The sequence below is a fragment of the Quercus lobata genome, chromosome 5, assembly GCF_001633185.2.
Source record: "Quercus lobata isolate SW786 chromosome 5, ValleyOak3.0 Primary Assembly, whole genome shotgun sequence".
Classification (NCBI taxonomy): domain Eukaryota; kingdom Viridiplantae; phylum Streptophyta; class Magnoliopsida; order Fagales; family Fagaceae; genus Quercus; species Quercus lobata.
The window spans coordinates 55990096-56062184 of record NC_044908.1 but is presented as its reverse complement, the minus strand read 5'-3'; the positions used below and the strand labels follow the sequence as shown (position 1 = coordinate 56062184).

Below are 72089 nucleotides of genomic sequence, written 5' to 3'. Positions count from 1 at the left end.
CAATTTCAATTGTTATATATGGATTGCTGAGCAATCAAGAAAAGCCCAGAGTAGCTAGATAAAGATTGAGATGGATGAGAGGCAGTGCAAGACATATGTAAGAAAAACGTACATGCGTCTTGTCATGAATTCTATGTAGCTTTAGAAGTTCACCAACTTAAGAAAAGATGGAGAAAAAACTTCTAGGATGAGGAAGCATCAACTGACAGAAGGATTTATGTAGTCAATTTAGCATAGTTGAGATTACACATAAAATGCACTTGTCCACACTCTACACAGTATCCATATGAAGTGCATGGTAAATCATTGAATTCGGGACAAGAGAATTTGATATGATATATGTGTGAATAACACCAATAACCTCTTATAGCTCACTTTATACTCCAGGTGTAACAATTATAATGCTAATGTTCTAGTTGGTTGGTTCTGGTTCACCTTAATGAAAATCAGTGAATTTGCAAAGTCTTGGTTTCTAAAGTCCTAAGCCTAGGAGGATGATTGCATGAATTTCTACATGCATTTTATGTTTTGAATGGATACTTTGGATCAGAATGGTTTGGATGGATCTGAAGCTTTTTGTCTGGAAATCATTCTCTTGTAAAATTTATTTCTAAATAGGTGTTTTTTTTATTTTTTTATTTTTTTTAAAAGAAAGGGTATATATGATGTTCTGAATGGGTGAAATTTGTAAAAAGATTGTTGTATGGTTCTTTGTTCTTGATATTCATTTTATCAATTTCATTGATAGCAATCCTTGTACAACTTCAATTGTTATATATGGAATGCTAAGCTATCAAGTAAAGTTCAGAGTAGCTGGATAAAGACTAAGATGGATGAGACTTGAGAGGCAATGCAAGACTTACTTAAGAAAAACATACATGCAGTCTTGTAATGAATTCTATGTAGCTTTAGAAGTTCACCAATTCAAGACAAGATGGACAAAATACTTATAGGATGAGGAAGCATCAACTGAAAGAAGGATTTATGCAGTCAATTCAACATAGTTGAGATTCCACATAAAATGCACTTGTCCATACTCTACGCAGCATCCATATGAAGTGCATGGTAAATCATTGCATTTGGGACAAGAGAATTTGATGTGATCTATGTGTGAATAACCTGATAAGATATGCTCACTTTATACTCATGGTTTAACAATTATAATGCTAATGTTCTGATTGGCTGGTTCACCTTAATGAAAATCAGTGAAATTGTCAAAGTCTTGGTTTCTTAAGTCCTAAGCCTAGGGGGATAATTGCATAAAGTTGACAGCCAGTTGCAGAAGTGATGGAGATTAAGGCATCGCTTCGAAGGATCTCGTTCAAGTACCAATTGGGCCGGTTACAAGAGCACGAGCAAAGAAGTTCAAGGATGTACTCAACGGACTCATCCAAGAGTTATGGGCTCAAGCAAATTCGTGGAGGTCCATTAAGCATGATCCACGTGGGCAACAAAAAATCATCACCTTGATTCAAGTTCTAGAAGGATCCGGTCAAGGCTAAGAATTGGCATAAAATATTTTGGGTCTATGTTAAAAACGTTATTCTAGGTTTAGGTGATTTATTTCCTTGTTTTTAGGTGCATTTAATGCTTTTTAGGTCAAACTTTATTCCTAATATGGTTAGGTATCAATTAGGAGTTATTTTAAAATATATTTTCTTGTCTGTCAAATTTTAAGGAGCCCTTAAATAGTCATCTAAGTCTGTAAACGTTTTTCAAATATTATTAATAAAACTTGTGAGGTTTATTCTCTTTGGTTCTTTGAAGAGCTACTCGAACTTATCGGGAATTCCCGTGGCGTTCATCTCAACTTATCAAACGGAGTTTCCACCACCGTTTGTGGCGTTTGTGGCGTCTTCCTTATACCGAGGTTCTTTTTTGTCATAAACAACAGGTCGAGGTCTCCCATTTGAATTTGTCCATAGAACGATCTTGGGTTCCCTTTCGTTGTTGGGTCTCGTTATTCTTGACGGGGTTCACATCAAGAAGCCATTGGTTATAGCCTTTAATTGAAGTCTTGAAAGTATGGACAGCTAATGAAACATTTGTTATTATTATTCTTATTGTCCCCAACATTTGAGTGGGTGATTGAAACTGTTATCAAGATGTATCAAGTTCACACTTATGTCATAACCTCTAGGACTTTAATGTCACTGGTTGGTGTTTGATATTCGACCCTTCATAATTATCATCCTGAAAATATCAGAGTCAATCTGTTTAATTATATCATTGCAAAGTTATAGATACATGTTCATTTGTATGTAGATATGGCCTCCTAAAGAATTTGGATCAGTGATGAAGAGCGGAATGAAGGATCCAGATTTATAAGGTACTTTTCTTGAGAATTCATACTCTTAATGTTCCATTTGGTGTTCATTTCCCTAAACTTGATTTGTCATTGCTCATGTGCTAATTTATGAGGCCTCTTTGTAAAGAAAAGGGGCAAAACCATTTTATGTGCTTTGTCATAGTACACTTATTCCCTCTTTTTATAAGTGTTTGAGTGGTCTTGTGCCCTTGGCACAAGTGATATAAATTCTATTGTAGATTTATTGATTTTCTCTCTCTTCATACGTAAGGACCATGTAATTCTGTAGGGGAACTTTGTGTGCACACTCATGCACGATGTTTCTCCACTAATATAATAGAATATTATTACTTATAAAAAGAAAAGCACTTAATTACTATATATCTTAATTCCAATGGCCTTTGCCATATAATCATTAACTCGTTTCACAAAGTTGCCAAATTTTCTTTTTGTGAATAGCACATTGTGTCGGTTTGGATTTTAATACATTCATGGTTAGAGTAGAGTGAAGTGTGTGAGAGAATGAAAGGAGATTAGTATATCTTAATTATGTTACCTTATTAATTACATGAATTATGTGAAGCATATCTAAATAAAGTTGGATGTCTGGAAATATTAGATATTTAAACTTCCAATTAAAAACTAACGCACATATTTAAAACTTACTGAGGACAATGATTCTCATCATAACCAGTGGTCATACTGAAAAACCTTGCTCTGTTTAAACTTTTTATTGCTCAGGTCATTAGGAAATATAAAAAAGTGAAAACAGAAATAAAATTATTAGTTGGCTCTGGGCTTTTGGTCAAAACTCCGTACTTTGTAAATTCAAAGAAGAGCCTTATTTGGTTTCTCACTCTAATTTGTTGCTCTTTCATTGCTCTTATCTTGTTCAGGCTTTGTGGTGGATGCTATTTAGCTTTACGATACTAATAACAAGTTACCTTTGATGTCTTTTCCTGGACTTATGTTCTAATTAGCTAAGACTAACAAAGTAAGCACTTCTACAGTTCAATCAACTGTCTTTCTGTGTTATAGAGCTTTTTTTTTTTTTCCTCCTATGAAATTCAATATCTTTCAGGCTTAAATATTTGATTCAAACCTTATTTTTGCAATATATTGTCTACATTACCTAATGATTCATTTGCTGTTTTCTGTTTTTTCTTATTTCATTCCAATTAATCCTATGAATTGCAACCTTGTAATTTATTTTATTTTTATTGGGTGGGGCTCTTTTTGGTTACTACTGCAAAGATGTGTGGATGGAAACTGAAAAGTGATTGGAAAAAAAAAGGTTTTGGGGAGGTCTATCTAGAAATGGTGAGAAGTAGTTTATTTATGGCTTAGTTTGTGTCAAAATTTCATGTCAAGGAAAACTTTAACACAGAGAGAGAGAGAGAGAGAGATGTACAATTATCGATTATAGATACATTGTGATCTTGAAGTTCAGGAGGTTTTTGAAGTTAGTTTTCTTAAGATTATTTTTACTTGTTGGAATAAGGTTTAATTGATTGCAGTCATAATTGATTAATTAAAATTTAATACACTGACTATATCCTTTGAGAACCTTTTCAATTGCAGGTGTCATATGCTTACTATCTCTAAAGTTCATAATGGCTTACGAGTTTAGAGGGGAGAATTATCAGCTCTTTGCGTTTGGATTTTCTACCTTGTTTACCATGTCTAGCTAACAGTCTTGTAACTTAGTGAGTGACATTACCTTTTCTCCTTTATGAGGATCATCAAGGTTGGAATCCCTCTCTACCTCACTTGTTATAACAATTGAATTAAAATATATATATATATATATATATATATATTGTTTACATTGTCTCTGTTTGCTAGAATGCTAGTGCTAAAACATATGAAGTAAATTGGATTTGTTATTATTGTACTCAATTGAAAGATTGTTGCTTCCTAGCTATTGAACTAATTCATGGCTTTGATCCCCTTTTTGTTGCCCCCATGATGCCACATGGAAGGGACATGGGAACGTGAAAAAGGTAAAATATTTGCATTTGTCTTTATGACTTGAGATAAATTTTTTAGTTATTTACATATTGTCAGTAAAAGGCTACAAAGAGAGTACTCTCGTTATACCGATGATGGACTGTTTCAACTTACATACACCAAATACTTATGTAGCAGGAATATGGCAACAATTGAATCAAGATGGACTCACTGGAAAAAGTTAACCAATGATATGCAACTTTGCATACAATAATCAAATAATCATTCCCCTAATTATAAGATTTAAGAAAGAAAGCAAAATGCATATGAAATCAAATATCAATGGCCCCTTTTGTAAATCAATCAGTTCTTCATCAAACCTGCCTAAGGAGGAGTAAAACTGAAACTAATTATATTTCAACTTAGTATTCCCAGTTCAAGATTAGTGGTAGAAATTTTGACAATGTTTTCAAACATCACTACTAGTTGGCAACTGGCAATCTCGTAAGCTATGTAGTCAATGAATTGATTGATGAGAGATCCAATGGGAATGGGTGAATGAGTATTTTCTCAAAAAAAAAAAAAAATGGTTACCCAATCCATTTATAAAGATTGTCTATGATCTAGAAATTCATTAACACGATGGCAAGAAAGGTTATTTCTTATAACAAAAGGCATTGACTTCCATATTTCTTAGTTCACATTTCATGCAATGCGGAAAAGGAAGGATTGGGTTTGGTGGCAACCTTTAGTAACAGGGGGCCGTTAGCATTTTACGGACTTGGAAGGATTTTCAAAGGGAAAACTTCCAATAGTTGATTGCTAAAGAAAATGTACTTTTTACGAAGAACTCTGTGTACTTGCAAATACTGAGAGAAAATGCTATCTATTCTCTTCTACTTTAGTGCTTCATAACATATAAATAAACTCAAATTTAATTGTTCCTCTTATTGCACTATTATTAATAGGAGGTATTTCACCGACTCTAATTGATTTTGGAGATATAAAATCTTGTATTTTGACAACGTTGTGGAAGCAACTACATCCATATCAAAGTTATACCGGTCTATATAAAAGAAGTTTGATGCACTTAGAAAAATATGAATAGCTTTGACCTAAACCCCAACCTAACTTTAATACGATGGGCAATGTTTACTTCGAAGTAAAAAAATGAAAAAAGTTTACTTTGAAGAGGTAAATCATATTTTTTACTTTTAAGAAATATAAGTAAATCATATAGACCGGAATAACTTTGATATGAAATGTTTACTTTTAAACATTGCATCAAAGTTTTTGTAAACTTTGCATCAAAATATGATTTATAATATTTTCTTTTACTTTCAAACATTGCATCGAAGTTTACTCAAGTAAATCATATAGACCGGTATAACTTTGATTTACTTTAAAAAAAAAAAATATGATTTACTTATAACTTTAACATCGTATTTTTTACTTTGAAGAGGTAACTCAAGTGCCGCATAGCTAAAAAATGAAAAAAGTTTGAAATCATCATTCTCGCCATAAAATTGTCCTCTCTAGAAGAATTTGTTAGGATGATAAGGTCCAATAAAATAAATAGGAAGAGACCTACATAATTAATTGTTTAATAGTCATGTCAACAATCAATTGTTTAAATTCAACTTTTTGTAGTTGAAAATAATACATAAAAGATAAGTTTAAGGATTGAATAGTAAATAATATCCAATTAACATGAAAATTGGTATGAATATGAAGAACATATAAAGCATGTAATTTAAGGGTGAGATTTTCAAAATATGAATTTTATATCAAGTTATTTGATGGTGTAACATTATTTAGAGTTACATCAAGTGTAACTTGAACTCAATGCATTGAAAGATAGGTTTCTAAACTAGATCAATACTAGAGCTCTCTTTTTTAAAGTTCTTCAAGAGACTAAATGTTTAGATTAGGTTATTTTTCTTGAAATTTGAGTAGAATATATTTAAGGACATTTAATGTACTCTTGTGGTTTTGTCAATAGATTGTTAAATGGGGAAATTGTTCGGGTCATATTTTTGTGTATTAGCAAACACGTGATGAAATGCACTTTATATGTAATTGAGTCTTAGTTTAAGTGTGTTCAAGGAATGTCCAAGTGGTATTATTTGAAAACACAAGATTGTACAAGAAATTGTTCAAGAAAACAAGATTTCGATATCTCTCTCTACCTGTTGATCAATCGAGAATAAATGAATCTCGATACTTGGCTCGACACCTCTCGAACTATAGAGTTATGAGAAAACTTAATAGTAATTTCTGTTTCAGCCTATGATAACTTGGTCCAACTTAGGATTCATGGACTAGGGTTCTAGAACATATAATTTGATCGAGGGAGAGAAAGGGAGAGGCTTGCTTTCAATTCTAAGTCTTGCATTTGTTCCTTAAGATTTTGCCTCTAAAATTCAAATTTTAAATTGTTTGATGAATGCACCAAATCAAATATGTATAGGGTATACTGCTTTTATAGTTGCAGCCTCTTTTATAGAAATAATGAGATATACCAATATTAGTGCAGATCAAGGTGGATCTCCAGTGGGGAATGAGAAAATTACATTCAGGGTAGAGTATCCGAACAAGGAGACCAATACAAACTTATTCTAAACATCATGGATAAGGACAGATTCTCTACTGATAACTTCATTGGGCAAGCCACTTGAGACATCATAACATCATGTCTCTTAGTTACATTTTATGTACTTAATTAAGACTTTCATAAATACTTCTCCTCCAAAAGGAATAATTTTTTTATGTGGCTTGAAGCCATTAGAAAAGACATTTAGACTTAAACAGTGAGGGTAATTGATAGGAGGGATTGGAGGGATACTGTACAGCAGTTCCATTCTCCACTCCTACTGGCATTAAATCCTCCACATAGATGCTGCAAATGGAAAACTCTTCTAGTATGTGAGGAAGGACAATCAAACAACAAAGATATATATATATATATATATATATATAATGCACATCAAAAATTGCTACATGGGAATAGATAATTTTATTTTAGTTATGGTATAATATATAATTTGTTCTATAAATTTTGTGGAAAATAATTTGTTCTCCCAAAAACTTAAACAATTTCTAAAATTATTTTTCGTTTATCTGTCTCAAAAAATACATCATCATTCTATTATTAAGATTTATTTGATTGATATTAATCATTTTTTAGGCCGTTCATATTTTGATAAATTATGTTATCGTGCATTATATTTTCCAAATTTGTTTTTCCTGTAAAAATAAACTGTTTGAGTTTGAAATATATTATTCAAAATTTTCATTCTCTTAAAAAGAGATTATTATATTTATAATTTTTCTTATTATAAAAGTAGCTTCAAACTATTGATTGAGTTATATTTACTAATATAGATACATGAGATTGAAACAACATATTTCTTAGACAATCCTAAGAGACTATACCATATTATAAATTTAATATTTAAAATAATATGTAAGAAAAAAGTAAAATTTATGTCTAAAATTGAACACTTCACCTATTAAAATTAAAGAAAATAATCAAGAAAATAATTTGTATAAAAACATAAAGAGAACATGATTAAAATTATTTTTTTGACTACATACTCTTTAATTTATTAAGATTTAATTGCCTTTAACTGGATCTTCATTTTGTTTTTTTGTTACTATGCTTCTATTAAGCATTCTTATCTGTCACATCATTGGCCACATCATTATTCTTTTTATTTTTTATTTTTTACTTTCAATTTTTTGACAATATCAAATATATAAATATATTGGCTTTACAAATTCATCTTAGACATTTTTAACTTTACATACTCACTTACTTTAATTTTGATGTTATATCTAAATAATAAATCAATGAAAAGTTAAAATTAAAATATTGTCTATATATATTCATCTTGGGCAGTTTAATTTTAATAGTTGATAGACACATTCAAATAAATAGCCAACATTGTATTTTGATATAAATTTAAAATCTTACTTCTAAATAACTAAGTATTATGTCCAAAAAAAAAAAAAAAAATCAAACAAAAGCTAAAAGAGGGAGAGAAAGGACTTGTGATGGAAAACTTAAAAAATCAAATACATTACCAAATTGTATTAACCCACAATAGTATTATATACAAAAATACAATGATTTATCAAAAAAGAATAAATAATATATATATATATATATATAGAGAGAGAGAGAGAGAGAGAGAGAGAGAGAGAGAGTAAATACCTTTTTTGAGAGAAATAAAAAATAAAATGAGAAAAGAAGCATCAAAATGAAAAATACAGTCATAAGTCAAGCACCAAATTATCCAAGCCATGATATATAATAGAATAACATTATATTCTTGTAAATTGATAAGGGTATTCTTGAAAAATGATTTAATATGTATCATACCAAGAAGCCGACGGTGCCTATGGACTTGTCAGCTCCATGGGCATAAGCAGAGGACCAAAAGCGATGATGATGCGAGCGAAAACCCCATCGTGATACCCGACGGGCGCCTCCATACACCGACGGGGAACCTCTGGATGAAGCAAGTGGCCAATGGGTCTAGCATATCTTAACTTGTACTCTACAGATACCTATATATGGAAACATCTTGGAAAACACACAAGATAATGCCCATATCTTTTTCACTTGTAAAGGCACCTTAAAATCTTGGAAACCCTAGAGTGCCAAACCCTCCCCACAAGGAAAGATCCTTACTTTGAAGGGATCTCGATTCATCATTCACTAATATATAAGCACCAGACCTCCCCTTTTCTCAAGTATGCAGAAACTATCTAGCTTTCTCACTATAGAGTTCGTAAGAGATTTCTCATTCACTAACTTGACTTTCGGAGGGTTTTTGGCCGATACCACACCGATGCCTTCTATTTGGTCTATTTGTTCTTATCCACAGGTAACCATCAAAGTGACTTGAAGCCTACAACTCACTGAAGATTTTAGCACATCATCAGTCGACGGTGTCTGTGGGAAACAATTACACTGTGATTGGCCATATCACCGTTTCTAAGAAGAAAAAGTTGTATGGTCTAGACACGTTCAATGGCTACCATCAACCAGGAAACAGGGAATCCACCTAGCGTAAGTAGGAGTTGGAACAACAGTTAAACCAAAGGAACAAGTGATGCCAAGAAGGCCCACGCAACAAGTGGGATGCTGTCAAGCAAAATGGTAGTCACCTACCAACAGGGGGCAAACAAGAGAGGGAAGATTGGGAAGAGAGCAACGTCCCTAGTAGAAGAGACGGTTCGGAAAACACTAGTCGTCCCTCTGAAATAGAAGTCAATGTGATGCGCATGGCCCAGGATATGCTAATGATGAAAGAGAAAATGGACATGATGATGAATGCGATAAGGGGACGAGTATCATAATACCCAATTGTGATAATCCGAGTCCACTAGAAGCCCATGTAAAAAAATACTTGTAGTCAACAACAATGCAATCTGCTACATAGATTAAGATCATTCACACACACACACACACACACACACAAATCATAAAGTGCGAAATGGGAAGGGAAATAGATAATAAAGTCGAACATCTTAATAAATCCTATGAAAAAATTTCAAAGTAATCTGACTTTCAAATGAAAATTTGCTATAGCACACATCAAGGAATTTAGGATTTTGAACAATATCCATCAGATTTGTGTAGATAAATCATCAAGTTTAAATGGAATTAGTTCTAAAACTATTAACATCAAATGGAGGATAAAAGAGAACTTCATGAGAATGAAGAGTAATTCTGAAAACAATGCACACATCTTTAACTCTCATTGCACCTTTGCTGTTAGACATAAATAGATAGAAGGAAAATGTTTTAATCAAACACTTCAACAAATTAAAATAAATATGTAGAATAGATTAAAAACAATCTTTTCTATAGGAGGTAAGGTTAAAGTAAAAATACAAACTGGTCATTCTTTCTAGAAACATATTACCAATATTGATGTAGCAATAATTAGCAGATATCATCACTGATAATCAATGGCAACAACAGCTCCTTAAATCTCAACCATTTCAAATAAAAAAAATTCTCATTTTGCGTAAACATGAAAAATTTGTACCAAAGTTAACAAAATGCTTAATTGGACATGTGATAACTCTAAAAGAAAACTAAAAGAAGCACACTTAGCACAAATTTTTTTTTTTTCAATTTCTCCTCTCAAATGAAATCTCAGGGTAGCTTTGATATGGTAAAATCTGACTACCCAATTACTATTTGTAGAAGCATTTAATGGAAAAACAACAGAAGTGCACGTTTATAAGGCAAATCTATGTCCAACACCTCTAGTAGCTATCACCATATATTGACTTCAAGGCAACTTAATTGAGAAATAATGTGATTGTAAAAGGAGGAGAAAAGATTTATAAATTTTTCGCTTTTGCAATTCTAGAATGGAGTATATGAATATTAGGAATTAATCTTATAAATAAATAAGTTCTACTTGAACATTTTTCTGAATTTTTTTGTGTATCGCATGGGTTAGCAACTAGTTGTCACAAAACAACAAAGCTAGTTGATGATGTTGAACTTCAAAATATTTTAACAAAGCAAGAATCCAAGATATTTCACAAACAGCTATGCCATAGCCTTGTACTCAGCCTCAGCTAAGGACCTTGACACTATGGATTGTTTCTTGGATTTCCAAGACATTAAGGAGTCACCTAAGAAGATACAATAACATGTAGTTGACTTCCTTGAGTCCACACAAACTGCCCAATCTGAGTTTGCAAAACCCTTTATGTGTAGGCTTGAATTTGATGGAAAATATATACCTTGGTCTGGACACTTCTTCAAATATTGTAGCACTCAAAAAACAGCAAGTAAGTGGGGTCTTCTTGATTTTGTCATATACTCACTGACTAAGCTTGTTCACAGCAAATGTAAGGTCTAGTCTTGTAATGGTGAGGTACTACAACCTTCCAACAAGCCTTCTGTAAACACCAGGGTCAACTAGCAATTTTCCTTGATTTTTGCTCAATTTTAGGTTTTGCTTCATAGGAGTCTTTGTAGGTTTACAACTAGTGAGACTAGCATCTTCTAACACTTCCAGTGCATGTTTCCTTTGACACAAGCTAATGCCTTTAGATGATCTTGCCACTTCAAGGTCGAGAAAATACTTCAAAGTCCCCAAGTCTTGAAGCTTGAACTATTGATCTAAAAATTGTTTTATTTGATGTAGTTGGCTGTTTTAATCTCTGGTAGAGTGGGAGATGTTTAGGAAGGATTGGGTGAAAAGAAAAGAAAAAAAAAGAGACTTAGGGAAAGAGAATATAATATTTGAATGGAATTGTAATAGAGTACTAAAACTAATGTGGCTGTGATTATTAGTACATTAGTCAAACTTACAAAAGTGTAGTTTATAGACTAACTAAAAATGCATTAAACCTAACACATGAATGCTCCAACCCCAGAAATTAACTTGTATCTCTTAGGAACAATTACAACAGAATTTGATCTAAGGATGGCTATGGATCGGATATGGGTCAAGTATACCCATACCCAACCCGATTATTTTACCCATAAATACTCAATGACCTTATTCAATTAGTACCGACTATCTGCACCCAAATGTTACCTGCTTTGTTTATCTATAGATATCCATATCCAACCTAAATCCAATTTCTTTGGCCTTTTTTTTTTCATTTAAAAAAAAAAAAAAAAAAAAAAAAAAAAAAAAAAACTTCTCTATTTGATAAATGTCTAATCTTACTTCAACATTTTAATACTTTAATGGAGAAAAGAAATAGTATTTGTTACATGTGTTAGATTTGGTCATCCCTATTTTGATCTATAACTAATCATTAGCAAACACGTGGTTCAATACAAATCACATGTGAAACTAAAACACATAGCATAAAGAACAGTGCCACCGTTTTGTATTAAGGCTGACACTGATCCTTTACACCGCGATGAGACAGCATTTGACGTATGAGCAGTTTGGCTTGAGCCTTGAGGCAGCAATATGGCATCGTTTGGCTTAAATGAAGACCAAGAGACGATGTGTCTGACAACTGAGTCGTTTTGAGGATGGTTCTTATCAAAACCCCAGTAATAAAATAAACATAGCCAAAGAATTCCTCCCATTTTCTGACTTTGTTACCACCATTTATATATCAAGGCTTTTGAGCTTTCAATAATTATTTATTATTTATTTATCATAAAACTGAAGCAGTTAATGTAAATATACCTTTTGTACTAAACCTCTTTTATATGTATATTTCAAGAGTTTAAAAAAAAAAAAAAAAAAAACTAATTTCCTATGGTAGAATTTGTTGTTAGAAGAATTTTAAGTGAAGTAGAGTCACTAAAAGTGAACAAGAGTGTTGTGTTAATGTTGCATTTCGATAACATTGGTTGGTATTAGCAAAAACAATGGGCGCATTAAACTTGAAATCTTCATTTATTTGATTTAATAAAATCTGGAATTGAAAAAAATTCCTCTTTTTGGTCTTGCAAGTAAATAGCAATTGTTGATCCATCTACATTTTGTTGGACCCCGACCCGAGTACAAGATTCGGCCTTTGGACTTTTTAATAGTAGTTGAATGTTGGAGGGTCATTTTTGCTTCTTTCCATTTTGGTCCAAAAGGCATTTATCCTCAAAGTCCAGTGACCTTTACAAGGTAGGGGCGGACCTAAATCATGAGCTCAAGGCTGATTGAAGTTTCTATTCCAAGACCATGACCAACAATGGAACATCTAACTCTTCGTTCTCCCCATCCTTATTAATATTATTTTTTTGGAAGTTCTTTGCCATTAATGACCAATTCTTATACAACTAGCCAATGCCCCGCAGAACGCACGGTGCATCTTAAAATATTTTTATAAAACGTTATCTTATAGCCTAAGTTGAATATTTATGATGTGTAAAAAATTTAAGCAAAATGTGATATTTCTCTATGCATGGAAAAACTGTGTAAAGGTATAATCCATGTATACAAAAAAATAAGTGCATGCTATGTAGAGCATATATCACCATCATATATTTGATAAGAGATTACAAAAGTTGGAAGAGAGTTGGGTGAAAATCTCAATAGTGTTTTTAAAAAACCCTTTGGGCATATTTTCTCTACAATCCCTAAAAACTTCCAAATTCTCTCTCTCTCTCTCTCTCTCTCTCTCTCTCTCATACACGTTGATCTCTAACTTTTCATTTTAATTTTTATTTTACATTTTCTGTTCTTATCTACGAAGGCTGTCTATCTTCCTATCAAACACGAACACCTAATATTTCTCCCTCTCTCACCTTTTTCAAGCGCCAAAGGTCTCTCAAACATTAAATTTCTAGGCGTAAATGCACTTTTAGTCCTTACATTTTGCATCTTTTCCATTTTGATTCCTGCATTTTCATTTCACTACTTTTAGTTCTTAAATCAATTAACGCGTTCTATTTTGGTTTTTACCATTACTCACTTAACAGAAATTGCCTATGTAGCAAACGGAATACACAATCAGCACTCATAATGCTTACATGGCTATTAAAATAATAATAAAAAATTTTAATTTTGCATTTAAATAATGCTACATCAGCATTTTAATATTTAAAAGCCACATCATTAAAAAAATTAATTTTAACTAAATAAAAAAACAGATTATTTAAAAAGAAATTAAATTAAAACTCTAATGTAAACATGAGAGAGAGAGAGAGAGAGAGAGAGAGAGAGAGAACAAATTGTATCATAATGATCATTACTACTTGCAAGTTAATCAGGATCTAATATTTTAGGTGGTTTTTTAGGATCATCAAGATCTATTATTTCTTAAATATTATAATTTTTTTTTTCTGCTTTTAGATAATGCAATTGGTTTGAATGACTTTTAGTTATTTGAGTTCTAAAATTATTTTTCATAGCAAACTTCTTCTATGTGTGTATAGCAATGAGTTTAGTAGTGTTTCCTACAAGTTAATTTGTAATTATTGACATATAATGTTGGCAATGCTCTTTTATATGTCATGAAGGAATTTATATTACTCTTTGATATATAGCATAAGAACATCAGTATATGCCATGCCAAAACTGTAACGCTTTGTGACCAACTATTGGACCAACCTATCGTGCAGTCACTTGAAAAAATTGAATAATTCAAGGCTTCATTACATGCATTGACATTGTAATTGATTTATCTTTAAAATAATTGAGGCCAAATTCAGGTGTTATTTTTGGTTCTTTGGTTGATCTTTAAAATAATTATGGCCAAATTCAAGTGCACTTTTTGGTTCTTTGGAGATATAAGAGGGGAGTGGTCTAGCTTGTTGGTTATTTGAATCTAAAGGAAAGAGGAAACATTTTGAAAATTAGGCTACTTATTGAAAAAAAAAATTGTGAATAAGGCTGGATATTGAAAGTTTTTTCTGAAGGAATGTTGAGAGTTACAAAAGGTTGTGTTTAACCATTGAACTACTTGAGATGTTCCTGTTCCTTACAACTTTGGGATATAGTTTGTATAATAGGCTTTAATAAATAGATCACTCATCAAATATTTAGAAACAAATTATAAGTTGCATGTAACTTTGCAATATGAACTAAACATTTCACTTGCATATCTCTTTTCCAACCACAAAATGTACAAATAAAGAGAAGCAAGGCAACTTAATTGAGAAATAAATGTGATTGTCAGAGGAGGAGAAAAGACTTATAAATTTTTTTGCTTTTGCAAGTCTTGAATGGAGTACATGAATATTATGAATTAATCTTATAAATAAATAAATAAGTTCTTGAACATTTTTCTGAATTTTTTCGTGTATCGCATCAGTTAGCGACTAGTTGTCACAAAACAACAAAGCTGGTTGATGATGTTGAACTTCAAAATATTTTAACAAAGCAAGAATCCAAGATATTTCACAAACAGCTACGCCATAGCCTTGTACTCAGCCTTAGCTAATGACCTTGACATTGGATTGTTTCTTGGATTTCCAAGACATTAAGGAGTCACCTAAGAAGATACAATAACATGTAGCTGACTTCCTTGAGTCCACACAAATGGCCCAATTTGAGTTTGCAAAACCCTTTATGTGTAGGCTTGAATTTGATGGAAAATATATACCTTGGTTTGGACACTTCTTCAAATATTTTAGCACTCAAAAAACAGCAAGTGGGGTTTTCTTGGCTTTGTCATATATTGACTGACTAAGCTTGTTCACAGCAAATGTAAGGTCTAGTCTTGTAATGGTGAGGTACAACAACCTTCCAACAAGATTTTTGTAAACACCAGGCCCCCAGGGTCAGCTAGCAATTTTCCTTGATTTTTGTTCAATTGCAGGTTTTGCTCCATAGGAGTCTTTGTAGGTATACAACTAGTGAGACCAGCATCTTCTAACACTTCCAGTGCATTTTCCTCTGACACAAGCTAATGCCTTTAGATGATCTTGCCACTTCAAGGTCGAGAAAGTACTTCAAAGTCCCCAAGTCTTGAAGCTTGAATTGTTGATCTAAAAACTATTTTATTTGATGTAGTTGGCTGTTTTAATCTCTGGTAGAGTGGGAGATGTTTGGGAAGGATTGGGTGAAAAAAAAAAAAAAAAAAGATACTTTAAGGAAAGAGAATATAATATTTGAATGTAATTGTAATAGAGTATTAAAACTGATGTGGTTGTGACTATTAGTACATTAGCCAAACTTACAAAAGTGCAGTTTATAGACTAACTAAAAATGCATTAAACCTAACACATGAATGCTCCAATCCCAGAAATTAACTTGTAGCTCTTAGGAACAATTATAACAGAATTTGATCTAGGGATGGCTTTGGATCGGGTATGGGTCAGGTATACCCATACCCAACCCGATTATTTTACCCATAAATACTCAATGACCTTATTCAATTAGTACCAACCCGATTATTTTACCCATAAATACTCAATGACCTTATTCAATTAGTACCAATTATTTGTATCCAAATGTTACCAGGTTTGTTTATCCATAGATATCCATACCCGACCCAAATCCAATTTCTTTGGCCTTATTTTTTTTATTTTTTTTTTTTTTCAGTTATGAACTTTTAAAATGATCAAAAAAAGAAAAAAAAAACTATTTGATAAATGTCTAATCTTGCTACAACATTTTAATACTTTAATGGAGAAAACAAATAGTATTTGTTACGTGTGTTGGATTTGCCCATCCTTAATTTGATCTATAACTAATCATTAGCAGACATGTGAAACTAAAGAGTGGTTCTAGTGCCACAACTTTGTGCACAAAGTTGTATCACCAGAATTTTCTGAAACTAATACACATAGCATAAAGAACAGTGCCACCGTTTTGTATTAGAGTGAATGTTCTGTCTGGATGGGGCATAAAACATGGGTTTTACGCCCATCAGTAATAGATCTCCACGTTAGCTAAGTGAATATAATATCTCATTTAATCCCAAATTTGTTACACCTCTGTTACACGTGAGCTGCTGACAATATGTCTCTCTTTTCTTTTTCTTTTTCCTTTTCCTTGGATCTAATATAACGTTTGAATCTCTCTCTTCTTTCAATATTTTTCTTTATCCTTTTACAATGGCAATTGGGTTGACTGGATTTTAGGTGTGGCTGAAGTGTTCACTTGGAGTTTGATGTGGTGGTTGATGGCAATTGGGTCCTTGGCCAATATGGTTGAATCAAGGCCATTCGGTGTTTTTTGGGTTTCTTTGTGAAGAACATGAGGATTTTCCTTTTGGTTTTCTTGGTTACCAAACATTGAATGAAGATGAAAATTTTTTTAGCTTTCCCTTTTAATTTTCTAGGCTACCAAATATAGAGTGGAGAAAATTTATGTGGCTTTTTCCTAATGATTTACTTAGCTACCAAACACAATCATTAATAATTTGTATTTTAAGAAAAAAAAAATCAAAGAAAATCACAAACTATCAGAATCACCATGGATCGAAATTCGTGGTGGAGCTTTATTACTACCATCACTTGAGCCACAAACATTGACTCTCAAACCCAAAATCGTTTTATCCCTCTCATTCAATGTGATCAAACCCATAACCTGAAACTCTCACTCATCCGAGGCTGAGTGAGGTCTATAGGGTGGCTTGAAAAAAAAACGCTGCATCCATCGGATGTCCAACAAAGGACCTAGCACCAACCATGACCATCTTCCTCATCATTTTTGTTTTAACTTATGTATTTTCTCATTTGGGTATTGTCTAGTTTTTGAAACAAGCTTATGGGTTTTGTTCTGTTATTGATATTGGTGTTTCTATAGATTTTGGGTTTGGTTACTTCTTTGAGAAGAGCACTAGAAAATTAGAAATGAGATGGATCTTAATTTTTGTTTGTAAATTAGACTCATTGGAGTGACGGTACTTGGATTTCTCAACCAGGTTTCATTTTCTTGGATTTTCCACTTCATAGTGGTGTGGTGGCTTTGGTGTTTTTTTTTTTTTTTTTTTTGCTCTAGAAGTGACTCCATTGGCTTTCGTGGTGGCATGTGTGTTGGGGTGGGGGTGCATGGAGGTTTGGTTTGAACGTGAGGAGGAGGGTTGTGTTTTGAATTTCATATTATAAGCTGTTGTTGTATGCGGGTGCTTAATATTCATATTTTGGTAAAGTGCTGACATGGCAATATCTCATTGGAGGGCATAAATACTTGGGTTAAAACCAAGTCCTGACTGAATTTAAACTCTTTGTATTAAGGCTGACACTGATTCTATACACCGCGATAAGACAGCATTTGACATAAGAGCAGTTTGGCTTGAGTCTTGAGGCAGCAATACGGCATCGTTTGGCTTAAATGAAGACCAAGAGACGATGTGTCTTAAAACTAAGTCGTTTTGAGGATGGTTCTTATCAAAACCCTAGTAATAAAATAAACACAGCCAAAGAATTCCTCCCCCTTTCTGACTTTGTTACCACCTTTTGTATATCAATGCTTTTGAGCTTTCAATAATTATTTTTTATTTATTTATCATACAGCTGAAGCAGTTAATGTAAATATACCTTTTGTACTAAACCTCTTTTATATGTCTATTTCAAGAGTTTTTTTTTTTTTTTTAATTAAAAAAAATAAAATAAAATAAAATAAAAAAACTAATTTCCTACGGTAGAACTTGTTGTTAGAAGAATTTTAAGTGAAGTAGAGTCACTAAAAGTGAACAAGAGTGTGGTGTTAATGTTGCATTTTGATAACATTGGTTGGTATTAGCAAAAACAATGGGCGCATTAAACTTGAAATCTACATTAATTTGATTTAATAAAATCTGGAATTGAAAAAATTCCTCTTTTTGGTCTTGCAAGTAAATAGCAATTGTTGATCCATCTGCATTTTGTTGGACCCCGACCCGAGTACAAGATTCGGCCTTTGGACTTTTTAATAGTAGTTGAATGTTGGAGGGTCATTTTTGCTTCTTTCCATTTTGGTCCAATAGGCATTTATCCTCAAAGTCCAGTGACCTTTACAAGGTAGGGGCAGGACCTAAATCATGAGCTCAAGGCTGATTGAAGTTTCTATACCAAGACCATGACCAACAATGGAACATCTAACTCTTCGTTGTCCCCATCCTTATTAATATAAATTTTTTGGAAGTTCTTTGCCATTAATGACCAATTCTTATACAACTAGCCAATGTCCCGCAGAACGCACTGGTGCATCTTAAAATATTTTTATAAAAAGTTATCTTATAGCCTAAGTAGAATATTTATGATGTGTAAAAAATTTAAGCAATATGTGATATTCTCTATGCATGGAGAAACTGTGTAAATGTATAATCCATGTATACATAAAAATAAGTGCATGCTATGTAGAGCATATATCACCACCATATATTTGATAGGAGATTACAAAAGTTGGAAGAGAGTTGGGTGAAAATCTCAATAGTGTTTTTAAAAAACCCTTTGGGCATATTAATAGGTTTATGTTCCTCAAAATTTGCCTGCATAAACAGCTAAGGTAAATTATTACTTGTCGCAGATCTCTTAACCATGTATAACATTAAACCTTAAATTTATTAAAAATAAACATGAAACATAAAATGTCATATTCAAGAGGAATGTTCAGGCGTTCATATGATAGAGATGCAAATAATTTAATGAGCTACCTTCTTACAAATGTCAAGTTTTGTAATGAACTTATGTTCTTCCAAATGTCAAATGAGTCTTATAAAGAGCTACTATTCTTCAAGCAAGATTGGATCTAATTCTACGAATAATGCTTCAATAGGAAATTGAAGACCATGCTATATAATTCCATAGAGACAATATAGAAACCAAAATGCAAGTGGCGCCATATCCCTAACACATCACAACAAAATAGAATAGGTATAAAAAAGAAACCACGTAAATCCCATTAATGAATCAGTAATAAGAGTTTGAAAGCACTTCCATCTCATTATGGAATCTCAAAGTACATAGGTAGCACCCATTAATGAATCAATGATAAGAGTTTGAAAGAACTTCCATCTCATTATGGAACCTCAAAGTACATAGTTAGCAAGTGAATACAAAAAAGAAAACAAATTAATTGGGAAGTCATTCAAGAATAAAGCAACACCCTAAAAAACTGAGGCAATCAAACTCTGCTTGGATACAGGACCATTGAGAGACACTCAGAAGAAATACATTTTAATATGAGGTTGGCCAGCTTCAAATATCTCAAATCTCCATTGAGACATATTCAGAAACAACTCTAATTTTAGTCATTTTCCTCACTCTAAATTTCCCTCAATAGCCATTTTAGCATCTAATTGAATTTAGCAATTTCTAGGAACCCAGTTGTCCACCATCCACTCTTGCAATTCTTTCAACCCTTTCCTTGATAGCTCTTTGCAATCTAGGTTCTTTATCTTCACTACAGGCTATCTAACACAAGCTTGCACGTCTTCTTTAGTCAACTATAATAACCAGCCCAAAACCCACAAAGGAGTTAGCTCTGTTGAAACTTCAGCCCAAAAAATAATGTTAACTCTGTATAGCTTTATCATGTCTTAATGCATTGAATTAATAAAAACTATGTGATACAATATCTACGGAATTCAAGAGTTGCCTCAAGTCATTGTATGATGCCAAAAGACTGCATTACATGAGATTGCAGATGGTTGTGCTCAGGGTAGTATTGCAAGTTAGGATTATAACTAAAGACCATTCACCTTTTTCCCAATTCAAGAAATGAATTGCAACTAAATCTTTAATTAGAATTGCTTAATATTTCAGTGAGATTCACTAATCAAGTACATGCTGCATTACTACAATTTTCCATTGACATAACATTTTATCGTTGGCTCCTAAAAAAAGAAGCAAAACCTTTTCTTAGAAGTTGAATAGGGTCAGCACTAATTGCCATTGAGCAAAAACATAAAAAAGAATTGTTTCAATTAGCCAAAACTGAGGCCTAATGTTCTCTAATACCCAGCTCAAATTTGTGAGTAATTCTAAATTGTTTCAATTAGCCAAGGAAAATAGGGAAAGAAACAATATTGAACATAAAAATTATTTCCTAAAAAACCAAATAGAGATTTTTTTTTTTTTTTTTTGGGTTATAATAGAATTTTCGACATAAATTAACATTCCTTTCAAAAAAGGAAACCAAGAGACTGTGAAAGAATTTATGGAGGAATTTCATGGGCCAAAGGAAACGGATATATATGAAAAAAAAAAAAAAAAAATTGTACAGCATCAACATGCAAAGCTATCATTTATTGGGAGAAACTCTTTCATTTCAAAAACCAAGGAGCACTAAAATCTCTTAATTTTCCACCTTTATCGCTTCAACTGATCACTAAATTGAGACTGCAAACTGTTGTTTTGGAAGGAGGTGAACAGTTTAGGTATAGATTCAAAGACAGCATGTATGTAGAGAGAGAAAACAATTTATGATAAACATGCATTATGAGAGAGAAATTCAAAGCCAAGCCGAGAGTGTTGTTATCTGTATGGTACTTGGGGTTTATTGTAGGAGTTATTATTTATTGTTTATTAGAGTTTGGCTGGGGTTAATGTAAGTTATAAAAATGGGCTTGGGCTCGCTATCAACTTTAGTTTTGAACAAAACCTTTTGTTTATTTTAAATGTCAGCCCATATATATATATATATATATATATATATATATTTTTGCAAAATCACTCTATTAAAGTGCCACTTGGCAGAACCTCATGCTCTCTCTAGTAAATATGATTCCAAGAAAGTTGGTTACCCATCATATATGAGCTGGTTACCCAAAGTTGATTGCAGCTTCTTCTTTTTTTTTTTTTTTTTTTTTTTTTTTTGGGAAAAGTAAGTCTACTTTATATATCAATGATAAGAAGCTTAATATGTGGCAAAGAAATTAAATGATAGTTTCAGTGCACACCTTAAGGACAGCCAGATCATATTCTGGATCAACACCAACAATCTTTCCTTCCCTGTAAAAGCCATTGCCTCTTGTGTCTGCTAGATAAATCTGCAAATACAGCACCAAAAGCATTGTTACTCAAACAAAGGGCCAGTACATTAAATGAATGATGATTGTCAAAACAAGTGAAAAAAAAATAATAAATAGAAGAAAAGAGCCAAAACCTTACAACAATGTATTCCGCTCCCATCTGTTGCCAATTTAGCTACAACATGGTGATTGGTTACCTGTCACACACAAAAATAAGACTTTTCTCATTAATATTGGAGGAATCACCCATAAGTATTATATATGTATATATATATATATAATTAGATTGGTAAGTATGCATATCACTAATTCATACATAAAATTCAAGCTTAAAATGAACCCATCTTTCAATTTTCTAGAGAACAATATAAATGCAGGTAAATATGTAAGTATCAGCTGCAACATTGGTTGTCAGGATGTTAGCAATATGGTATATTTTGTTATATGATATTCAATTTTCAAATTGTTTAGGAAAGGATGTTAAACCTTCAACAAAACCCAGGTACTATATGATGTTTTCTTCTACAAATATAATTTGATGATAATTACTGTTTAGGAACTCGCCACTGAACTTTGCAGATAAGGAAAACAAAGAAGCAATAGCATATAACGCTAAAGATGGATTCAAATACGAGAACAGAAGAAGGGAGTGCTTACAATGTGACCAAAGTTATCCCAGATGAAGCCTGAACCTGTCCCGTCAACTTTTGCATTTTCATCCTCAATAAGATTGACATCATCAGAAGTGGTCTTGGGGCTTCTAACTATTTCAAGTTCTTTAATGAAAACAACAGATGGTGAAGCTTCCTACAATAATTCGAAAAAAACTCTGCCAGTTAAGCAATCAATACAAGCATGCAGGGCAAAGATGAAAATTAAAAAAACACACAACTAGAATAACTTTAATACCCCACCCCGTCCCAAAAACAAAAAACAATTGGTTAACATTTATGCCTTCTTTCTTTATTTCATTTTTTTTTATAAGTGACCCCCTAGTCAAGGAAAGGGAAGATTCAAACTAGTGACCTTCACTTCATAAGGCGAGATATCAATCTAATTGTGTTACCCCTTGGAGTTAAAACTCAGTCTTTTCTAAAAGCAATTTAAGAAAATTGCTTGTGCACTGTCTCTGTCTCTTCAATTTGCGGTTAATTTATTGAAACAGTAGTTCCCTTATCAAATAACAGCAATCAGGGCTGCAATCAGGGCTTCAACTCTCTAAATATTTGTACATATTCCAAGGAAATTTTCTAGTTAAATAATAAACCTTAAATTTTGAACTTGCTTTTAAATTAAACCATAAATTTGCTATTTTCAAAATATACCTCTATAGTTTAAAATCATTGCAATTGGTATCCTCGTTGACAACTTAAAACCTATTTTATTCCAAAAAATCAAAAATAAAAAACTTATATAGAGCACTAAAAAACCCTTCATAGGAATTTTACCAACTGGTATTATAATACTATATGCTTTAAAAACGACTTTTATATTGGTAAAGAACATCACCTCAAAAGTAATATTGGGAAGTCCCTTCTTAACCTTATTATACCCATTCCATATACTAGCAGTGAAAAAATAACAACATGTCTTAGGACAAGAAGTAAAATTCAAATTTTTACTTGCCCTTCAAGGGAAAGATCACTTTACTAAACAGTATTCAATTTCTAAACACATTGATACAATAAAAAGAGAGAATAACAAGGAAGTTAAAACAAATAAATTTCTACGACAAGAACTACAATATCAAGTAATCGAAAAGAACTAGAAGATCCTAATATACAAAAAAAAAAAAAAAAAAAAAAAAAGTTGAAGAATTTATATTTAAAATTGAAACTGAAGTTTGTTCGAACTTCCCAAAGGCCTTTTGGAACTGTAGGAAACACGATATTGAATTAACCTATGAAAAAGACTTCAATGAGAAAGATATACCAACCAAAGCAAGACCCATTCAAACGAATCAGGAATTGATGGAATATTGCAAGAAAGAAATTCAAGAGTTATTGGACAAAGGAAAACTTAGAAAAATGAAATCCTCTTGGATTTGTTTTTCCTTTTATGTTAATAAAAAAAAAAAAAGCAGAGTCTCTTCTTACAGGACCTGAGCTCTCTTCATGAACTTCGTGCTTCACTGGAAAATCAACATCGATTGGATTCGAAGAGAAAGCGTCAACAGCCCCATGCCAATGCAAAACGCACACGCAATCAAACATGATCGTATCCTCACTCGTCCCCTTCTCAATCCCCTTTTTCCAGCGTGAGTGGCTCAGTGGTGGAGCTATTGGATTTGGACCCTGACTTTTAAGACATTCTTTTGTTATTAAGGAAAAAAAAAAAAAAAAAAATTTGTGGGCCCCATACGTCCAAATATTGTTCGACTTTGTTTTTATTACTCGATTCTCATAGCCATAGCTCACTGGTCAAAATTTTGAAAATAAGTGACGAGAAATGACGACACCTCTTTTTTTTGGTGTTTTAAGATATTTGTCTTACATGACAATTGTGTTGTCTCATCAAATACCAAGCTTTTACATATCTTTTACTTTCTTCTTTTACATTTGCTCCTCTGCTTTCTCTTCCCCCGTCGTTGCAGTTGGTTAGCATCTAAATTACTGTTAGACACGGGTGTTTAGTTTAGTTGTTAAAATCAGTTATAAATGATTTCCTTCTGTTAAGCTACTCTCTCTCTCTCTCTCATATCTGTATATAATCAATCAAAACAGAGTCTTATTGTGTAATTAATTCAGACCTAAGTGTCACAATCAGGAGGAAAAAAAAAACCAATTACATGCAATAATAAAGACCTCACCTACCTAGCCATTCTGTAATAATGAAGCACTTTTTGAGAATTTGATTCAGGAGATATCAAGCTCCATTTATTAGCCCCTGACTATTACATTTTGTAGGTGGACTTTGGGCAGTACATTCTATTCGTTTGAAACTGAAAGAATGTTATGAAATTTAAATGTTTAGACATATTCTAGTTGTACACCCCATAGCAGGCGTATATTTACGACATGCATTTTGAGTTGGTGTAAACACTAAACCCTAATAAATTACGTGGGGCTTGAAGGAAACACTACTAGAAATTTTTAGAAGGCAGAAAAAAGTCACCTACCCTCTTAATTACTACTACTTCCAGCAAGTAGTTGTGTCTTAGTTTGTACTCTAATTTCAGTTTAATGAACTCAGCTTTCTCATCAAAAAAACCTACTACGAGGCATCCTTCTCTTCTTTCTACTCTCTTCTTCACAGACTCTGTTTCTCTCTCTCTCACAGCCTCACTCTCTTCTCAAGCTTTGTCCTGTGCCTAATATCTCTTCTCAAGCTTTGTAACGGTTTTTCCTGGTTTTTTGGGTTAATTTTCGGTTTTTGTGAATAATTGGACCGGGTTGATGTCTGGTTCCTGGTTGAACCAGCCGAGCGATATGCCCCCTATCAACCTCAATCAGCGAGATATATATATATATATATATATATATATATATATCCTATGGGCAATAGAGCTTGGCGAGTTTGACGTGCAATACCAACCCCGAACCACAATCAAAGTGCAGGCACTAACTGATTTCATTGCGGAGTTTACGACAGGAGTTGAAGATGGGGAACCAACAGCGTGGATGGTATGTCAAGACAGATTGTCTAATCAACAAGCAGGGGGAGCTGGGGTCCTGCTACGATCACCAGAAAGAGATACAATAGAATGTGTGGTCCACCTCCAATTCGCAACAACCAACAATGAGACAAAATATGAAGCAGTACTTTTGGGCATCGACTTAGCTAAAGTAGCAGGGGCAACATCGGAATCATGCATTGCGATTCGCAAGTTGTGGTGTCCCTAAATCTCTTATACAACCATTAAAAACTTTACTAGTTGAGCTAACTAGAACCTACAATAGCCTTTTTAATTGATAGGTTTTTGATCATGCTGAATTGTATGGTGTCCTCTCTTCAAAATTCTAGACCATTACATAATACTCATTGAGACAAAAGATCAACCACTGAGTACTACTATGTTCAAATAAAGCAGTGAAAAGAAACTTAAATTTATATTGCTAAACACCCCCCCCCACCCCCCCGGGTTTTGCCAATTACCTAAAATGAGTCATTACTTTTGCTGTTTACATTGACACTTTTGTAAAACTTATGCCACAATATTTTTTTTTTCTCTTTTTTAAATACATTAGATAGGCTCATAGACATTAGGATAGAGGTTAAAACATTCATGAAACATATGCCACAACAAAAAATTTCATTTCTTTTTGAAATAAATTAGATGGGCATTAGAACTTTGCTTGAAAATTCTTACTATATATGATAATTGTTTTTCAAGATAGTTATTTTAATTTAGGAAAAGGGTATTTCTAAATTTAAGCTAAGCATATGGATAGGGTATCTAACTAAGGGGAAATTACTATATTAATCTTTGGAATAATTTAGAAGGAACATTTATAAAAGGCTTGGTGGTCATAATAGAATGAAAGTTAAAGCCGAGTTTCATTTTCCTAAATCTGTGTTTGTCATAAGAGTATGAAAAATGAAAGAAGGGTACATGTCGCATCATTTAACCAGAAGAAAACATATTTTTAAATATTTCTTCCCAGTTAAGTGATGGTATCTTAATTTCTTTTGATTACATTTTTGTTTATAGTTTGTGAAACATCTAATGTTATGAGATTTGAAATAATCTTTTAAATTACCATAAATAAATATATAATATAAACAAAATTTATAAAATTATTCTTTTTAAAATCTTATTTTCAATAGCTTTCTTGTGCATTACACAGATTAGCGACTAATATACTATAAAACTGAAGCTTTTGAATTTTTTTAACTTTTTGTTGACTTAGTGAGAGCTTGTCACGGAGGATTTGAAACTCTCACAATTTTCCAACAAAAAAAAAACTCTCATTCTCCCAAAGGAACAAAACCCGATCAATCTCTCTCATCCAAACGCACGCAGCTCTTCTTCTCCTCTCCCTCTCCTTCTTTTCTTAACCTTCTAACCCCAATCTCTCTCCATCGTTTCTCCCAATGCTTCATTCCATCTGGCTGTCCCTCAACGCCTGACCTGCCCCCACCTTTAGACCACTGTGCCATTGACACAAAGAGAGAGAGAGAGTCGTTTTGATCTAGGGCTGCCACCACCCTCAGGCCTCCTACCAAAATCCCTACCACTGTCAGACCACCAGTAAGTTTTTGTTTCCACTCTTTCTAATTTGGAAATATGATTTAGGTTTTGATTTGGGAATTTGAATTATTCTGGTTTGGGAATAACAGATGCTTGACATTGATTTGTAAAGCCTTTGCTTTTTTTTTAATTAGGCTTATTTTGGTTAGGGTACCAAATGGTTGAATCTTCTCTTAGACATTCCTAAGTCCAATGTTTTTCTTTGATTTTTTAAATTCTTCAGTTTAAATTATTTAACATATCATTTAATAAGGGGCGGAGAGAGTCAAAGAGGAAGAGAAAAATATGAGGGACCTTACAACTGTTAGAGACCAATCTTTACTAATCCCATGCGATGCATGGGTTAGTGACCAATCTATAAATACTATATAACTAAAGTCTTTGATTATTAGTTGACCTCATAAGAGCTTGCCACCTTAGCTTTACAAGCTCCACAAATTTATTCCTCATTATTATCTTATAAATACTATATAACCTTTGTCATTGACTATTAGTTGACCTCATAGGAGTTTGCCAACTCAACTTTACAACCTTCACAAATTTACTCCTCATTATTATTTTTAAATAAATTAAATATTTTGCTTTATTTTTGTACTTGCCACCCAATATACTACCTCTCCTCCCAACATAAACACTTCTTTCTTCTTTACCTCTGTTTAGACGCAGCCAACACTATGTAGTCTCCCGGCTTCTCTCAATTCTAAAAAGCCCAAAACCTCTCTCACTCCGTCAGTGGCAAAGACAAAAAAAGAGATCTGAGATCTGAGGGCTGCCACCATGTTGAAACATCACCCACCTTCAACCCAGCTTCCCGCCATATACCGCTGTAACTGCTACCAGTGCAGGTATTTTTAAACAAGAAAATTGGTGTTAAATATTATTTAAGTTTTGTTAGAAGCAATGGTTATTGGTTTGATTGTCTTTAATTTAGGTATTTGGGTTATTAATTTTGATTAAAGTTGAACAATGAAGAAAAAAGAAAAGAATGGCGAGATCGAAGACATCTACAACCCAACTTAGAGAGGAAGCAGAGAATGCGAAGGAAGAATCAAATGGGTTTCTTTTGAATTGTATGTACCCAGTTGATTTTTCGCACACTTTGTCAGTCAAGTACTAATAGACTGAGAAGCTAAAGCTAAGGTATAATCTATAATCAATTAGATTTAGTAGTCTTTTTTAATTCTCAATATAAAAGTTGCGCACTTATTGTCTTACTTGATTGTGTACTTCTGGCTAAGATTGATTTCATTTGGTATGCATTTATTTGTTTATAGGGTTAGTATTTGTAGTTTGTGGGCAAAAGAAAGAGATTGAGTTTCATCAACACAAGTTCTCACATTTTAATTCTTCATTTCTGATTAATAAAATTCTCTAATACTGATTGGAATAAAATGGTCTTTGTTTCTCTATAACTTATAAGATCCTACTGAAGTGGTGGCTATTTCAAGAGATGCCTTAATTCAAATCAATATGTTGATCAAACTGCCTAGCCAAAGCATCCGAAGACTATAATTATGAAAAACAATAACTCAGTCCTCAAAAAATCTTTAAATTTTCAATGTAGATTTAAACAATGTTTCCTTCTCATTATAATTTGTGATTTATGTTAATAATGATTTTAGGGTCCTCCAACTCATGAAAAGTATGCAAGACTTGTGTTACTTTCTCATTGTGTTTCTTCCAACCCAGATGGATACAAGAAGAGAGAAGCTTTGACTTGGGGTTGATGGTCATTAGTGAAGAGCTTCCAAATCCAAGTTTTCAATATATATTCTCTCTGGATCTGCTTTTAATTTTTGATACTCTGCATTGTTTTTGGGTGGTACTAGTAAGTTCAGAATGCTCCTTTTTTCTTAGTTGGTGAATAAATTTATAGCTTTAACCTTGTGCTTTCTCCATCATATCTGTTTTTGTTCCATTTATGGCCATTATAAGTGAAATGAACATTTTGTGTACTATTGCATTGCCAACATTGTGTTAATTTTTTTTTTTTTTTTTTTGAGTGTATTACATCAATGTTGGTGTGTATCATATTTTTATGTTTCTTATTTTACTCATTGATTGTTTAGTGAAATATGACACTGGAACATTTTTTTCTCTATGTGAGAATGTGTGAATTTAAGCAGTAATGCATATATGAAAATCTGATTGTGTGATTTTTTCCAATGTTGTCAGTGTGTGGCTGATGCATTATTGTCTATATAAAATGTTTTAATTCTGTTTCAGTGAAGAAATATTGGATTGTGACTTTTAGATTCTTCTATATTTTCTTGAGTAAACCAGTTTTGGAGTTCATGGACCTCAGAATTAGATTGGAATTTCTTTTTTATTTTGAATATTATCTTTTTTTCTTTTTTTTTGTCTGCTCTTCTTTGTTTTGATTTTTTTTTTTTTTTTCATTTATTTCTTTCCTAATTGTTTGGTGGCACATTTGGTAGTAGAATAGTGATTACATTTATCTATGGCATACATTGTGGATCATATCTAGATGGTATTTCCTTGCAAATTCAATGGAAACATTTCTAGGATTATAGACTGCATGACATTATAGCTCATTGCATCGATTTGGTGTGTATGTGTATATATATCAACACATGTTTCAAGAGTTGAGTTCAAGGGTTCCATTTAATTGTCTTTTTCTTTAATAATTTGGAAAATCTGTAATTTTTGGCATTGAAAAAAAAATTGTGTGATAAAATTATAACTAATAAAGAAGTACCTAATGCCCAGATTCTACTTGCATTTCCTTGCTTTCAGTAGCATCTCTTAGAGATCATGCCTATTCTTTGAAGTTAGAACTGTACTAATTGAAAGCAAAAAAATTGCTAAATTTGTTTCATCTCTTTCTTCAAGATCACAAGGTCTACACTGCTCATTGTCATTTTCAACTTACCCCCCTTGCATTTTACTATGATTAAATTTGTTTTAGTGTGGTTTCTTCCTTTAGGAAAAATACAAAAAGGTCAACTATGTTCAATTGTGATTGGATTCGTATAAGTATAGGTTTGGGTTGGAAGATCAAGTCAAGGAGTTGAAGGAAAATCTGTTCATAGCTTACTCTGAAATAAGTACCTAGGAGATTGGAGTGTGTAAGAAATTTACTTAGAGAATTTTATCCTATATATTTTTTAATACACTTTTTTTTTCTTTGTTCCCAGTATTATTTAATACAATGTATTTCTTTGTTGTGAAATAAATTCTAGATTTCTATTTTCTTCCCCCTAACACCTCAAGGTCAACAAAACTAAAGAAAAGTTCTCACACAAAATGTTCATTCAATCTATCAATGCCAAAAAGAAGAAGAAGAAGAAGAAGAGAGAGGAGGAATGAACACTCTCCAAACAAGAGATAAACCCATGTATTGCACGAATTAGTGACTAGTATACTATAAAACCGAAGCTTTTGAATTTTTTTTGACTTTTTGTTGACTTAGTGAGAGCTTGTCACGTAGGATTTGAAGCACTCACAATTTTCCACCAAAAAAAAAAAAAAAAAACTCTCATTCTCCCAAAGGAACAAAACCCAATCAATCTCTCTCATCCAAACGCACGCAGCTCTTCTTCTCTCCCTCTCCTTCTTTTCTCAACCTTCTAACCCCAATCTCTCTCCATCGTTTCTCCCAATGCTTCATTCCATCTGGCTGTCCTTCAACGTCTGATTTGCCCCCACCTTTAGACCACTGTGCCATTGACACAAAGAGAGAGAAAGTCCGTTTTGATCAAGGGCTGCCACCACCCTCAGGCCTCCTACCAAAATCCCTGCCACTGTCAGACCACCAGTAAGTTTTTGTTTCCACTCTTTTTAATTTGGAAATATGATTTAGGTTTTGATTTGGGAATTTGAATTATTCTGGTTTGGGAAGAACAAATGCTTGACATTGATTTGTAAAGCCTTTGCTTTTTTTTAGTTAGGCTTATTTTGGTCAGGGTACCAAATGGTTGAATCTTCTATTAGACATTCCTAAGTCCAATGTTTTTCTTTGATTTTTTAAATTCTTCAGTTTAAATTATTTAACATATCATTTAATAAGGGGCGGAGAGAGTCAAAGAGGAAGAGAAAAATATGAGGGACTTTACAACTGTTAGAGACCAGTCTTTCTCAGACAACATTACCAGTAATTTTTTTAATTTTGTTTTATAAATTTTCCCGGTAAATATGATTTAGGGTTTCGTTTGGGAGTGTTTTCTCTTTTGAATGATTAGCATAGATTGATGGGTTTAGATCCCATAGTAGGTTTTGTTCATTTCATTCAAAACTGTCTTAATGTTAAGATAGTTTTAAATTTGTGGTTCAGATTAGTTTTTCTTGTTGTATAGTTTCTTTTTTTCCTTCCTGTTGTATAGTTTCTTCCCCTTCTTTTGTACTGCCCCTTCCCTGCAACAACAAAGGTTCCATTCTTACATTGTTTGTGCTTTATTACTTCTATACGGTTCACTGTTGTTTAGTTTCCATCTTCCCAATTAATTTCTGATTTCTTATTTCCATGGTTAGTGATGGTTTTACTTTAATTTTTAGGATTTTCCCCTTATCTATTCTCTTTATTTGTTAGTGGGAATGAAATTGTGGTTTTTAGGTCCAATTTCAAACTTTGGTTTACTAATCTTTTTAAATTGGGTTCTTTTAATTCAAACTCTCCATGGGCTTTAAAGAATGGTTAGTGATGGTTCCTTATGCTCTAAAGAGTGAAGGAGGTTGTTTATGGGCTTGCAAAAATATGATGGGGATGTGCAGATTGATTTCTTAGCCTAAGGTTTGTGTTGATATGGGAATAATCTGTGCTCAACATATCATTCTTTGTAACTTTTGCTATTTTTGTTTTTAGTGAATGGACAGTTGCCTAGGGTTGTATTTTAAAGTTTTATTATTTAAGATCCAAAAAAAGGTGTCAATATGTTTCTTATGGAATTTTTCTAGATGTTGCATTTGTATTTTATTTATTTATTTATTTTTTAAAATAAAGGTTTTGTCGTCTAGGATTTGTATATAAATGTTTGCTTGCTTTGTAGGGTTTGGTGTTGTTGGCACCTGAGAAGCTCATTGCTTAGAAGCTTGTGGAAGAGGAGGCCAAACAGAAGTTCAAGTGGGAGTCCAAGAAGGAAAAATACTTGGTAACAAGTCTCATACTGGACTGTATTGTTCAAGAGCTACAGCTGCATTAAGGTTGCACCAATTAAATGCTACTGAATTTAGAGATACAATAATTATTGATGTACTGTAATAGTTAGCTAGTAGAGATTAGCAAATATTAAGGTAGTTGGCATTTAATAGGATTACTGTTTTTTCTTGATCAAAAGAAATCATTTTCAGTTCATGCTTTAGGTAGAGACTTGGCAGTGCATAAAGATTGAAGAATGTCTTGATTTGGTCCGATGAAAGTTTTGGTTTTAGCTGAGTGAATGTATTTTTGTATTGCTAATTATTATTATTATTATTATTATTTTCGTTTAAATAGTAATATTGCTATAATAATTTGATGATTTGGTAGATTGGAGTTTCATGCATTCCATTTAAAAAAAAAATTTGAAATATCAAATTTCACATGCCTTTTTATTCACCTCTTATAGATAATAATATTATTACTCAGCTTTTTTTCTCTGCTTGGTTGATAGGAAATTGTGAGAAAAGAAAAAGGGCTTTTGGGATTGGAATGTTATTCAAAATTTAATTCAATTATTTTTTAAAATTGCACTTAATTTGGCTAGATGGTACATAGTACATACTCCCAAATTTTAGGTGTCTTTTTTTTTTTTTTTCCCTTTGTTTGATTAGTGTGGAAGTTCAAGAAGATTAAGGAATTAAGTAATAGGATTTTGATAATATTTTTTTACTCAGCTATTGGGATTTGACAAATAGAAGTTAATGTTGAATTTGGCAAAATTAATATTATTTTGGGTTAGCTTAAGGTACCATTATTTGATTGGAATAATTTTCGACTTATATTTATGACAAATTGAAAATGCATTTAACAGAAGAATATAAATAAATCAAGATGATTGTACATATGTTATATAAGTTTCACATTTATGTAAAACTTTTCCCTGAACAGCGCAAGTTAGTGACTAGTGGAAAACATAATCATGACAAATAGATTATTTATATATATATCATTTAAAAATAAGAAAAATGAATTAATGATATTAGAAGAGCCATAGCAACGTTTTGATGGCAAAAAGGCAACACATCCATTACGACATATTTAAATCAAAGATTACACTTTGAAATTAAATTTACAAATTTTGTGAAGCAATTTATTGCACATATTCTAAAGTGAAATGGTGTACATCTTTTATAAATAAATAAAAAAAATAATATTCAACAAAAATCAAAACATGTTATAATAATGAAAGCATTGTATTTAATTTTGCAAAACTCCTATTGCGCCACATCATCATTCATTTTTCAATTAATTTATCTTTTATTTTTTTTAAATATAATCAAATATTAACTCTATAAATCTAATCATTTAATTTTTAAAACTATGCAATTACAAACTTTAGAATCCCAAATGAATCATTCATAATACTAAAATTGTTTAAAATAAAATAAAATTGAGTGTATTAAATTATCATTAACAACTTGAGATTTCAATTTTTTCTAAGTTTCTCCCTCCCCCATACAGTAGATTTGATGTCCACCCCACATCCTTATATACTTGCATTACTCTAAACTCTAAAGTAGAACTTCTACGGTGCTTGCATTACTCTAAACTCTAAAGTAGAACTTCTACAGTGTGTAACAAAAATAAAAATAAAAATAAGAAGACAACCTCCCATGGTCGACCAGTCCCCTCCTCGACGTTACCGTCCTCTCCATCAGCACTCCCATACCATCCATCTGCATCGCCACTGTCCCCTCCATCACCGCTATCTCCTCCATGTCCACCTGTCCCTTCCTCTACATCACCATTGCCTCCTCCATGTTCACTCCTACCATCCCCTCCATTATTGTCACTGCTCTCGTCCCCTCCATGTCCACCACCCCCCTCCTCTACATCAAGGGCACCTCCTCTATCATGAGGTTTTGAGAAGGAAGACCTAATAATAGGAAGAAAAGGTGCTATGAGAACAGTAGGCTTTTAGGCAGTTTGGCTCTAAAGGTCACCTTTGGATTCTTAAGTAGGAGGGATGTCGCGCCCACAACCCCTGTTTCTTTTGCTCCTGCTTGCTTTGACTCTATTGCCGAAGAAGCCTTTGCTTTCGCTGGCACAGTTACTGGTTCAAGGTGACGAGCGCACTACTAAGTCCCACCAGTACAGAAGCCAAAAGGAGGGCATTTCTCAGTGGAAGAGCGCCCAGCTCAGAGGAAAGAGACATTGGACCAGCCCTATTCTATTTAGGAACAATACCAGCCTACTCTGTTAGCAGTGGAAAATTATTAGGGACTCCATAAATGTGTATTTCATTCTTTCACATGGTGGGTCCTACCAATTCATTGAATTAGTGGGATCCACCATGTGAGTTGAATTAGTAAGACCTATCATATGAGAGGATGAAATACGCATTTATAGAGGTGGAGTGACACTTTTATAATTGTTAAGTAATTGATAGATAAATAATAGACAATAATTTTTGTACAACTTAATGCAAATGTTCACATATGTTGCTCAATAAGTTGTGATAAAGATGGTAAAATTTACCGTCTGCAGCATTGTCAAAACTAATTTAAATCCACTATAAGCACTATGCCTAATTATCACTGTTTGATCACATTGCATGGTGACAGCAATTAGTCTTGGTCTCCCACATTTGTACGCTTACCTTGATTCCTTAAGGACAAACTTCACACACGGTGCAAATTTTGCCACATATGCATCCACAATCGGACTACCAACCAGTAAAACACATGCTGGTACATTTAGTCCGTTCTACCTCTACGTCCAATGCTCACAATTTTTACAGTTCAAGTTCAGATCACTTTTGCTAAGGCAAAAAGGTAAAGTGGGTCAGTGGGTAAACACTTCACTTGTTCGTAATATTATGTAATTTGTTGAGAATTGAGGGTGCTTATAACAAACATCTATATTATCAAATGCATTTTTGCTTTATATTGGGCCTTGGATTTTCTTGTAAGAGGAAATATATGAAAATTTAATGCCCAAGGGGGGATTACTTTTCAAAAGCTTTATACATTCGATATCGGTCGAAATGATCTTGCTAAGTGGTTCTTTTTTGGTAACATGACTATAGAGGAAGTCAATGCTTCTATCCCTGATATATTAAACAAGTTCTCCATTAATGTTAAGGTTAATTTATATTTATATTGATTAGTGGTTGATAATGGGCTGGCTTGACCTTGACCTTGACCTATTACTACAAGAAGAAACATCCTTTTGTTAAACCAATTACAACCGAAAAATAAAAAAAATGAAATTTGGTAACTAAATTTTGTTTTATTAGTGACAATCAATTAGCTGCATTCCCCTTATTTTGGCCAGTTTTCCATCAGCTCAAACTTCAAAAGGACAGTTATGGTTGCACAAAGCCTTATAAGTTATAATGATGTAGCTCAATATTTCAACCACAAATTGAAGGAGGCCATAGTTCAACTCAGGAAGGATCTTCCTTCAGCTGCATTCACATATGTGGATGTCTACTTTGTCAAGTACTCTCTATTTAGGTTGCATTTGAATAGTTTATTTTTTGTTAACTTATATTACTATTCAGCTTATTTTTGTCACTATTTATGGGTCCCACTCTAATTTTTGGTACTATTCATGGGTCTCATTGTATTATTTTAGTTAACTTTTACCTTTATCTACTGTATTTTTAGTAAAAAAATTTTAGTTTCAGTAAAATAAACGGATCACAAATAAACCTTTAGTAAATCCAAGGAATAGGATAAGCCTTATGATAATTTGTACTTTATATTAAAAATTGTAGGGATAAAGGGTCCAAATATGGGTATTGGGCTGTGGCCCATGTCCGAGGACAAGTAATACTAACGGAGGCCTGCAAGACAATGGTTTGTGGAAGGAGTTTGGTCATGAGGAACTGGAAATGTCGTTCAAGGAGAAGTACCTCCTTGGCTAAACAGGGTAGAGGTCATAGGTCCGACCATTCATCAAGAATAAGGCAACAGATAATCATGCTGGCAAAGATAAACATCAGATAGGAATAAGACAAAAGAGAGTTGGGAAATATCTAAGAAGAAAGCTGCTACCATGACATTGAATACTCTGCAACAAACCCCTTAGCCGCATTAATGTGGAGGTGATACTTGAACAATAACATTCAGCCTTACAGCTACCCACAAAAATTTCAGAAATGTACTGATGAGACAAGTATCAAAGCCAGCAATCTGATTTACACGTGGAGGGCTGAGAAGAAGTAAGGAAGGAGAATATAAAGAAGGAAAATCTCATTACAAAGGGATTATCAGATATTTTGTAGAAAACGGAGAGTAAACTGAAAAATTGTAATTTTATATAAGTCTAAGGGAAATATATAAGAACAACCTTCCTCAGACTAGTCTGAGGAGGACTTTTCTTGTCTAAACTGTTTGTTTATGCTTTCCAGTACAACTAACCTACAGTGATCATTGTCCACTTTAACTCATTGAAAATTTGGTTCCAAGCCCACTCTCTACAAATTTATTATTTTGGGCTCTTTGGGCCATTGACCTTTCATTTGGGCTTTGGGAGTAAAACGTGCCCTTACAAAAATTATATAACATAAAAGTATTAATAATCATGTAAGGAGTTATCTTAATGTTTTCAATGATGACATTCAAAATTTAATTTCTCCCTCCCTAAGCTATTGAATTGTCAAAAAAAAAAAGTGGGCAGAACCAAAATTTAACCTTTGGGGGCCAAAGTATGAAAAAAAAAATTAACCATTTAAGAATGAGAATTTATAAAAAGATTTAACATTAAATTAATAGATGAAAAATAAAACTAACATCAATTTAAGGTAATAATAATAATAATAATAACTATTGTAGGAGGTCAAAAACCCAAGGTAAGCCTTGGTGGTTGGGACCAATACAATTAATTTGTATAGGTAGGGATACAAACCAACACTTAGGCTTTTTTGAGACGGTAGCTAGATGAAATAAAAAATGAAATGATGAACTTCCAGATTTGCTCTTGTATTTCTAAGTCTTAATAACATCTGAATTTTTATTTTATCTTCAGGCCGATTGAGGACAATTTTTACACATGATTGAACTTTACAATTTCAGTTCTCCAACTCTTTCCTTTGTTTTTTTCCGATCCCTGTTCATGTGGGATCTTTCCACTTGTGTGGCCATTTGATTTACATCCCAACCTTCCACTTGGAGGGCTGCTATTCCACTTCTAGATACTTGTCACATTCTTACTTGGTTGGCGGTGGTAGAGTAGGATAGAGGCTATATGGACACTATTCAATGGTTATTCTGCCATTAATGCAACAGGCTAGGTTGTTGTGGTGCATTTAATGCGGAGGTAATGGTTGCTTTACTCAGAAGCTTCCTTCCTCTCTTGCCTACACCTGTCACCATGCCATTTTGTAACTCTCTGTCTTTTAGCTTGAGTTGCTTCCTCCTAGTTTTCCACAAGATACCCTTTATGAGGCCTCCTTAGGTGAAAAGTAATCCCCGGATTGCTTGGCTAGCGGTGGTAGAGCACCTCAGCTAGACTGGCCCCATCTTGGCTGTGAATTGGGCCCAATCACTCCTCAGGCCTACTTGGGTGGGGGTGCCTACCCCCCCTCCCCACAATAATAATAATAATAATAATAATAATAATAATAATAATTTCTTAATAAATTTCTATCATCTTTAACCTTTTTTTTTTTAAATCCCAAAAATCATATATGATTGATTTATGTATAGAATTTCATGGTAATTTCTATTGATTCTAAAGCAAGAGACTTACCATAAATTTTGTTGTCACATTTAATCTACTATCTAATTTCTAAACCCAAAAGTTTAAAAAAAAAATTGAAATGAATTTATGATTATGACAATGAGAGAAAAATATAACTTTGAGAAGAGAGAAGAATACAACTTTGAGAAAATGTATAAGACCAATATTTTGACATAAAAATAGGTTTTTTTTTTTTTTTAATTTACTCAATCAAAAATACTCAACTTTATGTTTTATTCACACTAAACTATAGACATAGTTAACCATTATTATTATTTTTTAATGCTTAGATCAATCCAAAATATTTTCTTTTTATGAAGAGAGAGACAAAGAGCTTTGCCTTATTGATTTTGTGATAACACTAGTGATTCATGCACAAATTGACAACATTTAAAAACGTTAAAAAAAAAAAAATGCCAATTAACTTTTCCCTCTCACATGACAGTGCAACAATCGCATGAATCCACATTCGACAGTTCATGTATTAATTAACCCTTTTTTTAAGGGGACTATATATGGATTTAGGCCAGTTAGTTATTTCTATTTCATGAGGTCTCTTTGGGTCAATTTGATTTTCGTAACTTGGATAGAGGAAAATTTATTGTTGATTGAATTGATTAATAACCGAAGATCAACTGAATTTATCTAGGGCTTAATAAAGTTATAAAAAATAAAAAAATAACTATAAATTTTAATAAGTTGACAAATTTTTTAAACCAAATACCATAAAAACTTAAGTTTATACTATAATTTAATTTTAACTGTATACATATTATTTAAAAAAAAAAATCAAGGTGCCACGACCCTTTGGTCCAACTGTAGTTTTGTCCCTGTTTTTAATGATAATCAATCTTATAGATTTAGATGATCATTAACATTTATCACTTTTATTCCTTCATTTAAAATATTTTATTAATGAAGCATAATTTCATGTTTATTAATTGTTTGGTTGAAAATAACAGGAATTGAAATCCCCCTCATTGCCTGTTTTGGCTATGGTGGCATATACAATTATAGCAACAATGTTGGCTGTGGAGGAACAATTACAGTCAATGGAAGCCAGATATTTGTTGGTTTATGTGAATGCCCCTTAGTTAGAGTAAATTGGGATGGAATTCACTATATAGAGGCTGCTAACAAGTTTGTTTTTGATCAAATTTCAACCGGAGCTTTTTCAGATCCACCCATACCTTTGAAAATAGCTTGTCACGACATTTAGATTCATAGGCACCTATATATATAAATAATAATAATCTTGTACTACTGGTTATAATGTACTCTTTAATTTTGTCTTCCTTATTGCAATTGTTTACATTCTGAAATAGTCTAACATACGGAAGTTAATCCTATTAAATATCTCTCTCAAAAAAAGAAAGTTAGTCCTATGAAATAAACTAGAATGAATTAATGACCATTTTGGATGAATTTTGGACTTTCTTTTTTCTTTTTTGTTGTCTAATTAAATAAATAGCCAGAAGAATGCTGTCATTGCAGAGAAACTATTAAATTTTGTTATGTTTCCAACGTTATTAGTAGGGCTTGTGGGGTCTTTAGTTTTTTGGGGTGGGGAAACACGTACTGTGATCATCTCCGCAAAAAATTGTTTCTTTTACACTATTTTCTCTTCTTTCTAGCACTCTTTCTTTTGTGTGAGAATGGATGAAGTTCTTAAGGATTGGAAAAAACTTTCTCTGACAGGCGAGGAAGAGGGAAAAGTTAAGCTGACAAAATCTCAGTTTAGTAAGAAAAACGAACATGTCTTAGCAGCAAGGTTTATGACAAGTTAAGCTTGTTAGTGACGGTTGGTGCAACGCACCGTTTCACTAATAACAGATGTGCAACGCACCGTTTCACTAAAGCAGAAGCGCACCGTTTTATTCATTAGATAATTAAGCTTCAGAAGGAAGAACGACGTCGTCTAGAGTTGAGCTGTATTCCATTAGTACTGGCATGAAGTTCAGTCAGTTAGTGATGATAATTTCACGGAACTGATCCGTATAGTTTGGATTAGTTCTGTTATTCAATTTCTTAGACAGATTGTGGTGTATATATATATATATATATATATATGATTGTACTCTTAGTTCTTTTATTAAGTAAGAAAATCAGTCTTTTCTCTCAGTGAAATCAATCTCTCTCTGTTCTCTCTCTCTCTGTGTTACTCTTTTCTTTCTTCTCAGATTTTCTCTTCACACAAACAGATCAACTTTCAAACCGCTTTGGAGGGCACGGTAAGGTTTTGAAATTTGGGAGGCAGGTGATCATGTTCTCCTTTTTGACTTTGAACTAGAAACGGATGCTGAACGGGTCTTTTGATAAGCATGTGGTACTATTCCAGTGCTATGACTACTCGATTCCGACAAAAAACCTATGGTTTACATATATGAAGTTTTGGATTCAGATGCATGGATTGCCAGTTAGCCTACTAAACTCTGAGACGGCCATGGAACTGGGGGGAAAGATAGGTGTTGTCCTATCTACAAGACACTCGGAAGAAATGATTGGAGGTGACTTTATTGATGTCACAAAACCCCTCTCTAGGGGTCGCAGAGTTGCACTTGACAAGAAGGATGAAGTTTGGGTCTCTCGATCTAAAGTATGAAAAGCTTTCAAATTTCTGTTGTTGGTGTGTAATGATATCACACACTGAGAAAGACTGTGAGAAGTGGCTGGTCAGCAAAGGAACGCTTAATGTAGACCAATAAGGATATGGTGCTTGGCTGCGAGCACTTCCTCATAATCCAAGTAAGATGTACTCAAAAAAAAATCACACGTGAGGAAAGGATAAAGGAAATCTGGAAAATTTGAACGTGGGCTCTGACATGACACGTGAAACATAAACACGTGAGGATTGTATCATTGAACCCTCCACTGTACGTAAATGGAAAAAGATTGCTCGAGACATCATTTCGATCAGATGAGGCACCTATGCAATTAACTGTGTTGACTAAAAGAACAGAAGTCAGAAAAAACCAAGCCAACCCCAGTTGCCAGAGAAGAAGATTCAGGTTTAAAAGGTTGAAGATCAGGATATCTCAATGGCAGAGGCTGTGAAGCAGCCCCACCAATCCAAATGAGTCTCATTGTTTGGAACTGTCGTGAGCTTAAGAACCTACGTATAGGGAAGGAGTTCGAAGTAGTAATCCGAGCAAAAGATCCATCTGCAGTGTTTATAGTTGAGACGTGGGCAGACGAAGCAAAGCTAAAAGAAATTCAACGACAGATAGAATTTGAAAATCTATTCTTTGTGGAGAGAAATAATAGAGGTGGGGATCTAGCTTTGTATTGGAGGAATTCCTTGGTTTTGAGTATTGACACTTTTTTGAAGAATCATAAACATTTTGAATCCTAGAATAAGCTTCGTCAACTGAACAATAGATACAATCTTCCATGGCTTTGCATAGAAGATTTTAATGAGATTGCTCAAAGCTCTGAAAAGTTAGGTGGAAGTAATAAAAGTCAAACTCAGATGCAGTTATTTAGGGATGTCATGGATGAGTGTAAATTCATGGATCTTGGTTATGTGGGATCACCATTCACTTGGCAAAAGCATTTTGCAGATGGTCACTCTATATGGGAAAGGTTAGATCGAGGTCTAGCAACAAACAAGTGGCTAATGAAGTTCTCTGGGACACGAGCTCATCATCTTACTTCTGATTCTTCAGATCACTGCCCTCTTTGGATCGTTCCTAATAGTCTAGAAGTTGTAAGCTCTACAAAGCCTTTTTTTTTTTTTTTAAAGAGATGTGGCTCTTAGATCCAGGATGCTCTAATGTAGTTGAAGCAGTGTGGTCATCATATGGTTCTATTGATCCAGCTATCAAGGTCATGAAGAAGACAAAGAAGTGTGGCAAGGAGTTGAAGAGATGGGATCGTGATCACTTTGGGAATGTAAGGTAGGAGTAAGCAAAATAGAGAAGATTACTAGTAATAGCTGAAAAAGAAGCAATGAGATCTGGAATAAACCACATGGTCCGAAAGCTGAAAAGAGAAATTACTGAACTCATTGATAAGGCGAATAGGATGTGGTTTCAACAATCCAAGGTTCTTTGGGCATAGAATGGTGATAAGAATTCAAAGTTCTTTCATGTCCGAGCCACACAAAGAAAAAGGAAGGATTCAATCCAAAAGATCTGTGATGCTTCTGAGGTATGGACCTCAAATCTTAAAGATATAACAAAGTGTTTGGTGGACTATTATCAACAGCTATTTACTACGGCAAATCTCCCACAAAATGAAGCAGCTACAAACTCCATTAACAGCTTAATCAGTGAAGAGATGAATGCCCAATTGACCTTAGATTTCAAGGTGTGGGAGATTCAACAAGCAATCAAACAGATGGCTCCTCTCAAAGCCCCAGGACTTGATGGTATGCCCCCATTATTTTATCAACACTATTAGAATTTAGTTGGTGATGATGTATGTCAATCTATTCTTAAGTTCTTGAATATTGCTTCCTTACCTGAACATTTAAATCACACTTATATCACCCTGATCCCAAAGACAAAGAACCCAAAATTTGCCTCATAATTTCGTCCCATCAGTCTATGCAATGTCCAATACAAGATTTTCTCAAAAGTCTTGGCAAATAGACTAAAACGAATTCTACCAAAAATTATCACTGAACACTAGAGTGCTTTTAATAAAAGAAGACTGATTTCTGACAATGTTTTGGTAGCTTTTGAATCTCCTCATAGTATGCAGAAACATAATGGGAAGGATGACTTTATGGCAATACAACTAGATATGAGCAAGGTGTACGACAGGATGGAGTGGTCATATCTAGAGGCAATGATGAAGAAAATGGGGTTTGCTGTAAAATGGATGGAGTGGTCATATATGGAAAATGTTCGGGCTAGCAGATCAATAGAAGCAAAACTACCATTTTCTTCAGCAAGTCCATATTTGAGGAGATTAGAGATCATATAAAGGTAGCTCTGGGAGTCCCAGAAATAAAATAGTACGAGAAGTATTTGGGATTCCATCACTGGTGGGTAGAAACAAAAAGGCAAGTTTCAACTATATTAAGGAGATGATTTGGAGAAAGATCCAAGATTGGAAGGAAAAGCTACTATCTCAAGCAGGAAGGGAAATACTGATTAAGGCTGTGGTTCAAGCTATTCCCACGTATACAATGAGTTGTTTCAAACTCCCGGTGGGTCTATGCATGGAGATAGAAATCTTAATTAGAAGATTCTGGTGGGGACAGAAAGGGGATTAAAGGAAAGTTCATTGAGTCAAATGGGAAATTCTATGCCAAACTAAATCTGAGGGAGGTATGGGGTTCAAGGATTTAGCTTTGTTCAATGGTGCCTTATTAGCAAAACAAGCATGGAGACTACTACACTAGAAGGATTCATTATTTTACAGAGTCTTTGAATCCAAAATTTTCCCTAATTGCTCTTTCATGGAAGCTCCTGAGTCTATTTACTACAACAAACTTTAGTTATTTCAACCCTCTTTTATCGAGGGGTTACTAAAATATGTGGATACAACCTACCAATACAAATGCGGTAAAATATATTACTTAACTTTATTTCAAAAATTATTTAGACCCTCAATATAAATTAAAACACCCTTGAAATAGGTGTGACAAAAAAAAACGTCAGTCTTTTCAGCCCACAACCCTTGATAAAAAATTACAAAATTTTCAGCCCTTGAAAAAAGCCCACAACAAAATTTTCATCCCTTGAAAAAGCCCAACAAAATTTAAAAACATTAGCCCGACGTAACCAACAAACAGAGCTCTCATCACTCTTTTGTTGATAGCCTGAAACTGAGAAATCTCACAGAGCGTGTGGATATCTCATAGAGCTCGACGATCAAGGAGATCTCATCGAGCTCGACGATCATCGATTAGGTACGATCGCACAGCTCCGATTAGGTACGATCTCGATTTTGTGACTCTTCCTCTCTCTTGGTGTTGTGTTTCTCAGCTTTGGTTAGGTACGAATCACAAACCCTAATTTCGTCTTGATTTTTTTGTTTTTTTGGTTTACCCACACTTTTTCATTGATTTCCCCATGATTTTCGTTTCACATTTCTCAGAAAACTGAGCTCATCATCGATTTCCCTATTTCGATTTCTAATTGTTCGACCTTTGCAATTTCATTATTCGATTTCAAATCATAATCTCTGTTTCCTTTACAGTTTTCATACAAATATTGATTGAGTTTTTTTAGACACTCTCTAAGACTTGATTTATTATGTTTGTGTATTCAAATTTAGTTTTCTTTCTCTCCGTGTGTGTGTGTTTATTTCAATCTGCACACTCACTCAATTTGTATCAAACTCCACATTCACTCCGTGCGTGTGCTTTGTTAGGAGTGCAACATTTGTTCAATTTTTAGGCTTATTGTAAAGAATTAGGAATTTATGTTCTGATTTTGGAAGCTGGTGAAAGGGAAAAAAAAAAAAAAAAAAAAAAAAAAGGTTGCTGTTGTTGGGTTTTTTCCACTTTCGAGTTTGTTTAAGCTGATTTCTCTTTGTTCAAAATACAGGTGTGTTCTTTTGTTAGTTTGATTCAAGTTATTGATGAATTTTTCTTTTGTAGCAAATATGCCTGTGTTTCTGATATTCATTGTGGTTGGGATGCATAAGCCTTTTTGGTAAAAGTTTCGTTAGTATCACTAATTTATGTATCACCAAGCTGTTTTGTGTTATTTAAAGTCTCTGTTCATCATAATCATATTTGTGTGGCTGATGATGCTGACATAAAAATTTAATGTGGCCTGGTGGTTTAAAGAGGGTTTCATTTAGTCTTGACTCTCTCTGCTTGCACATCTAGTTTGATGTTTTAATCCTTTTCATGAAAGGATTCAAAATGGAAAATCTGATTATATGACTTGTCAAAATGGCAAAACTTGTTCAATCTCCGTGTGTGTGCGTTGATTTATTATGTTCTAAGTTCCCAACAGTATCAAACTCCACATTCACTCAATTTGTGGTAATCAACAAAAAGCCTTGAGTTCGTAGTAATCATAATATGGAGCAGAACCCTCAAACTGATTAGTACAAATGCAAAACAAAGCTTCTCACTATGGCTGAACTGCCTCCAGCTTTCAACCATATTCACCTTCATCATGTGAGGCTGTTCAAGCTTTGGTTAAGACTCATAGCTATCATTTGGAAATGAACTCGTTTTAACTTTTAACTAGCTTGCATTGCATTGCACCCAATGTGACTGGTTGCATAGGTTTTACTTACTTGCTAATGCTTTCTTTTAAGTCTGTTTTTCTTTTCTTCTATGTTTAATGCTTTTGTTTTTTTGTTGCTGGAATGTAAATGGCTATTTTCTTTTTCTGTCAAACAATGACTATTCTAGTGTTATTATTATACTGAAAAGCGAAAACCAACCCCCTTTGATCAATTATTATTATTATTATTATTAGGCCTTCTCTTCTCCTCAAAATTATTATTAAGACTACACAGTACAGATCTCCTTTAATTTTTGGGGTCTGGATTTCAGGTCTTTCCGATTTCCCTCTGCCTCGCTCAGATCCATATCCATATCCAAAAAGAAAAAAGGTCAGTCACTACACTCACTTTTCGTCATCTCATAAATAGATAGAGAAATACATACTTGATGACATGTTGTGGCTTTGAAAGCAAAAATAATAATACCCTGTCTACTTTGTTGAGGATCCATAGCCGACCCTAAAATTAGGCTTGATTGTTGTTTTTTCTTTAACCAATTTGGTGTTGTGGCATGGGATTCCTATCAACAAATGAATGTGATGACTTAATTTATTATTCTTATCAACATTACTTTCCTGGAGGGACTAATCATAAGGAAGTCAATTTTGAGCACAACTCAACATTTTATGTTAGATTAAGGTTAAGGCAGGATGAATGAAGTGAAGAAATGGAATAGGATAAATAGAGGTTAAATATGCAACTCTTTAGTTTTGTTTTGTTTTGTACAACGCACGACAAGATTTTCTGAATGCGCTACTTGTTATTTCCAATTGTGAGCATAGATTTTTCTATCCAATGTATCACCTCGCAATCAGCCCAATCTAGTAGTGATCACTAAGGTATGAAGATTATCTCAAGCTAGTCACTGTTTTAGTTTGCTTTTGCAATCCTTATCTGATTTATATTTGATTTATATAACATCCAACTGATTGCTGGAACAAAAATGTGTACTGGATTGCTATTGTTAACAGCAAGTCAAATAATAATATGCATGACTTAATCTGATTTATATGCATGCTTTGGTTGGCACATTTCCATGATTTAGCTTGCTATTGGTCAGATTTGCTATGGCTTTATTCCCCCTAACAGATAATAGGCAACTACCAGAAATTCAAAATGAAAAGTGTGACAGAAAGAGGACTAACCTGTGATAACCTTTGTGTGGGGTTGTGATAACCTGGTCCTGTTTTGGACACGTGGAGGTTGCATGGACAGCATTGGATAGAGAAGGGTGAGGTTAAGGTTTTGAATAGTGTGCAAGTTAAGGAAATTAACAGCAAACTGATGAATCCGTTACCGTTAATGCAGTTATTCATTATTTTTAATTTTATTTTGGGTTGGGGAAGAAATAGTTGGGCTGGGCTTATATGGGCTGGGCCGGAATACTTAATGTTAATTACAGAGTGTCACTTCTTACGACAGCCCACGAAAAGATACACTCGGGTTGTCTGTGCTTGCTTCTGTGTCTGTAACTTCAAAGGCCTCTGAGTCTAGCTTTGCAAGACTTGGTCTTGGGCATCAAATCTTGTATTCTTGTCCAGCAAATGCTTTTGTGTGTTTGTAGCTTTTCTTATACTTGCCTTTTAGCATGTTTCACTATATGAGCACTTTTTTTTTATAAGAACCTAAAACCTAGTGAATCTTTCATTAAATAAACAAATACATCATTTATAAAATGGTCTCAAGTTCTTAAAAGATCCTAGAATTGTTAAAATAGCAATTTGCTTCAAATTCCACTTATACCTTCAAGTTAATTTTTTGTTTAACTATGTTGTTACTCATTTTATCATATTGTTTGTTTATCACATGGTCGGATCCATATATTGTGTTCTTCTTCGAGGTAAGCTTATCCATATACATTTTCAGGCCAATCTAAATTTTGGGCCTCAAAACCTATTTATTCCAGGTCCAGTTTGCTTCACCAAAATATTGGGTTTGCAAATTTTCAGTTGGCAAGTAAGTTTGTACAGCCCAATCATAATCTAAGTAGAAGAGATGTAATCTCGCTGAGTTTGTAAATTTGGATAAATTTGGAATGACCTGTTGAGCTGTTGGTACTAGTTTGCTATGTGATATTCTGTTCCTTTAGTCTGATTGTGAAATTTTCATTTTTGTTTTTTTCAGGTGGCTTTGCTGTTAATTTGGATTGCTGATATAAGGAAACATGTGAAGAATTTAGAATTTGGGAAGGGACATGTATATAAAGCTGTGCATGTAACCGATTTTTATTTCCTTTCACCAACTTTGGCCTTATATAGGATGTAGTAGGATTTGTTCTGTTCACCTACTACCATGATAGATTGTGCAAAGAACCTTGTTTTTACAATTTAAAACTCTTACCCCTGTTGACTATTGAATTAGATCATATAAATATTGATCGGGTTAATTTGACTTTTGGTATCATATAAATTCATACAATTATGAATTTTTGTGTATGTGTATGTATATGTATATGTTTGTGCATGATTGTGGTTTTTTTTAAAAAAAAAATTAAATAAAATAAAATCTTGTTTTGAGGGTCAAGAGATCTTTTAAATAACCTTATTTATCAAGGGTTGTAGATATAATTTTTTTAAACCTTGGTAAAAGGTTATTTAAGGGTCTCTTGACCCTCAAAATAAGATTAGAGCACTTATTTTAAGGGTCACGAAGGCTGTTAAAATTTTTTTTTCGACGGTATATATTTCGAAGGTTATCAAGGGTCAATTGGACTCTTAAAATAAATTTTTTCAATAGTTTTTAATACTTTTTTTAAAGGTTTTGACCCTTGAAAAAAGTCAAATTTGTTGTAGTGATTACTGGTTCGTATGCTTGGCATAGTATATTGAAAGGCCGAGAAGTCATTTCCAGAGGTGCAAAGTGGAGGGTAGGCAGTGGAGAGTCAATTGGAGTGTGGATGCATGCATGGCTACCACCTCGTGATCATCCAAGATTCTTATCCCCAACGGTAGAAGGCTTTGAAGAAATAAGAGTGATTGACTTAATTGATCTGGAGGTAAGGCAGTGGGATTTAAACTTGTTTAACGGTCTGTTTTATCCCAATGAGGCGGAGTTGATTAGGAGTATTCCCCTATGTCATGTTCCTACTGAGGATAAGCTTATTTGGCCCTACCCTTCATCGGGTCAATACACAGTTCAATTGGGAAACAGGTTTTTAACTCATGAGAATCACAGCAACCATACAGTGGAGGAACTGAGGTCTAGTGAAGAAGTATGGAAGCTGATATGGGGATCAAACATGCTAGACATGTTAGTGGTTATAAGGTATGGATGGAAGATATTCCTCCACACCTATATTTTGTACTCTTAGCTGATAGTGGCTGACATTTTTAATAAAATTATGGTGGAAGCTATGGCTATAGCTATAGTTACGTCCTTTGCTCTGGAGATCAGTCTATCCTCATTTATCATTGAAGGTGATGCATAAGCTGTGATCAAGATTCTCAACAGTGAGGAGGAAAGCTTCTCACCGTTTGGTCGCATCCTTGCCTCAGCAAAACACTTGACAGATACCAGTAGGATTTCTTGCTCACATGTACGTAGAATTGATAACTTTGTTGCTCATAACCTAACTAAACATACTAGTCATGTTAGTGATTATAAGGTATGGATGGAGAATGTTCCTCTACACCTATATTTTGTACCCTTAGCCGATAGTGGCTGACATTTTCAATAAAATTCCCAGACTTCATTCTCAAAAAAAAAAAAAAAAAAAAAAAAAAAAAAAAATTGAAATCTTAAACTTGATTCTCAAAAAAAGAAAAAAATTTATTGCAAAAGAAAATAAATTAAGATAATCATGTAACAAACTCCAAAATTTTTTTTTTTTTTTAAGTTAAAATCTAAAATTTCAAGTGCATAAATGTTTACAATATACTTTTGAAATTGGGGTCAATCTACTGTACCCTTACTTTTTTTTTAGTGGTTATGGTACCCACCCCAATCTCAACCGTAAATTTGGGGATGTTTTAGTCTTAACTCTTCATTTAATTTTAATGGATACTAGTTACCGGCAGAGTAAGTAAGCGTATAAACAACAAAAAAAAAACAAGAAAAAGATAGTTATCTCTCTAGGTTCTCTCAGCGCTCTCTCTAGGTTCTTCCAGATCTCTCACTCTCCTAAAATGATCAAAAAAATTTTATATTGTTAAAGGTAAGAGTCGATATGATAAAACCCTAAATTCAATGTCTTTTTTTTTTTTTTTTTTTTTTTTTTTTTTCGCTTTTTCTTCCCCTTTTTCCTTTGTTTGTTTTTTGGGGTGACCCATTTGTAAAAGTATATATATACGATTTCAAATGATTATTGTTGATTTTCTTGTGGGTATTGGGTATGAGGTGGGTGGAGAAATGATCCCAAGCTGGCACCTCGTCCAGTGTCCCTCCGTCTAGTCCTTTGGATGAAGAGGAGACCATTTATAGTTGTGCGGTAGGTATTCATTCCAAAACGAGTGAGCAAAGGCTTAACAATCTTAGGACATGGTACCAGATCCCGGATGAGCTTAACCTTGGGTTGCCCGTTCGTGGAGAATGGTGCTACAATCCTCGTTTTGGGGTAGGCGTCTATGAGGCTTATTTCTTGGGGGGTTTTAGGTTGCCTTTGAACGCATTTGCTAGAGGGTTACTGGTTAGGTTAGGTTTAGGTATTTTACTGCATCTTCCTTTGCCTTGGAAAGAAGAGTACACAACTCGTTGTTCTTTTTCTGTAGATGATCAAGACGAGTATCTTTTTCCACCACATCAGTTTTCAACTCCTTAATCAAGTTTTGTAGCTCCGTTGCCTTCTCCTTAGCCTTGGTAGCTACCTCAGCCCACTTCTTTGATTCTTCCTTCACCTCTTGAATCCTCGTCCCTAACAAGATCCTCGTCTTGTCTAATCTTGTGGCCTGCCTGGACGCTGCAATAAATTTTGACATAGCCTAAAAAAAAAAGGATGAAAATGAAAGTTAGAAGAAAATATATATAAATATATATATTTTTCAGCCAAAAAAAAAAAAAAATGATTACAAACCTTAAAAAGATCACGAACACCAGAATGTTCAAAATCCTTTAGAGACATGTCATAGCAAGTGTTTATGTCCTCATTTGAAACAGCTTTTTGAAAACGTTCCCAAGCCAGGACTTCATTTTCAATAATGTTTGAAGGGAGCTGTTGTGAAATATGGGATGTGGATGGCATAGTCATCTTGGGCGAAGGAGTCTTAGACGGAGTGGTTTCAACTGGAGTGGACAAGTCCATGTCATATATTTTCACGGATGGTTGAGACACAGAAAGGTTAGGCTTGACTGTTTGGGATGACCTGTGCTTAGCCTTTTTGCCTCGTCGGTTGGGGAGATTTCCCAAATCAAGGTTTTTAGATAAAGACCTCTTTTTGTCCCCAGTCAACAGACGAGCTTGAGACTGAGCCTCAAGATGACTCTCCTCACCTATAATTTCTTTCTCTTTATTTTCTTTCATTGTTGACATTCCTAAAGCAAAAAACAATAACAATAAGTGACGAATTATAAATAGATCAGGAAGTATGACAGGATGTTCAAAATGACCATTAGATGGAAACTTACTTCTTCGCATTGTGACCTTGTGGGCAATAGCCTCGTCTGATGATTCAGGACCAAGTACAAACTTGGCAAGACGTCGTAGGGTAACCAAAGAATGAAAATCCCTATCAATGTAGAGACGAGCCCTGTGGATGCGGTCATAGTGAAATTTACTTAAGGAAGGTCGTTTAACACCTGTAAAGCAGATAATAAACAAAGGTTAAAAAGAAATAAAAAATAAGATAAAAGAAAGAGAAAGGTGAAAAAGACAGAGGGACGTACCTTCAGGACAAAGGTTCCCTAAGTCCCCAGAATAAGGGGCAAAAGGGTCCCTGCCAACGTCCACAGGGTTCATTACCCAAAAACTAGAGACAAAGATAAACACTATCTTCCAATTCCTGTTAGACGAGGCTACGGACTTGATTAATCTACAATCTTTACCCCTAATTGTGAATTGATAAAAGCCAAGGGATTGATTTATCTCTAAAGGTTTGTAACAAAAGAGGAACTCATCCACAGTAAGAGGACGGTCCCCTCCAAATACTTCCCTCCACAAAATTTGCATAGAGATAACTAATCTCCACGCATTAGGGTTGAATTGACATATACCTGAACCTAACCTAACCAGTAACTCTTTAGCAAATGCGTTCAAAAGCAACCTAAAACCCCCCAAGAAACAAGCCTCATAGATGCCTACCCCAAAACAGGGATTGCAGCACCATTCTCCACGGACGGGCAAGCTAGGGTTAAGCTCATCCGGGATCTGGTACCATGTCTTAAGATTGTTAAGCCTTTGCTCACTTGTTTTGGAATGAATACCTACTGCATAACTATAGACGTTCTCCTCTTAGTCCAAAGGACTAGATGGAGGGACACTAGACGGGGTACCAGCTTGGGAACCAGAGGCTTTCCTAAGTTGTTCTTGGATTACTTTTAAAGGAAGCCCATGGATACCAGAGGTATATCCCTCGTCCATAGAACTCTCCTCACTACTATGGCTACTATTACTAGAACCACTATCACTGGTTGTATCATAATACTCGTCTATAGCTTTCTCTGTACTATTGCTAGACGAAGAAATAACAGTTTCAGACATTTTTTGGAAACCAAAAACCTAAAGACGAGAAGGAAGAGAATACCAAGCTCTAGACAAGGGAGGACTATGGACGCGGAGAGACTTCTAGACGAGGCTCTAGACGAAGGAAATTTTCAAAAATGTAAAGGGTAGAGAAGGAATTCCACTATTTATAGACAGTTGGCCTGGGTATACGAAACGACCCAACCATCCAGGATATGACACGTGACTTACCCCTCGAAAAAATAAACCAACGAGACTGATCATCGATAAAATTATGACACGTGGCACATCTAACTGTAGACATTAAATACACACGTCCAGGGAAATGATGCCAATCTACACAGTCCTTTGGACAAGGGGGCAACTGATGGTGTTATAAAATATACCAACTCCTAAACTCGTCCATATGGCTCGTCCTAAGGAAATGTTGGATGGCATATTGCATATTTGTCCAAGGTAAGCCCGTCCGTCCGCAAAGTCGATTGGACGAGCACTTTGCGTCCTGAACATGTTGAAGCTACTTTTGTTTTCTTGTCAGGCTACAAACCATTCCCCCAATAAACGATTGTGGAAAACAAACCCCAAATAATGTAACATCCATGGTGGTTATGGAAGTTAACTCCAAATCCTCCGAACTCCACAATGGTAGGAGAAGTAACTGCCTTAGACAAGCATTATATAAGGGCTCTTCTACGGGAAGGTAAGGCATTTAGACACTTCCACACAAATTGGAATTCCAAAAATACTGACTTTACCATCAGAGGAAATCAGTAGGCTGAATGTCTCGGACGCTGATGATCTTAATGTGACTTGGAATGTCCTAAAAAGATAAACACAAAATCAGAGGAGACTAGGGAAGACCGGCCAAGAATCCTCCAATGGTAAAGTCAGTATTTTTGGAACTTCAATTTGTGTGGAAGTGTCTGAATGCCTTACCTCCTCGTAGAAAAGCCCTTATATAGTGCTTGTATGAGGCAGTTACTTCTCATACCGTTGTGGAGTTTGGAGGATTCGGAGGTAACTTCCATAATCACCATGGAAGTTACATTATTTGGGGTCTGTTTTCCACAACCGTTTATTGGGGGAATGGTTTGTAGCTTGACAGGAAAACAGAAGTAGCTTCAACATGTTCAGGACGCAAGGCGCTCGTCCAATCGTCCTAAGGAAGAGTTGAGTGGCTTAGGGCATGTTCGTCCAAGGATAAGCTCGTCCGTCCATGAAGTAGGTTGGACGAGCACCTTGCATCCTGAATGTATTCCTTGGATACAAACTCAAAGCGACCTCTGTTTTCTTATCAGACTACAAAACCATTGCCCTAGTAAACGGTTGTGGAAAACAGAGGCCAAATAATGTAACTTCCATGGCAGTTATGGAAGTTACTTCTGAGTCTTCTGAACTCCACAATGGTAGGAGAAATAATTGCCTTAGTCAAGCACTATATAAGGACTCTTCTACAAGAGGGTAAGGCATTCAGACACTTCCACACAAATTGGAATTCCAAAAATACTGACTTTTCCATCGGAGGATTCTTGGCCAGTCTTCCCCAGTCTCCTCTGATTTTGTGTTTATCTTTTTAGGACATTCCAAGTCAGATTGAGATCATCAGCACCCGAAACATTCAGCGTATTGATTTCCTTGTGTTCATCAGTTGGCGCCGTCAGTTGGATGCAATGGTTCAGACAAGATTGAGGGCTACTAGCAAGGCCTTTAAGAAAGTAGGGATGCTTCTAGTAATCCCCATCGCGATCGTTAATCTATGCCTGCCATGCAACCATCCTTTGTTCAACATGTGCAATTCATGGCAGCCGTTATGGCAGAGTTAACTCGCCAGAACCAAGAGCTGACAAGGGAGATTAATTTCAGGAGGCAACGACATGAGACATATGGAGAAGAATAAGGCCAGGCCAAGGAGATGGAAGAAATACTGAGCCTGAAAGCCAATCAAGGGGCACTACATCAAGAAGGGTGCCACACTTGGAGAGAGAGATTAGACCAAATGAGAAAGGTTATGAATGAGATAAGGGAGAACATGAGAAGAACAAATCCCATAGAGGATCTAGTTCACCGAACAGACTCCCTTTTCACGGCTTCCATCAATGGTCACCCCTTGCCTCCAAAATTCAAGATAACTTCCTTGGATTCGTATGATGGAGTGCGTGACCCGTTTGATCTCATTGCTACTTTTAAGACTACGATGCACCTTCAGGGGGTCCTAGATGAAATTATGTGTAGAGCCTTCCCTACCACCTTCAAAGGTCCGACACTAGTGTGGTTTAGTAAAATACCCTCGAATTCGGTAAGTTCTTTCGAAGAGTTGAGCAAGTTGTTCGTTAATAACTTTATTGGGGGACAGAGATACAAGCGTTCCTCGTCTAGCCTATTGACCATAGAACAGGGGGAGAATGAAAGCCTGTGGTCCTTTATTACTCATTTCAATAGGGGAGCCCTGATGGTGGATGAGGTGGATGATAAGTTACTATCGGCAGCCTTTCACAATGGGGTTAATTCTGATTTATTCATCCACAAGCTTTATGAGAAGGAGCCTCAATCCATGGCTGAACTCGTCCATTCAGCCTAGAACTTTATGAATGCAGAAGACGCGATCATAGCCAAGAAGAGGAAAAGAGCTGAGAGAATGGAAGCAAACCCCATACGCCACTTCGAGCAAGGCCCTCATCCAAAAAATAGACGGATGGAAGATAAAAAAGACCGAGACGGTAAGAGGGCTGGTCCTTTAGCATGGAGTCAACAATACACGCCACTGAACATGCCACTCGAACAGGTCCTTATGCAAATCAAGGATGATCATTCCTTAAAATGGCTAGAGAAAATGAAGGGAGATCCCAACAAGCGCAATAGGAACAAGTAATGTCGCTTCCATAGAGACCATGGACACGAAACAGACGAATGTTACGATCTAAAACAGCAGATTGAAAATCTTATAAGACAAGGAAAGTTGAAAAATTTCCTTGGATGAGAGCATATGGAGAGATAAGAGTTATTATAGGAGGAAGCTCAGCAGGTCAGTTGTCCAAGTCCAAGAAGACATATCTGAAAATAGTGTAGAATGTTCAACTCTTTGGACGATCTCCAAGGATGAAGACCACGGACGAGCAAGCAATCACGTTCACGGATGCGGATGCTGAAAGAGTTCACCACCCCCATAACGATGCCATCGTTATTACTTTGCTTATTGTTGATTATACAACTAGAAGGGTGTTGGTAGATAATGGAAGTTCAATAGATATTTTATATTACCATGCCTTTCAACAAATGAGGTTTGGACGAGACCAACTTCGTTCAGTAAACTCACCCTTGGTAGGATTCGATGGAATGAAGGTGCAGCTTGTAGGTACTGTCACATTACCTGTCATGGTGGGGGCATACCCACAACAGGTAGCCAAGGACGTGAATTTCTTGGTGGTAGATTGTTCATCCTCTTACAATGCTATAATTGGAAGACCAACTTTAAATAGTTGGAAAGCAATTACGTCTACTGACCACCTGTTAGTCAAATTTCCAACGGAGCATGGGATAGGACAAGTGCAGAGAGATCAGCTGGCAGTAAGAGAATGCTACCTGGCCATGTTAGCCATGGACGAGCAAGTTCAGACGATGAATATTGAAGAAAAGAGAATGGTGGCTGAACCCATTGAAGTGTTGGAAGATATTTCTTTAAACGAGAATAACCTTGAGAGGTGCACTAGGGTTGGAGCAGATTTAGAAGAGAAGATTAAAAAGGATCTCGTCTGTTTCCTAAGGAAAAGTATTGATGTGTTTGCTTGGAATCATGAGGATATGCCGGGTATAGACCCTAGTGTCATTACCCACTGTCTAAATGTGTATCCTTCCTCTAAGCCTGTATGACAAAAAAAAGGGTGTTTGCTCTTGAGAGAGACAATGTTATTAAAGAAGAGGTGCAGAAGTTGACTGTAGTGAAGTTTATTCGAGAAGTTTATTATCCAGACTGGTTGGCCAATGTAGTAATGGTCAAGAAGGCAAACGGTAAGTGGAGAATGTGTGTAGACTTCACCGATCTAAATAAGGCTTACCCCAAGGACAGTTACCCGTTGCCACGAATCAACCAATTGGTAGATTCCACTGCGGGTCACAAGCTGCTTAACTTTATGGATGCTTTCTCCGGATACAATCAGATAAAGATGGATGATGTAGACCAAGAGAAGACATCCTTTGTCACAAGTCAAGGCTTATTTTGTTATAAGGTGATGTCCTTCGGTTTGAAGAACGTTGGGGCAACATATCAGAGGTTGGTTAGCCACATGTTTCGTCCACAGATTGGGCGGAATGTAGAAGTCTACATAGATGACATGCTGGTGAAAAGTCAGGACGAGGGAAAGCATCTGGACGACTTGCATGAAACATTTGACACACTTAGGCAGTACAACATGAGGTTGAACCCCAGCAAGTGTGCTTTTGGAGTGTCATCAGGAAAATTCCTGTGGTTTATGGTTTCACATAGAGGGATTGAAGCAAATCTAGACAAGATCCAGGCGATACTGAACATGGAGCCTCCACGAAATATCAAAGAAATCCAGTCTCTTACCGGACGAGTTACTACTCTCAACAAGTTTGTCTCTAAAACTACTGATAAATGTTTGCCATTTTTTAAGGTACTTAGAAAGGCATTTGAATGGATGGATGAGTGTTAAAAAGCCTTTCAAGACTTGAAAATCTACCTCACTACGACTCCTTTACTAAGTCCATTCGTGCTAGGAGAGGAATTGTACTTGTACTTAGTAGTGATTCCACATGCTGTAAGTTTAGCATTAATCAGAGAAGAAGGAAGGGTGCAAAAGCCAGTCTACTACACAAGCAAAGCGCTCAAAGGAGCAGAAGGACGGTATCCATTGATAGAGAAATTGGCTTTTGCACTAATAACAGCCTCCAGGAAGTTGAGACATTACTTCCAAGCTCATGTCATCAATGTCATGACGGTTTATCCACTTAAGAAGGCAAGGAACAAGTTGGAAGTTGCAGGACGATTGATCTAATGGGCTATCGAGCTCAGCGAATTTGACATTAGGTACCAACCCAGAAATGCAATAAAAGCTCAAGCCCTGACAGACTTCATTGTAGAGTTCACTCCGAGTTATGATGACTTAAGCGAGGTGGAGAATAGTAAGAAATGGATCGTCCATGTGGATGGATCATCTACATGGCATGTAAGAGGAATAGGAGTTGTTTTACTATCCTTGGAGGGAGATAAATTGAAGCACAAGGTTCGTCTGTAGTATCAAACAACCAACAATGAAGTTGAGTATGAAGCCCTTCTTAAAGGGCTGGAGTTAGCTAAATCTGTGGAAGCAGAATCGATACTCGTCCTGGGAGACTTTCAGTTAATCTTAGGCCAAGTAACTGAGACATGTGAAGCCAAATAAAAACGAATGAAGAAGTACCTTAATAAGGTGGTACGCCTTGTAAAGAAGTTTAAGGAAGCTGATTTCGTTCAGATCCTGAGAGAAAAAAACATGGAAGCAGATACTTTAGCAAAGGAAGCCTCAGCGAGCGAAGTAATGGACAAGTTTGATGAAATTCAATACCTGCCTAGCATAGACTTTCTAGAGGTACATTAGATAGAAGGTGAAGAAAATTGGATGATTCCAATAGTATCATACTTGAAGGATGGAAAGCTTCCAAAAGGAAAAGACAAAGCCAGGAAGCTTAGAGTCAGATCAGCCAGAAACGTCCTTATGGAGGAGGTACTATACAAAAGGGGTTTTTCACAACCTTATCTGAGGTGTTTAGCTCCAGACGAGGCCAATTATGTATTGAGGGAGGTTCATGAAGGAACATGTGGCAACCACTCAAGAGCTAGATCACTTGTCCACAAAGTCGTCCGCGCAGGCTACTACTAGCCCAATATGCAAGCTGATGCCAAGGCATATGTCAAGGTCTGCGATCAATGCCAACGGTTTAGTAACGTCCCCAGACAACCATCAGAATATCTCAACCTGATGATGGCCCCATGGCCTTTTGCACAATATGGATTAGACATCTTGGGTCCCTTTTCACTTGGGACGAGGCAGATGAAATTTCTGATGGTGGGTATTGATTATTTCACCAAGTGGGTAAAAGCAAAACCCTTAGCAAGTATCACACAACAAAATGTCAAGAACTTCATCTGGAAGAACATTGTGTGCAGGTTTGGAGTACCCAGAGTATTAGTGTCCAACAACGGACGACAATTTGACAATGCACTTTTTAGGGACTTCTGTGAATACTTCAGAATTCAAAATCATTATTCCTTGCCCGCCCACCCCCAAGAAAATGGTCAGGCCGAAGTTGCAAACCGATCCTTGTTGAAAATCATCAAGACTCGGCTTGAGGGGGCAAAGGGAGTATGACTAGATGAGCTACCAAGTGTTCTATGGGCATACAGGATGACGGTGAGAACCCTTACAAGGGAAACTCCTTTCAAGCTAGCCTATGAAAGCGAAGCAGTCATACTTGCAGAAGTGCACATGGCCAACCACAAGGTGACAATGTATCAGGATAAGGATAACGAGGAGTAACTCCGTTTAAACCTCGATCTAATAGATGAGGTAAGGACGAATGCAGAACATAGGACGGCAAGGTACAAAAATCTCATGGCTAGGAAGTATGATGCAATGGTAAAGCCAAGGCGGTTCAACATAGGAGTCCTCGTCCTAAAAACGGTTTCTTTGGCAACCAAGAACCCAGCTCATGGGAAACTGAGACCTAATTGGGAGGGACCCTACAAAGTTATCAATTGCAAAAGACAAGGATCCTACTACTTGGAAACTTTGGACGGGAGGAAGTTGGAGCACCCTTAGCATGTTGAACACTTGAGAAAGTATTACCAGTAAAGTCCCAGCCTGGACGAGCAGCTAAAAGTTTGTTTCGAAGTCTGTTTAAATATAAGCTTTGTGCATGTGTTGATTTCCTAAAACTATATTAGTCTTTAAAGTTGTGTGTCGTGAGCTATGGACGAGATTATGGAGTTTGTATTTATTAAATTCCCTAATGGCATTAACTTCTAAGCACATGCCTCACCTATGAACAATGTTTATGCTATATACATAATGTTGTGTGAATTTTTAGTATTTATATTTTTTTTATTCAAAATAATCGACAAAAAGGCTAAAAGCCCAAGATGAGTAAAATCTCTGGACGCGAAGATGTAACGTCTATAAGCTTCCCCAAGGGTAAAGCAAGGAAAAACAAGGCATATTCGTCCAGATAATGGACAAAGTAAGGCCCTTAGTACAATAGTCCTACCTATGGACGAGGAAATGCATACATGAATATTTCATGTCAAGTAGAACACCAACTATAACAATCCAATTGTTTGGACGAGCAAAAAGTTAGGCTTATGGATGGAATGTAAACCAACTACCAAGTCTAAAGATGAATAAAGCTAAAGAAAAAAGTGTTGCCATTCCCAAAGACAAGCTACACTTGTAAAATAACTCACAAAATTCAAAAGGATGAATGAATACGACTTCTATCATGGACGAGTCAAGAGTGAAACCAATGTTAAAAAAAAAAAATTTTGTCCACACAATGATAAAAAGGAAACAAACATTCATAAAGTCCGAAAAACCCTTGCTAAAATAAAAGCCCAAAGGGCAATCGTTTAGAAGCCCATCCTAAAAGCATGGACGAGATAAAATATACTTGGATTACAATAAAAAGATCCAAAACAATGGATTAAACAAAAAAAGAAAAAAGAAATACTAAAGATAACCTAAATGTAAAGGTCTCGTCTTTAAGAAGAAGGGGCATTAGCATTAGGGTCATCTTGAGGTGGCTGAGTGGTAGCATCGTCTTCCACATTGAGATCCTCAGAGCTAGTTTGAAGAAGAGGACTGGTAGCAGCAGCCAAGTTAAGCTTAATGGAACTAAAGTCCATTTTAGGGAAATTTTCCATAGCATCCATTCTAAAATCCTCAAAGCCTGCTGCATAATTGGTGTCCAAAAGATTAGTGTATTGCTTGGACGCCTTGAATTTAGTCACTGCATCTTCCTTTGCCTTGGAAGGAAGAGTACTCAACTCGTTGTTCTTTTTCTATAGATGATCAAGACGAGTATCTTTTTCCACCACATCAGTTTTCAACTCCTCAATCAAGTTTTTTAGCTCCGTTGCCTTCTACTTAGCCTTGGCAACTACCTCAACCCACTTCTTTGATTCTTCCTTCACCTCCTGAATCCTCATCTCTAACAAGATCCTCGTCTTGTCTAATCCTGTGGCCAGCCTAGATGCTGCAATAAATTTTGACATAGCCTTAAAAAAAAAAAAAAAAAAAAAAAAAAAAAAACGATTACATACCTTAAAAAGATCATGAACACCAGAATGTTCAAAATCCTTTAGAGACATGTCATAGCAAGTGTTAATGTCCTCATCTGAAATAGATTTCTAAAAACGTTCCCAAGCCAGGTCTTCATTTTCAATAAGGTTTGAAGGGAGCCGTTGTGGAAGTTGGGATGTGGATGGGACAGTCGTCTTAGGCGGAGGAGTCTTAGACGAAGTGGTTTCAATTGGAGTGGACGAGTCCACGTCATATATTTTCATGAACAGTTGAGACACAGGAAGGTTGGGCTTGACTGTTTGGGACGACTTGTGATTAGCCTTTTTGCCTCGTCGGTTGGGGAGATTTCCCAAATCAAGGTTTTTAGATAAAGACCTCCTTTTGTCCCTAGCCAACGGACGAGCTTGAGACTGAGCCTCAGGATGACTCTCCTCACCTGTAATTTCTTTCTCTTTATTTTCTTTCATTGTTGACATTCCTAAAGCAAAAAACAATAACAATAAGTGACGAATTATAAATAGATCAGGAAGTATGACAGGATGTTCAAAATGACCATTAGATGGAAACTTACTTCTTCGCACTGTGACCTTGTGGGCAATAGCCTCGTCTGATGGTTCAGGACCAAGTCCCCACTTGGCAAGACGTCGTAGGGTAACCAAAGAATAAAAATCCCTATCAACGTAGAGATGAGCCCTATGGATGTGGTCACGGTGAAATTTACTTAAGGAAGGACATTTAACACCTGTAAAGCAAATAATAAACAAATGTTAAAAATAAATAAAAAATAAGATAAAAGAAAGAGAAAGGTTAAAAAGGTGAGGGACGTACTTTCAGGACGAGGATCCTTAAGTCTCCAGAATAAGGGGCAAAAGGGTCCTTGCCAACGTCCACAGGGTTCCCTGCCTAAAAACCAGAGACAAAGATAAACTCTGTCTTCCAATTCTTGTCAGACGAGGCCAGGGACTTGATTAATCTACAATCTTTACCCCTAGCTATGAATTGGTAAAAGCCAATGGATTGATTTATCTCTGGAGGTATGTAACACAAGAGGAACTTGTCCACAGTAAGAGGACGGTCCCCTCCAAATACTTCCCTCCACAAAATTTGCATAGAGATAACTAATCTCCATGCATTAGGGTTGAATTGACATATACCTAAACCTAACCTAACCAGTAACTCTCTAGCATATGCGTTCAAAGGCAACCTAAAACCCCCCAAGAAATGAGCCTCATATATGCCTACCCTAAATCGGGAATTGCAGCATCATTCTCCACGAACGGGCAACCTAAGATTAAGCTCATCCGAGATCTGGTACCATGTCCTAAGATTGTTAAACCATTGCTCACTCGTTTTGGAATGAATACCTACCGCACAACTATAGAAGGTCTCCTCTTCGTCCAAAGGACTAGACGGAGGGACACTGGACGAGGTGCCAGCTTGGGAACTAGAGGCTTTCCTAAGTTGTTCTTGGATAACTTCTAAAGGAAGCCTAGGGACACCAGAGGTATACCCCTCATACGTAGAACTCTCCTCACTACTATGGCTACTATTACAAGAACCACTATCACTGGTTGTAGCATAATACTCGTCTATAGCTTTCTCTGTACTATTGCTAGGCGAAGAAATGATAGTTTCAGACATTTTTTGGAAACTAAAAACCTAAAGATGAGAAGGAAGAGAATACCTAGCTCATGACGAGAGAGAACTATGGACTTAGAGAGACTTCTAGACGAGGCTCTAGACTAAGGGAAATTTCATAAATGTAAAGGGTAGAGGAGGAATTTCACTATTTATAGACATTTGACCTGGGTATTCAAAACGACACAACCAACCAGGATATGACACGTGGCTTACCCCTCGAAAAAATAAATCAACAAGACTAGTCACCAATAAAATTATGACACGTGGCACATCTAACTGTAGACTTTAAATACATATGTCCAGGGAAATGATGCCAAGCTACACATTCCCTTAGATGATCCATGTGGGCAAGGGGGCAACTGATGGTGTTATGAAATAGACCAACTCCTGAAACTCGTCCATATGGCTCGTCCTAAGGAAGAGTTAAGTGACTTAGGGCATGTTCGTCCAAGGATAAGCTCATCCATCCGTGAAGTAGGTTGGATGAGCACCTTGTGTCCTGAACATGTTCCTTGGATACAAACTCAAAGCGACCTCTACTTTCCTATCAGGCTACAAAACCGTTCCCCCAGTAAACGGTTGTGGAAAACAGAGGCCAAATAATGTAACTTCCATGACGATTATGGAAGTTACCTTCGAGTCTTCCGAACTCCATAATGGTAGGAGAAATAACTGCCTCAGTTAAGCACTATATAAGGACTCTTCTACAAAAGGGTGAGGCATTCAGACACTTCCACACAAATTGGAATTCCAAAAATACCGACTTTACCATTGGATGATTCTTAGCCGGTCTTCCTTAGTCTCCTCTGGTTTTGTGTTTATCTTTTCAGGACATTCCAAGTCACACTGAGATCATCAGCGCCCGAGACATTCAGCCTACTAATTTCCTTGTGTTCATCAATGTGAAATCAAGAAGTTATTTTTGTTTTGCTTGTATTTTTCCACACATGCGTTTATGTGTTTGTTGAGTGTTTCAGGAAATATACAGGTTGATTCAGTCGTACTGCTATCTACACTTGCAACTGATAGATAGTAGTTAGGTTGGATTTTTTTGTGTTGGGCTATATTTTTGTAATGGGCTGTGTAAGGACTCAATTTGTAACAAACCCAAATTCGAATTGGGTTCGCATGTTAAAGGCCCAAACAATAAATTTGTAGAGAGTGGGCTAAAAGGCTAGGTCTTGGTGAATGGACAGTCGTTAGTCGTGGTGTTCAAGATGACTGCACAGAGGTGAACCGAACTTATCCAAGAAGACTTTCTCCTTGGCACGGCCTGCATGGCTCTGGCCATTGGACCTCGTCCGATGGAGCTCAATGCTCTTATTATTCCTTTTACGCTAGGTTCCAATGGTCCTAGAGACGATACCTCTTGCTCTTTTTTTTTCCTTTTTTTTTTCCTTCCTTTTCATGGATGAATTCTTACATTATATAGCCTTTCTCAGTTGATCTTGACCTTCCATCTGTTGATCAGGTAGGTAACTACTCGAGTGCTTGTCCCATCAGCCGCCTTCCCCCACTTTCTGTTAGTTACAATAATCGAAGCCACACTATTCAGGGGTCTTTTCCCATTAATGTGGCCAGGACATTTGTTGGCGCATTCAATGCGGAGGTGACAGCTTTTCCTTGAACTGCTCCCACACTGTACCCCCGTGCAAGTCCTACTGTACTCTTCCTTTCTTATGGGAGCGCTTTGGGGGCTGCCTTTGATGGCGTGCCGTTCTTCCCTTCTAGGTTTTGGGATGCCGAGGATAGGATCGTCCTCGGTTGCATTTCTAGGCCATTTGTACTTTCGCTGCATGTCCTCGGCAACGTCTCTCCTCGGCGTGGGCCTTAGGCCTTAATGTAAAGTGGGCCGGGGTCACAAATTCTCTAGCCCCACAAGTTGTTTTTATGTAAACTTTAAGCAATTTTGTTTCGTTTATGTTTTGTCACGGATTGCCAAAGGGGGAGTTTGTTGGGTTCTAAGACTTTAGGTTTAAATGTATTAGAAGTTCAATTTGTAATGTTGGCAAACCATGATCAAAATGTTCAAGTCTTGTTTAGACTTGCTCAAAGTATTTGCTTTTTATGTAAATTTGGAATCGAGTTACCGCAGAATTTATTGTGCAATTTTGTCTGGCTCGATCGATCGAGTCTAATTCTCGATCGATCGAAAGTCGTGCAAATTGTTTTTTTGCAGAAATTTCCAACTCAGCCCAAACCCATTTGACCTGTAAGGTTTTATGTTTTGGCTTACGTATAAAAGGAAAAACCCTAGCCACGTTTTGGAGATGCTCGTCATGCTATGTGTGTGAATCTTTTGTGAGATCAAGAGGTGTTTACTTTCACACATATTTAGGGTTTTTAAGATTCAAGATTATGTCAAGAACTTGGTGATCGATTTAGTTGCTGCATTAAGATCTTAAAGATACAAAAACGTGTGCTTGTAATTGCTAGGAATCCAAGAAAGAAGTAGTCCGTGGACTTGGAGCTGTCACATGGTCGTGGAAGTAAGTTTCCTAGTTGAGGTAGTAATAGGATGTTAGTGGTCTAAGTTACTATTATGTAAACTTCAATTCTTTCATAGTGGATTCAGGTATACCTTAAGAATAGCTAGGTTAAATCCTCCTTAGATTTTTACCTGTTTGGTTTCCTGGGTCATTATATCTTTGTGTTCTTTATTTTCCATACTTTACATTGATATGATATATTTGTGTTAACCTAGATTTGTTAATTTGACTAAGTAATCACTTGGCTAATTACCTAGGTTAATCTTATTGTGTTTTTAAGGGGTCTAAAAACGTACACTCTCTTATCATAGAGGTTAAGTACGATCATATACTTTAAAAAATTACAATAAGCCATACAACTATAGATAAATAGTACCAAAAGAAGCAATAAAGTGGGACAAATTCCTTTATAATTTGAGAAAGATGCTATCTAATTCCTTGGGTAGCTTCATCTCCTCCCCACTTGAAAGTTGAAAGTCCAAGATCAATATAACACAAATGAAATAAAAACAGAATACCATGCACACCATCAAATTATAACAGAGCCAAGTACCAAAGTTTACTAAAAACATATTACATGGTATTGTAGCTTCTTCAACGTGTGAAGTGTGAACCCCTCTTTTTAATTATAAGCTTTTGCTACCCATCATTCTCTTCTAAAGAATTAATAAAATATCCACCAAAATCTATAAAGCAATCAACTTGGTAAAAAGAACAATGTACTGTCAGATTTTACAATTTAAACAAATTGAATAAATCTTTCAGTCAAACAAAACCACTCGGGTTTATGGAGAAACAAAAATCACATAAAAATGTATCATTAAAATAAACAAAAGGAAAAAAAAAATCTAGTTTTGGAGTTTTTTGTTTCCTCTTTGCTATTAGTTGCAAGTTGTTTCTTTGTGATTGAATTAGGGATTGAACTTTCAAGATCGTTCATTTGTGGAAAAAAAAAAAAAAATTATTTTGAATGAAAAGTGAAAATTTGAAGGAATTTGAATAAATGAAAGGTGATTATGTATGTTGAATTTTATAATATGTAAAGTTGTGATGATTGACTTTGAAAAGGTTCTTACATATTACCTTCAGATGCATGGGATAGTTTAATAAAAATTATACATTTCAATAAAAATAATAATAGAAGTTTGGTCAAAAGTACAAACTTCATCTTACATTGCCACTTAACAAAACACATTGTTGTTATATATATATATAAAAAAAAGAAAATATATATATATATATACACACACTTTGTTCCTTAATAATAGAAGGCATATTGGCTCACTACCATTACAGATTGGCAATAAGAATCATTCTCATGCATGCTTCAAGTTCATAATTTATGTAAAAGAAAAAATTTTAAATAACATCTTAAGTTTCACTATTGCAACTGAAACCTTCATGATTGACTCTTTAACGTGTTGACAATTAATCATTAACAAGAAGATAAACACTGTCATCTGTTCATCAAAAAAAGATAAACACTGGCACCGCATTACTAAGTATATACTTTGAAAAGCATTCCAATATATATATAATATAGACACACACCTGAAAGGCTACAGACAACCTTCATGACCAAAACATTAGACATTAAATCTAAAAAAAGACAATGAATAGGAAACCCAATAGAGTCAAAATATGTTCTCCACAGAATATTCTCCTGAGTGAAAAGAAAGAGAAAAGTGAGATTCTGACCTTCAAAGTTTGAGGCCTGCAAGTGCAAAGAGCAGTCAAAAAGGATTGCAAAACAAAGCCAGGTAAAGAAGTATATTACAAAATAATAAGAGAGAAATCCAATGGACTTGGGGACCGGGTCTGACTATTTGATTACAGGTCTGCCTTTAAAAAATTAGAGAAAAGCAATAGTGCCACTGCTACTAGCAGTCCTATAGTTTACTCCATTCTAGGTTTTTTTTTTTTAATCAAGATAATAGTTAAGAAAACTCACACAAGAAAGAAGCCAAAGCCGAAGATGAATTGCAAAATACCTATCTAATTTCCAGTCTTACTTTATTTCCTTTTTTTGAGGATCTGATAATTAAGTAGATGGATTGCAAAATACCTACTATGCGTATGTGGTATGCTTAAATCTTGAAGCCTCTAATTGAATGATGCTACAATGTGTTTAGGGCTTCTTTCCTAGGTCTAGAGAGAGATAGATAGAGGCAGATTGGCGAATATAAGGATCATCCTGTAGATCAATTTCATTCATCAGTTTACTTTTTGAACTTGAGAGAAAGGTAAGGTCTATGAGAGGCAGTTGAAGAGAGAAACGGGATGACAATCAAAGGTTTGCTTAAAAAAGAGAATGAAAAGAAAAAGAAAATAGTGGTGATGTGGAAATTTGTACGAGCACCAAAGCTTATCTATCAACTTCTCATGTGGTTAACAAAAAATCAAAGTCTTCGGTTATATGGTATTTATAGATGATATACTAGTCTCATCGCATGCACTCCACAGGTGCATGAGGCTCTATGTTTCACATACTCGATGCACACTTTTAAAGGCTTTTTTTTTTTTTTTTTAAGGATTTCCTAATGGTTTCAATAGGCATATATTCAATGCAGTGGGCATATATTATTAAAAAAAAAAAAAATTAAGATTCAATAACTTCGGCACCTAGAATGCAAATGAAGAATTTAAACAAAATCTTTGTGTTAATCTTGTGAGACACTTTGAAACAGCATCATTCTAAAGAAAAAGAAGTAAAAAAGGAAAAAAGAAAAAGAATCTAAAGAAATTTCTAGATAGCCATTAACATAAGCCAAAAAGAAGAAGTAAAAATGAAAGGAACCAAAAGAAAGATCTCATTTGTCATATTTTTCTTAAAAAAGTAAATGCGAAATTAGTGAATACAAAAAAGAAAAAGAAAAAAGAAAGAACAATTTGACATCAACGAAGAGAAATAAATACCAAACAAATCATGTGGAGTTAGGATTTCACCATATAGGTGTTAATTGGATGTTGGTGAGATATTGAAGAAACGGGTGGAGCTAGTGGCTTGAAACATCATCGCAGCTATCTTTTGCCCTTCTTGATTTCATGGAAGCATGATGTCAAAAGCATAGCTGATTGGCTATGACAGTAACATCTCATTATCACAAATACATTTTTGATGATTTGAGAGACATTTGATATAAGAAACGAAAGCAAATATTTTAAAAGGGTAATTGAATATAAGATAAAGGAAATTATAAAAAAAAAAAAAAAGAAGAAAAAGGAAGAAGAAGATGAGTTAAAGAAGAATATTTGCTTATATGTTCTTTTAGTTTAGTGTCATAATTTTCCATTTATCACAATTTGAGATTTACACGCTTGTCTACTAATCTATATCTATATATACGATGAAAATTGAAGCCTCTGATCAATATTTGACTTTTTTTAGGGCTCTCACATTTTTACACATCAACATTATTAAAAAGGAAAAAAAATTATTTCTACAAAATCGAAAAGAAAAAAACTATTTCTATAAAACTGAAACTACCCAAAATTTTCAATTAAAAAAAAAAAAAAAAAAAACTAAAGCCTGAAAATGTCCCCAATTCTGAAACTAAAACAAAATACTAAAGTAATAGTGCAAGGGCAAAACGGCTCCTTTTGATAAAACCAAACCTAGCAGCTCTCCTTTCGACATTACTCACCAAATGCAAAACGTCTACACTCTCTCAAACTTAAACCCAAGCTATTTCACAGAAAGCTTGCAAGGGCAAGACCATGGGTGCCAACATTTTCAATCTCTGACCCGGCCTCCATATCAAGCCACTCTCTGTCAGTATTTCTCAATTAATATATGACTAATCTCTTTTCCTATTGTCTTTAATTAGGTTTTCTGTCAATAAGAGGATTTAGTCTTTAATTAGGTTTTTTTGTCAATTTAGGAATTTCAATTCCTAACCCTTTTTTCTCTCTTTTTTTTTTTTGGTTGAAGTTAGGGAAACGCTCATAGAAAATCAAATTTTGCAGGCTTTGTAAGAAAGTGGAGATAGTATCGAAGAGTCTCCCAACCCTCAAAATCTAACAACAATCCTACAGGTTTTGCTTTATTTTGCTATCTAGGTTTTTTAGCACATCTGATTTAGCTTAGCTTAATCATTTGATTGATTGAATAATTATTTGAGCACCTAAAACATCAGCCTTCTTTGTCTCCACTCAATCCCCTTTTTTTTTTCTTTCAAACCTTCAGCCTCTTCTGTACAAGTTCATGTCTTTTTCCTTTTGGTCTGTCTCTAATTGTAATATGTAGGAAGAAATTTTATGTTCTCAGTTGCGCTATAGCTGTTGTTTTGTTTTATAGTAGAAATTGTAGTGAAACTCCAACAATTATTCTTTTTAAGCTATTCTAGCAAATGAAAAACTTAAAATTCTTAATTGAAGAGATATGTGAAACACACAACTTATTTGTCAACATTAGATTTGTTGTTCTGTATATCTTTCTGCTCTATTGTTAGTGACACAAATTGGAGACATATGGCCATTAATGATTGATTCAAAATGTGATTGTTTTGTGTAGATTTATAGTTCGACATTGTGTCGAATAGCATCATGATGATATATTTCTTCTTCTTCTTCTTCTTCTTTGATTAAATAATAAATAAATAAAAATTCATGTTTGAAAATGGCATGATCTTTGTTCTCTATTCTAAACCAACCATAAACTCTGCCACCAATCAGATTCAATTTCTGAGAAGATCATTAATCTAGGATCTAGCTAAACGTAAGTGGAAGATTGAAACTTGAATGCAAAGGATCAACTTAAGGATTGTGTGATTGTGTCTGAAATTGTAATTTTTAGATAGATTTGCTTGATATTGATTGCTTGAATTTATGTGTCCTAAAGTAAATGTATTAGAATAATACTTTTTGGGTTATTGATATTGTTGGGTTCCTTAGAATAATGGTAAGAACTCTAAGCCATATGGGCATGGTCATAAGAAAATGCTTGCTCTACTCTCTACCCTCTACAATACTCTAATATGTAACATTGATTACACATTTTTGGATTGGATATTAGCTTCAGGATGTTGATTATAATGACAGAATTTTGTATAACCTTATACACATTCTTATGTAGTGACCACATAGCACTTCTTAAAGCTTTTGAAGGATGGAAGGATGCAAACTGTAATGGGAAGAATCCTGTCACCATGCAAATGACATAGGATATGAGAATGCAATTTGTAGATCTATTTAGCATTGGTTTTGTAGACAAATTGATGAGTGCTAATGTAAGCTCTTTAAGATTTTCAAATTTTAAAGCATTTGATTTGCTAAAATCTTATAGTTACTAAAAACTTTCATGTGCATTGCATGAGTTAGCGATTGGTATTATCTATTTTCTAACTGCTAATACAACCAAGAGTGTCAGAAGCTAACTATAAAAAAATGAACAAATCTACACATGAATATGTGATTTCAATGCTATTTTGATGTTCATTTTTTCCATAGAACCGTAGAAAGCTTACTGTCATGTTTCTCTCTTTAATTCAAATAAAACATATGCACACTGCTTTTATACAATATCTTGAAACAATTTTTATTTTATGCATGTTTTCTCTCTTCTATTGAATTAATCCATACACGTAGCAATTATTATTTTGGACAAAGAAAAAGACATTCATTAAAATCTTGTAATTGTTAGATTAAATATCAAGCTATAATGAAATGCAAGGACTTCTTACTTTATCAAGCATACAACCGAAGATACCTCAATACTTTTGATGCGTGGTTCAATCTGTTTTTCTGAAATCAAATTATTCAGATCATTCCCTTTTACCATGCCTCCATTACGGGAGGAAGCAACACGTAATAAGACAAGAAAAAAAAAAAAACTCTTTGAAAGCCATGGATCCTTAACACTTTTTTTTTTTTTTGATGAATGGATCCTTAACTCTTGAGTTTGTACGGTGTCAATATACATTTATAAGAGATTAGAGACTATAAAAGGTAATATATCAAAACAAATTCCATATAAATGAAATTAAGTGAACATATTGACAAAGTAATGACAAGGATAAGAATAAGAGATAAGTGTGAAAAGTAATGTCAATAAAATAAAAATAAGATCACCGAGATTTCAGGAAAGAGAAATAGAGAGGAAAAGATTACGTTATAAAGAAAAATATTTAAATACTGTACATGTATTAGTCACAGTAATACGATAAAGTAAGAAAGATAGATCTGAATCATCTGATAGATGAAAAAAGAAAGATTAAAAAAACATAAAACAAAGTTGTGGTTTTGGTTTTCATGATTTTTTTTTTTTTTTATCATATAAATCAAACGTGTAGTGCAATGAGCAAAATTGAAATTCCATGTTTTGTTTGACTTTTGTTGTCCTATTCACTCAGTAGAAAAAAAAAATGTAAATTTCATATTGTGCAACGAAATATTAATAATAATATTGCTGTGATTTTGCTGTCAATAAACTATTAACATTATATTTTTTCTTATTTGTGGAACATGTTTATTAAGAAATGTTATGTTTACAATATTTTTACAATAATTCTTCGGTGGTAATTTTTGGGTTGGCCTATGTTGACTTGGGGCTTCATAAATGTATGTGGGCTGGTGTGTGTTAGGGTGAAGTGGTTTGGACCCGGTAATTTTTCGGATTGGGCCATTTATTGAGCTGGGTTCGGATTGGGCTAAGGCCTTTGGAAAACTGGCTTGGGATTCTACATGAAGTGGGCTTAAGTTAACAAGGTCGGTTCTTCAGTGGATTGGACTGACCCACCCAACAAATAAATCAGCAACAGATGATCTGTTCCACCCAATCTCACCCGCTCTTTAAATCCAAGTCCTCCATCGACAAACTCCAAGAGCTCAGCTTCTCACCGGCCATCACCACCTTCACAGTGGAGATCCCTGAGATCAGCCCCTCATCTCTCATGAACCACCGTAGAGTGTGACCCTCTCTGGCAAAGCAGAATTCATGCCTGTCCCAAACTTTGAGAATTGCAATGATGGAGGGCAAAGCCCACTCGGTCTTCCCTCCATGGACATTAGCCAAATACAACATGTTAATCCTGACTTCAAAGATCAACACCGAATCCAAGAGTTTGAAGGAAATGATCAGATATGAGTTTTGGGTTTGAAGGAATCTAAAACCATTCCTAAACTTATTCAAACTACATACAAAAATATTACATCATACAATCCATATTCCACCATAATACCCTCCAAAATTCCATCAAGATTTTTCCAAAATGCATATTATTCATATGTTTATTGTCAAGTCTTGGGAATGCGAGCTGTTAGGAGCTTGGTACTATTTGTGGTACTTGCAGATTTCTACACATCATAAAACAAAATTAATTAGCACGTAACAGTAAGAAAATTATGTCATAGAGTTGCAAGGTATGCTAATCCTATAGCTCCTTATCATAGAGGTTAAGTACGGTCATATACTTTAAAAAATTACAATAAGCCATACAACTATAGATAAATAGCACCAAAAGAAGCAATAAAGTGGGACAAATTCCTTTATAATTTGAGAAAGATGCTATCTATTCCCTTGGGTAGCTTCATCTGCTCCCCACTTGAAAGTTGAAAGTCCAAGATCAATATAACACAAATGAAATAAAAACAGAATACTATGCCCACCATCAAATTATAATAGAGCCAAGTACCAAAGTTTACTAAAAACATATAACATGGTATTGTAGCTTCTTCAATGTGTGAAGTGTGAACCCCTCTTTTTAATTATAAGGTTTTGCTACCCATCATTCTCTTCTAAAGAATTAATAAAATATCCACCAAAATCTATAAAGCAATCAACTTGGTAAAAAGAACAATGTACTGTCAGATTTTATAATTTAAGCAAATTGAATAAATCTTTCAGTCAAACAAAACCACTCGGGTTTATGGAGAAACAAAAATCACATAAAAATGTATCATTAAAATAAACAAAAGAAAAAAAAAATCTAGTTTTGGAGTTTTTTGTTTCCTCTTTGCTATTAGTTGCAAGTTGTTTCTTTGTGATTGAATTAGGGATTGAACTTTCAAGATCGTTTATTTGTGAAAAAAAAAAAAATTGCAATTTTATTTTGAATGAAAAGTGAAAATTTGAAGGAATTTGAATAAATGAAAGGTGATTATGTATGTTGAATTTTATAATATGTAAAGTTGTGATGATTGACTTTGAAAAGTTTCTTACATATTACCTTCAAATGCATGGATAGTTTAATAAAAATTATACATTTCAATAAAAATAAT

General features: G+C 34.7%; 4 protein-coding genes, 2 long non-coding RNA genes and 1 pseudogene across 12 annotated transcripts in view; 5 read left to right on the top strand and 2 right to left on the bottom strand.

Moving 5' to 3' along the window:
* LOC115988467 (mitochondrial inner membrane protease subunit 1-like) overlaps positions 1-3278 on the top strand; it is a 6001-nt gene extending 2723 nt beyond the window's left edge. Inside the window, exons 4-5 of the mRNA XM_031112041.1 lie at positions 2266-2329; positions 3205-3278. Coding sequence (XP_030967901.1) covers positions 2266-2328 — 63 coding nt within the window. The 3' untranslated portion in view covers position 2329; positions 3205-3278. The remainder of the gene's footprint in view (positions 1-2265; positions 2330-3204) is intronic.
* A 16281-nt stretch (positions 3279-19559) lies between these two features.
* Positions 19560-23874, bottom strand: LOC115989311 (protease Do-like 5, chloroplastic). Of its 3 annotated transcripts, none has more exons than XM_031112982.1 (5): positions 23701-23874; positions 22262-22411; positions 21739-21801; positions 21533-21622; positions 19560-20077 (listed from the first exon to the last, which is right to left on the bottom strand). In XM_031112982.1, exons 1-5 carry the CDS (start codon positions 23815-23817, stop codon positions 20042-20044), a joined length of 456 nt encoding a protein of 151 aa, XP_030968842.1. In that variant the 5' UTR covers positions 23818-23874; the 3' UTR covers positions 19560-20041. The 3 variants fall into 3 exon arrangements, with proteins under 3 accessions (XP_030968842.1, XP_030968844.1, XP_030968843.1); XM_031112984.1 differs by having other exon boundaries at positions 23706-23790; XM_031112983.1 differs by lacking the exon at positions 19560-20077 and having other exon boundaries at positions 21744-21801.
* Positions 23875-27410: 3536 nt separating this feature from the next.
* LOC115988794 lies at positions 27411-32182 on the top strand. 4 transcript variants are annotated; one of them, XR_004091650.1, is made up of 4 exons: positions 27411-27640; positions 27755-27935; positions 28485-28623; positions 31802-32182. It is a non-coding gene; the product is annotated as an uncharacterized LOC115988794 (long non-coding RNA). The 4 variants fall into 4 exon arrangements; XR_004091648.1 differs by having other exon boundaries at positions 28418-28623; XR_004091647.1 differs by lacking the exon at positions 28485-28623.
* Positions 32183-33497: 1315 nt separating this feature from the next.
* On the bottom strand, positions 33498-34108 carry LOC115990732 (putative glycine-rich cell wall structural protein 1). Its single transcript, XM_031114527.1, has 3 exons — positions 34008-34108; positions 33562-33829; positions 33498-33518 (listed from the first exon to the last, which is right to left on the bottom strand). Exons 1-3 carry the CDS (start codon positions 34106-34108, stop codon positions 33498-33500), a joined length of 390 nt encoding a protein of 129 aa, XP_030970387.1.
* Positions 34109-34507: 399 nt separating this feature from the next.
* Positions 34508-38860, top strand: LOC115990731 (annotated as a pseudogene).
* A 4510-nt stretch (positions 38861-43370) lies between these two features.
* On the top strand, positions 43371-47273 carry LOC115991834. 2 transcript variants are annotated; one of them, XR_004092345.1, is made up of 3 exons: positions 43371-43587; positions 45110-45168; positions 45621-47273. It is a non-coding gene; the product is annotated as an uncharacterized LOC115991834 (long non-coding RNA). The 2 variants fall into 2 exon arrangements; XR_004092344.1 differs by having other exon boundaries at positions 45110-47273.
* A 6090-nt stretch (positions 47274-53363) lies between these two features.
* On the top strand, positions 53364-54029 carry LOC115990730. The gene has a single exon (XM_031114525.1). It carries the CDS (start codon positions 53364-53366, stop codon positions 54027-54029), a length of 666 nt encoding a protein of 221 aa, XP_030970385.1.
* The last annotated feature ends 18060 nt before the right edge of the window (positions 54030-72089 follow it).

Coding starts and splice junctions, on each gene's coding strand:
- LOC115990730 (XM_031114525.1), top strand. CDS start 53,364: ATGGAAGAAATACTGAGCCTGAAAGCCAATCAAGGGGCACTACATCAA.
- LOC115990732 (XM_031114527.1), bottom strand. CDS start 34,108: ATGTCTCTTTCCTCTGAGCTGGGCGCTCTTCCACTGAGAAATGCCCTC. Junction 33,830..34,007: donor GCGCTCGTCACCTTGAACCA/GTAACTGTGCCA, acceptor TCCTATTATTAG/GTCTTCCTTCTCAAAACCTC. Junction 33,519..33,561: donor GGACTGGTCGACCATGGGAG/GTTGTCTTCTTA, acceptor TACACACTGTAG/AAGTTCTACTTTAGAGTTTA.
- LOC115989311 (XM_031112982.1), bottom strand. CDS start 23,817: ATGTTTGATTGCGTGTGCGTTTTGCATTGGCATGGGGCTGTTGACGCT. Junction 21,802..22,261: donor GGGATAACTTTGGTCACATT/GTAAGCACTCCC, acceptor TGTGTGTGACAG/GTAACCAATCACCATGTTGT. Junction 20,078..21,532: donor ATGATCTGGCTGTCCTTAAG/GTGTGCACTGAA, acceptor TGGTTATTATAG/TTGACTAAAGAAGACGTGCA.